Here is a 72,089-nt window from a genome sequence, read left to right on the forward strand (position 1 = left end):
TCCCCAGTACCTCCATTAAAAATAAACAAATAAAAATAAAATAAAATAAAATAAAATCAGGAGGAATAAACAGCACTGGTGTTCAGACACACTGACCTGACAAATCAAAGTACAGTGATGAGTAGCAAGATGATAGATTAGCTAAAAATCCAGAGGCAAAAGCTGATCACATAGACATAATGCACGCTTTTCTTGGAGCAGACACATTTAGATAGCCTAGTATCTAATAAAAAATTCCTGTAAGATATTATGAATGAACTTTAAACTGAGGAAGACTATTCCCAGGTCAAAACTTGATGGGCATGTAAGTTGAGAGAGATACACAATTTGAGGCATGGATTTGGAAATTCCAGTTGAATTAGCAATGAATCTTAATTTTACGAGGGACCCAGCCAGTAAATTTTTACTGATGTGTGAATCCCTTTCAAAGATAAAATTAGAGCCTATGGCTTGGCCAGAATCAGCAACCATGTCTGATCTGACATAGCACTGTTTCTCTTCAGGATCTCCTAGTATTTCTAAAACCTCAGGTAGAATTACACTATACAGAGTTATTAAAGACATAGGACCAGTCTTCAGTGTTGATACTTTAATATTTGTTTAAGTGTATATGTTGTAATAACTTTTATTATCATAGTAAAAATTTGTATATGATGAAGGTATTGGAAGGAATCGAGAATCTTTGACACATTGGACTTACCATTGTATAGAGACATTTAAGAGCATCTAAGTTTGATACATGTTGCTCTTTGCATTGATGGTTCATTTTTTATTGCTGACTGATATTCCCTAGTGTGAATATACTCCAATTTGTTTTTCCATTTATTTGTTGATCGGCATTTGTGTTGTTTCCAGTTTTGCCTATGACAAATAAAGCTGCTATAATAAAAAAAATTATAGAAAAATAATAAAAGAGCATCTAGGTTTGTAATAGACATTTAAATATATAGCAATACTTAGTGTATTTATTTTAATATTATTTGTACAGAATATTTAAATATTTTAATTGATTTATGGAATTATAACTTTATTATCAGAAAATTATAGTAAATATTCCTCTGCAGACACAAATGTCCTTCTGATGGTAATATTTCCTACAACACTTGTGTAAGGCCCATAATATTCTCTAAAGACCAAACTCCATAACAAATAATTACTTCCAGAACAATGTACACATACGATTTTTAGTAAGTAGTCATTCACATTCAAATTTGAATAATGATGATGAAACCAGCATGAATTGTAAAAAAAAAACACACACACACCCTCCAAAGGAAGCACAACAAAAGAAAAACTACACCATGAAAAAAAAAGCATTCCAAAAAGTAATTTTTCATCATCTTAAAGAAATTAGTGACAAGATTATTTTTCACAAAAAAAGCACAAAATTGTTCAATGTTCTGTATACAGGCTTTAAAGAACATAATAAAGACTTCAGTAGAGAGAAGAAAATAAATTGTGAGTTGCTAGGACCCCAGGAAGCCAAGGAAGAAAAAAACAATTTCAGAGATTAAAGATGCATTGGAATCAACACAAGTGGAACAGACATGAATGAAAACCTAATGAAGAACATGAGATTACTATCAACCCAAAACTGAAAAGATTAGACCTGAAGAATAATCAAGAACTACAGAAATGATAAATATGGAATAAAAAATAAACATAAAAAGTATTTAAAAGTAAAACAGAAGTTTTCACTGAAATAAAGATTTTAATGGATATACCAAAAGGACACACTGTCTCTAGAAAAACTGAAATGAAATGCTGAGTGCCAAGGCATATGGCAGCAAACCACTGAACATTAAGTGTATTAAAACTATATAAATGGACATTGGCAGAGGAAAAGCAAGTCATGCACAAGGTGATGAAAAGTGGAGTTGACCCTTGAACCATGTAGGGGTTAGGGGCACCACCCCCCTGGTTTACCCCTCCCTCCCAGTGAAAAGTCTGCCTGTAACTTCACAATTGGCCCTCCATATACTCGATTCTGCTTCCACGGATTCAACCAAGTGCAGATTGGGTAGTACTGTATTTATTGAAAAAAATCTGCATATAAGTGAATCCATGTAGTTCCAACGCATGTTGTACAAGGGTCAACTGTATATTGACTTCAGCCTTCTACAAATCAGCATTCAACTCAAGAAGATTACGTAGCAGTTACTCCATAGTGAGGGAGAAACTAAGTTCCAAGAATTTCATACCCAGCCAAGTTTTTCTTCAAGTGAAAAGACAATTGCAAATATTCTAAGGCATATAATAACCAGAAAATACAGCTTCCTTCTTGTAAATTAAACTCACAACCAAAAACTACCTGATCATGAAATACAACTACTTAGTTGTGTAATTTAAAATAAAGAAATCAGGAATGGTGTAAACTTGGGGATAAGAAATAAATCAATTTAAATTTACAGGATTGATGCTATTTTAAGTTTAGAGTTAGAAAAATGTACATAAGCATTATAAAACTTCACAACAGTAAAAGTATTATAAGTGAATAAAAGCTGAGGATGGTAAAGGTAAAGTTGGAATAAGTGGCCGAGTGTCAATTTTCTCAAAATTTCCCAGAAAGGTGTTAAAATATATCATGTAGATTGGAAGCATAAACATGTATTAACACCAAAATGGCTCCAAATTCTTAATGTTTTTGCAAATCTATTTTTTAATTTAGTCATATTTCAATTTTTCAAATAAACATTTATCTGAAGGGCTGCTATTCCATATTTCACTTCAGTTCATTTTATTTTGTTGCCACAAAAATACTTTGTAATTTAAGAAGTGCACATAGAGTATGATTCTATTTTTGTAAAATGGTTAGAATTTTTGAGTATTTGAATTTTTATAAATGAGCATGTTTCAATTTTTAATATACCATACTGTCATTTTTTTTTTGATAAAGGTAATTTAAAACATTTACATTTACAGATAGCTTGTAAGGACTATCGGACACCAAGACACAAATAAAATGACAGGATTGGATATGGCTAAACACTGTATATCATTTGTAATTTAGAAGCCTGCATTCGGGATCCCATTATACCTGCAAAGACCTCTCCAATCTTCCTCATTCTTTCATATTGCATTCACATAGATCAGACCTAACTGATTCGTAAGGAGTAAGTGAGCAGTTGTGCTCTGCAAACGCCAAGCTTCTAATTAAGGAAGTCCAATTAAAAGCTCATTTCTGTAATTGAGCAGAGATGTAATCAAGCTTAAAGAGAAGCAGAAGAACAAGACACAGGCAGTTTATTTAGGGGAATGGGTGTAGTGATTCTGAACTTTAATAATTTTAAAATAATGGCTATGCTTCCATAAAGTGCATTAAAATTTCTCCTCCGTTGTCTTCAAGATCAATAGCTAAAATACAGCCACCATGCCAGCACATTGGGAATAACTAAAATTCAAGATATGAATAAGCTTTGGAAGCATGCAGGTTTATGGACGGAAAGCAATCTTTTGAGGTCCTTGCTTCCAAAATGCTTAAAGCACGCGTGCACAGGAAAAGTGTATGTTAGCTTCAGGTTCCACAGATTAGGATATTCAAACCTTAAAGCAAATGTAGAGTTTTCTAGCACTCCTTAGTGAGATTATATCTAAATGAAATCACTGTTGCTATTTATTTAATTTAATGCAACATCTTTGACTAAAGTTACCTTTCAGTTTTTTTCAAGAAACTGGTTTGATTCTGACAGCAATTATAATATGCTTAATTTACGGAAACGATTGCACTTCATAATAATACAACTGAAATCAAGATTGGGGGGACAGTAGCATTCATTTTGCCACAATGTTTTGGGAACTAAACTAAAAACATCTAACGTATTTATACACTAAGTAATATTTGCATACTATTTTATTTCTTATAAATCTTTCAATAAAAAAGCTCATATTGTCTTTCTAGTGAGAATTTGAAATATTTATCCAAATGAAATCAATAAAATCTTTTAAGCTTATTTTAAGATATTATTGTGCTACCTTATAAAACCAAGAATAAGAAAGAAAAACGTGTTATACCTTTGAAATGCAAATTCTGAGTCTTTAAGGAAGTGTTTTAAATTACTGCATGCTACTTTCAAAGGGTTATTTTTCCAAAATTTGATGTTTATAACTAATCAAAATACTTCTTTTTTTGTTTGTTTGGGGAAGCAGAGTTCAAAATTTGTAGAAAAAATTATTACTTCCTTTCCCTAAATTCTAAAAGTAGTTATTTCTATATAGAGAATAACTTAGAAAAATCAGTTCACTTAGAAAAATCAGTAGACAGTAATACTTCAGTGCTGGTTTAGAACGTCATAAAAATTCCCCCAATGGAATTCACACTTTCTGTGGTCTAACATCTTATCCTTATAATTAATCTTCACCTTCAACCCAGGATATGAGAAGACTATATAGACACCTATCTTTTCTTTATCTCTACTGCTACAAAATATTTTAAAATTACATCTTTTGTCATATTTCCAGTGTGAAATTAAATTTCCACAGATGAACTTAAATTGTTTCAATGGCACTACAAAATACTAAGAATTAATAAAGTACAAAATAGAAATGAATTATTACTTTGCTCCCTCACTAAAACCTTTAAGGTTTGGTGTTGAAAGTTTCATAAATATATGCTCTTGACAAAAAAAAATTAAGAAAAGATATTGTAGAGTTCTACATAATGTCTATTCTTAATTGCTTGTTACGTAAGTCAGTGGTAAAGACATACATGTTACCAAAAATGTCCAAGCTGCATAATTTCATTACTATTTCATAAATGTGAAAGCAACTAAGAGAGGAGAAAAGTACAGTTGATTTTAGATCCAGTAAGTTTAAGAGTATGGTGAATAAATGGGAATTTATAAATATATTGGATTTTTTCACTGACTTCTACATATGTTTCGTTACAAAATAAAAAATTAAGATTCAAAATTTTCATAACAGCTCACAAAATAGTGGGAAAACAATAAATACATGTTGAATGAAGTATAAACACAAAGAAAGCAGATTTAAGAAATTTTAATCGTGTAATATTCATATAGTATATTCTCTTGGGTATAGTACAAACTCCGAGCATCATCACATCTTTTCAGCCTAGATGATTACTCTTAAAGAGGTTCTCCACCTGCCTTTCCAATAGTCTCAATCCAGTTCTCCATCATTTTCTTCCCAACCCTTCAAGATCCTGGCCTTAAAACAACTGGAAAACCTTGGCTCAACCTTCAGCTCAATGAACATCTGGGTCTTTCTCAGCTACACTGTTATTTCTCCTTAGCTCAGTGTGAAATTCTTCCAAATCAACCTTTTAACATATACCGTCCCTACAGTCACTTTCGCAACCCAGTCCGGGCCACCCTCTTGGGGAATTCTTGGACACACACCAATTTTATATATAACATACTGAATGTAATATAATATGTAGTCAAGATGTTGACCAAAGATCATTTAAAAAAAATTCAAATTGTGTTCATCTCACTTTGACTATAAAAGTAATAGCACACATAATACATTTTAGCAAGATGCTATCAAACATCTTAACTTTAATTTTATCAAAACAAAAAGAGCACTGCACTGTAAGAGCAACTTTTACTGGGCTCATATTGTGTTTTAAATTTCTGTCCTATTATTTTTTGCTTGTAATGCATTCTTTTGTAAAAATTGCCTGTGAAAGGAATATCTGCCCTCTATGTTGGCTAATCTCACATAACAATGAATATCTGTTGAGGTTATAAAGGTCTCTCAATCCCCTGACTGTTGTTTAACCTCAAATCATATTTAAATGAAGTATGTAATGAAATGTGCTTTTGATCCAACTATCAGGTCATCATGAGCAGAGATGCAACACATAGCTTCTTTTCAAAGGAGGACCTGCCACTCCAGTTACTCTCAGCTCCTTTAAGTATTATTTCAGCTGCCTCACTCAAGGTCACGCCTCTCTCAGGCAGCCCAGGTCCAATGATCGCTTAAGATGAGGGTATAAGGCCTAGCCTTTTGATCCCTAGAGGGATAATTCTAAAGGACCAGTCTAATTCTAGAACTTTCCCCACAGGATGGACTGAGATTCTGGATGGCCCTGTCTCAAAATTGGACTTCTCCCTCCTCCCACTCCTGCCTTCTCCCTTCCACAGCTTTGGATCCCAAAGGCACTCTCGCATAAAAAAAACCCCTGCAAACTAAACTGTGTCTCAGATTGGCTTCCCAGGGAACCCAACCTCTGACACACCTATTCACAATTTGCTGTACAAGTAAGATAACTTGTTTCGAAAATCTACCACATTGCAGTTGAGTACCTCTAAATAATTGTATGGGCACTTTTAAATGTCACAGAAGTCCTTTGCAACCGACAAGACAGATAATTCTCTAAAAATAACTTGAGCAGACTTCAACTGATGTCTTATGTGAAAAATGGTCAGATTGCTCTGATTAGGTTACTCCATAATAATGTAGTCAAACTGCTTTAAAAAATTAGTGCAATTAACCTATAATAAATGAATAATTATGGAACCTCTAGTCTGTAGTTCACACTGGTGATTGAAAGACAGAAAGTGAGGGAATCTAGGTTATGTGAATTGAAATGAGGATTTTGAAATAATTTTGACCCAAATAACTATCATACATTTAATTATTCTTGGGTTTACTCTTTACAAAGTTGGCTAATTATTAAGAAATTATATATATATATATTTTTCCAAGACAAATTTTTTCTCAAAATATTTAGAACTCCTTGCTATTCAGCAGGAAACTTTTAAAGGAAATAGACTTGAACATTACTTCCCACAAACTATGGTGAGTTCTGGTTACCAGACTGACATATAAATAGCTTAGAAGTCATAAACCCCCCTCCTCACAAAAAGCTGTACAAACTGAAAATCAACAAAGTATATGAGATCTTTTAGAGAATTGAGGTCACAGGGTAATCTGCTGGTCCAAAACCTAGAGAGAGAGAGAGATGGATACAGAGAATCTGAGCTTCCCAGGAGCAGAAGCCACAGGTGGAGACTGGTAGAAACATTTAAGGGGTAGCTGAATGATTGTTGTAGACTGAGTGTCTACTAATTTGAGAGAGAAAAACTCCTGGGGGCCCACCCTTAGTGGAGGTCTCTATGCTTTTACCACCAGGTATTGAATTTTACCACTAGGTTTTCAGAGTGAAATGAGAGAAAAATCTCCTTGTGCATCTAACAGCGGGAAGGGAAAAGTACCCATTTTGAAATACACCTATAGGGTCTGTTCTCATTAACAAAAGACCGCCCTCAAGGAAAATTATTTTTACCAGAGCCTAACCAATGTGGGCATTAACAGAGTCCAGTTTAGGCTGGGGAAGAGAAATATCCAACCTCAGGCCCTTCTAGCCTTCCATGGCAGGGGAAGGAAAAAACCCAAATCCAGTCTATTCTAGCCATCCTATAATGTATGAAAAAGCTGAGAAGCTTTTGTGAAGGTCACAGTCCAGGGCCACAGGCCCACTAAAACATTGAGACCTAATCCTAGGACTACAGAACACTTCCCCTCTGCCCCTTACTTACCTCTACATCAGCAGGGCTCCTGAATGATAGAAGGGCATTGCAGCTGAAAAGAATTCCAAGGCTCAGGCTCTATTCGAGTCTCTAGGAAAACCTAAACAGAATAGGGGAGACAAAACCAGGACACTTTAGCCTCTGATACCAACACTATGGTAAACAATAAACACAGCCTAACACATAGCCAGATAAACCTAAAACCTCACATAAAAGACCTATTTACCTCAGTTCCTTTTACACAACACCTCATGTCTTTCAACAAAATAAGTAGAAAGCATGGCAGAAAGTGAAAAACACAGTTAAAATGTAGTTGACATTAATCCAACTATATCAATAATTAATTTAAATATGAATGGTCTAAATACACCAATTAAAAGATGGAGACTATCTGAGTGGGTAAGAATACAAGAATATTGTTCACAGGACAGTTACTGTAAATGTAAAGACACAGACAGATTAAAAGTAAAAAATGGAGTAATATGTACCATGCTGACACTAATCAAAAGAAAGCTAGAAGAGGTGTATTAACTTCAGATAAAGGAGACTTCAGAGCAAAAAAAATTAATGGAATGAAGAAGACCATCACATTATGATACAGGAGACAATTCTCCAAGAAGACATAACAATCTCATAAATTGTGCTTAGTAGACCAGTCTTGTACCTCAATGTTATATGATACTAACCCCCAGGATCTGATTAAGGGTATTCAGTGTGTCCCAGTAGTGGAGAGAGGCTATATGAAAAATGCTCTCTCTTAGGTATGGACATGAGATTATTTAATGAAGAAAATTCAGAACACTATCTTCCATTTTAACATTTTGGTGCACTACTTTTAACACGACTGACAGAATACCCTATATTAACAGCTAAGCCAGCAGCTAGGGTGATGAAACACCATCTAGCCTATTTCAAAAAAAAATGCAGAGTATTAGTAAGCATATTTAAAGTCAACGCCATCGAGTTTGCTTCTATACCTGCCTTAGAGTACAAGGCCGTTATTCAACCAGCTCCAAATCTTTCTCTTTTCCTGTCTTAACATGGTTTCCACCTAAGAGAATAAAAGCTTAACTTGGTTCTGCTACTAATTGCAATGTCAGAGAGGGTTATCCACAACAAGAAGCAATTCTTGGGACACCAGTGGGATCCCAACAATTCAACTCATTCCTGACACTACCTACCCAGCAGTAAAATTGATTCCACAGGTTATGGGTTCAGTCCCATAGGACACTGCAACTCTGCCCTGCCCTCCCCACCACCAGCAGTGTTAACTTCCAACACCAGTCACAAGGCCAGGTTTTACCCGTACTTCTAACCCACTGGCTATTAATCAGAGGTATCTAAGACCCCCTCATGTGGTTCGATTAATTTGCAAGAGCAGCTCAGAGAACTCAGAGAAACATTTTACTTACTAGATCACCAGTTTATTATAAAAGAATTTAATTCAGGAACATCCAGATGGAAGAGATGCATAGGGCTGTTACGGAAACGACAGGCCAGTCAAGAAACAAGCACCACTCGGAGGGTTGGAGTACTCAGATGTATTACGCCGGCGGGCTCAGAGGGGCTTCTGCTCCGAAGCTCTGAGCACCTCCAAGACGTGCGCATCAAGTTTCATAGGGTAAAGTACAAGCTTGGGGTATTTGGCCAATAGGCATGGAACAGCTTTAGCAGCATTATCATCACAAAAGTGGAGGTGGGGAGGCAGCAAACCAACATTCCAAAGCCAGATATGTATCTTTGAAAATCCAGCTGGCTAGCAAAAAACATAAACAGCAAACCAACACTAATTAACCTAGATTTACAAGTTAGTCTAGCAGAACTCAGATCAGTATTCCAATACTTAGATTTGTGAGTTATCCTGCTAGCCCAGCCCAGCCTCTCCTGCACATTCCTAGACTTGTGAGTTATCTTGTTAGACCAGCCCAGCTTTTCCTTCACAGGGCAAGGTATGGGGACAGGGCACAGAGGTTCCGTGCACTCTCCAGTGCGCCACTTCCCCCATCTCTACAGGCTCACCGACCTGAAAACTCTCCAAACCCAGTCTTTTTGTGTTTTGGTGGACAGATCACTGATTAAACCATTGGCCATAGGCAATTAATTCAACCTCTAGCCCTCCTTCCCCCTCCCCAGAGGTGGGGTGGAGGGGCTGAAAGTTCCAACTTTCTAATCATTTAGTTGGTTCCCCTGGCAACCAGCCCCCATCCTTAGGTCCAAAAGTCACCTCATTAACATAACAAAAACATCTCAGTTGTTCTCACCACACAGGAAATTCCAAGGGTTTTAGGCACTCCGTGTCAGAAACAGGGGTGAAGACTAAATATATATTTCTTACTTAAATCACAAAGCTCTTTTTCCTAAATTTATTGTGACAACACTGCATACCTAAAATAATATTTAAAAACTGAAAATGATCAAAATCTCCACCAAATAACAAAGCTCAGTGAAATCAGATTGCCTTCTTTATATGATTTGGGGCAAGTAATTTAATCTTGAGGATCCTTGTTTTCCTTGTGAGAAAAATGGACAAAATAAAGGGTTATTATTATAAGGATTAAAGGATATAGTGCATCCAGTGGCTTAACAGAGTATACACAATTAATTTTGAATCAAGATTAACTCTGCACAAAGCAAAAACATGTATTCTGTGGCTATAGAAGTATGTTTACTTTGCTTAAGTTCTTTTTAATACAAACTAAGAAGTTAACAAACATTCATTAACAGCAAGTATCTGTCAGGTACTGGGCTGGACTGAAAGAAAAAAAAATATGTGGTAGAGCTTGCCAAGCCATTCAAAAATAATCCAAGTTCTCTTTTTCCACAAACCCCTGGAGTTAAGCTTGAGTCACATGGTTGAGTCACATGACAGGCTTACAGAATGTGAACAGACGTGATATATGTCACTTCCAGTACTGACTACTAAGACCGCTTGCCACCCCACAGGTCTATTAGGCTTGTTGCAGAAGGCTCATAGGAGATCTCTGAGGCTCTAGAAGTGACGGACCCAAAGAAAGAAAGGAAAATCTCATTTGAATCCCTCTTTTGAAAAGCTTCCCACCAAATAGCCAATTTATCCGTATGGCCAAGTAAATGTTATTTACCAAACATTTGCTTTTCCATTTCCCTGTGAATTGTCTTCCCCAACTTTGAAATCCCAAACCACAAACCCCAAGAATCCTCTTTTGTCTTTATCTGAAGATGATATTTAAGGTGATGATTTCAGCCATTTTGGTGAGTGACTCAGTTTTTCTGGGTCTCTCCCATGTCTACATGTTATTAAACTTGTGTTTGGTTTTCTCCTGTTAATCTGTCTCATGTCAATTTAACTCCAATGCCAGGAAACAAAAACACCATTCTAAAAGTCTATAAAGTATGCAGAGGACTTTTTTTTTTATTACAGTTTCCTACAATTCATATAGAGAATTAAATAAGGTATGAAGAAAGATATTTTTGTTAAACAAAGATATTTTAGTTAAAATATTTTAATTAGAAGATAGCTTAGTCTCAATTTGATATTGGTTTCGGGATTGAACAGACTTATTTAAAGAGAGTTTCCATGTAATTAATTTACTATGTCTCTCTATATTTCTGTTAATTTTTAACTGTGTAATGACTAAATAATGTTTTTAACTGTTATGTGTGTGTTCTCGGTTTTACTTTGTTTCAAATGTCTGAAGCTGAATAAACACAATGATAGATTTTGTTATAAATAATGTGTCTGAAAGTCTTTATACACCTCAGTTTCCTCATATGTAAAATGGGGCATTACTGATCATAAATAGATTGAGAGAATTCAATAAAATGTGTAAAGCAATGAACAAAATACTTGGCATATGGTAAGGGCTTAATACCAGTTTAATAAATTTTAGTAATTATGATTCAGTTTGGGTTGCAATCACAAATTGAAGAAAACTGAGGAAAAGGACTATAAGATCAAAACAAAAACAAATTATAAATAATGAGGTAAAGGAGATTCACATGCTAGATACTTAAACATTCAACTGTCTCCTTTCATTCCTCAAGTTTGGAGTGGAGTTACTATTAGTTTCAAACTAACGATCATCAAGAATTGAACACACTGCTCTCGTATGAATATAAATCTTTGAAAATCCTGAGCTTTGCTCTGCAACTCTATTTAAGAATCTGATTTAAACTTTAGATGACACAAAAGAAGGACTATTCAAATGATGTCTGGAATTCAGTTACACAAAATATTACTATTAGAATTTGTATGGAGGTTTAGAGAGTATTCTTCCTGAAATAATGTGAGACAAGGGTAAAATATTTGGAGGCAAGAAATGCTTCCTCCACCTAGATATTTTTCCTACTGCAAAGAACCTAAGTTGGTAGAATCTGCAGCTGAGGTGCTGCTTTCCATATGAAGAGGGTGTTATCAAGGCAAATGTGAAACCCAATTTGGACTTTGATTGTTTTTTTCTTTTCCATTACATATTTATAAATACAGCACTCCAGGCAACAATTCAGACTGCTAGTGTGTAGGTCTTTTGCTGTTGATTTCTGGTGGTGGGTTGGGAACTACCAATAAGGCAACATGTATAAATCTACTCCACCATTACTGTAGAGAAATAACTTTTTATCTCTACTTTAAAACCCTCTTGTGTTCTGTTTAATTGTGTTCTTTAGAATTATGTCCTGTGGAAAAAGACTAAGCTACAGAGGAACCGTAGAAGTCAGCAATGTTAGAGGAAATATCAGAATTGCATCAAAGGACAAAGAGGTAGGCAGGGCAGAAAAAGTAATCCTCTGATTTAAAAAATAATAACCAGGAGGTGAATATGCTGGCATGGGAAGTAAATAAGTAGGTTTGAAATTTTTATTTGTGCTTTTGGTTTAGAATTTTAAAAATAAAAAGGAGCCAGAAAAGGAGGAAGAGGAATGACTTGTGGCTCTCAGAAAGACAAACAACAGGAAACAACTCAGAACAAATGAAATGATTTAGATAGAGTAACTTGTATCAATCTAGATAAATCATTAAAAACTAATACTGCAGGAAAAAAATGACAGTTTGCTGATAAGTGCTAGAGAACGTGAGGAGAAAAGGGAACCCTCCTACACTGTTGGTGGGAATGTAATTTGGTACAGCCAATATGGAAAACAGTACGGAGATTCTTTAAAAAACTAAAAACAGAACTACCATATGATATAGCAATCACACTCCTGGGCATATATCCAGAGAAAACTCTAATTCCAAAAGATACATGCACCCCAATGTTCACAGTAGCACTGTTTACAATAGCCAATACATGGAAGCAACCTAAATGTCTATCAACAGATGACTGGATGAAGAAGCTTGGTATATTTATACAATGGAATACTACACAGCCATAAAAAAGAATAAAATAATGCCATTTGCAGCAACATGGATGGACCTAGAGATTATCATACTAAGTGATATAAGTCAGAGAAAGACAAATATCATATGGTATCACTTACATTTGGAATCTAAAAAATGATACAAATGAACTTATTCACAAACAGGAAATAGATTCACAGACATAGAAAACAAACTTATGGTTACCAAAGGGGAAAGGCAGGGGGAGGGATAAATTAAGAGTTCAGATTTAACAGTTACAAACTGTTATATATAAAGTAGATAGACAAGGTCCTACGGTATAGCACATATAACTATATTCAATACCTTATAATATATCCAGAAGGAACCCTACTTCAGGATGACACCTGCACCCCAATGTTCATAGCAGCACTATTTACAATAGCCAAGACATAGAGACAGCCTAAATGTCCATCAACGGATGTCTGGATAAAGAAGATGTGGTATATTTATACAATGGAATACTACTCAGCCATAAAAACCGACAACATAACGCCATTTGCAGCAACCTGGATGCTCCTGGAGAATGTCATTCTAAGTGAAGTAAGCCAGAAAGAGAAAGAAAAATACCATATGAGATCGCTCATATGTGGAATCTAAAAAAAAAAACAAACAAAAACAAACAAAGCATAAATACAGAACAGAAACAGACTTATAGACATAGAATACAAACTTGTGGTTGCCAAGGGGGCGGAGGGTGGGAAGGGATAGACGGGATTTCAAAATTTTAGACTAGATAAACAAGATTATACTGTATAGCACAGGGAAATATACACAAGATCTTATGGTAGCTCACAGAGAAAAAAATGTGACAATGAATATATATATGTTCATGTATAACAGAAAAATTGTGCTCTACACTGGAATTTGACACAACATTGTAAAATGATTATAAATCAGTAAAAAAAGTTTAAAAAAACGAATAAACCTTTACATATTAACATAAAAAAATATAATGAGAAAGAATATATATATATATAACAGAATCACTATGCTGTACACCAGGAATGAATGCAACATTGTAAATCAACTATACTTCAATTTATAAAAAGATGACAGTTTGCCGATGCATAATGCAGTAAAATTCCATTTGTATGAAGATTAAATTTGCATAAGAATAGCCTATAGTGCTTAAGAAAAAATATATATGTAGTAGAAATACAGGCATACCTCAGAGATATTGCAAGTTTAGTTTCAGACCACCACAATAAAGTGAGTCACATGAATTTTTTGGTTTCCTTGTGCATATAAAAGTTATGTTTGCACTATACTGCAGTCTATTAAGTGGACAATAGAATTATATCTAAAGAAATAATGTACATATGTTAATTAAAATATACATTATTGGTCACAAATGCATCATCTGAGCCTTCAGGGAGTTGTAGTAGTAACATCAAAGATCACTGATCACAAATCACCATAACAAATATAATACTAATGGAAAAAGTTTGAAATATTGGGAAAATTGCCAAAATGGGACACAGACATGAAGTGGGCAAATGCTGTAGGAAAAATAGCACCAACAGACTTGCTTCACACAGGGTTGCCACAAATCTTCAATCAGGAAAAAAAAATGCAGTATCTGCGAAGCACAATAAAGTGAAGCACAATAAAATGAGGCAGAGGACACTAAAAACAATAAACAACATTGCAAGATAGTGGTTACTTCATCAGGGGAGGGAGGGAGGGTTACTTCATAACCCTGTATGGTTATACAGGGATGTACAGGGGCTGTTATTACCTTTTATAATGTTTTGTTTCTTAAATTGGGTAATTAATATATGTATTTGTTATTTTAATCTTTATAAATGTTCTGTATGTGTTGAAGTTAATTTAAAAAGAAAAACTCTATAGGAATACTAACCATTAAAATTATTTGTGCTTAGGAAGAAAAGGGTGGCTGGTTACAGAGACACTCTCACTGTTTTAGTTTTCTTTTGTTGCACGCCAAAACTAGAAGTTTAAACAAGCATTTTATTTGCTCAGGAAATTGTAGGTCAAGAATTCAGAGCTCAGCTAGGCGGTTCTACTCCAGTAAATCAGCTGCAATCAACTGGTGATGGGGCAGGGCTGGAAGTACATAAATGTTTCACTCACATGTCTGGCATCTTCATATTCCTCCATGTGGCTTCCCTCTCTCCCTTCATGTGGCTTGTCTGAGCTTCCTCACAGCATGTTTGCTTTAGTGTAGCTGTATTATTGTTATGTTTTTTTTTTTTTCTCTCCAGGAGGGACCATTCTAAGAGGTACAAGTTTGTAGTTACAGATTTCCTTCCTTTCTTCCTTCCTTCCTCCCTCCCTTCTTTCTTTCCTAGCTCCCTTTCTTCCTTCCTTTCTTTTCTCAGTAGACTACAGATTTATTACAAAAGGATATTAAAGGAAATGTACTGACAGCCGGATAAAGAATACATAGGGCAAGGTCCCGAACAAAGGAGCTTCTATCTTTGTGGAGCTTGGGGCCCATCATGGTGGCACGTGGTCCTAGATGTGGAAGCTCTCTAAAAAGGGCTGTGGTTACAGATGTACAGATGCGGTTACTTAATGTCTAATATTACAAGTTATACATCATCTCTTCTTCCACATTCTACTGCAGAGTCCAGATTCAAGAGTAAGCGAAATAGATTCTGCCTATGGAAGGGGCATAAGCAGGTCACACTGCAAAGGAGCGTGAGCTGGTATCTTCCCTTCTAAACAATAATATAAAATAGGAAAATCAAAACACACAAACATTCAAACAAACCTCTCTCTTAATACCTTGTCCTCTCGAACTATTGTGTTCCTCCTTTTTTTCTATCCTTTAAAGACTATCTTCTAAAATTATTGGGTAATCACTGTGTCTCCATTCCCTTACTTCTCATTCAAGCATTAACCCATTCTGACTTCTTTTTTGCACTAGCACACATAGAACTATTCTGTTTAAAGGTCACCAAACATTTAATTAAAGTCAATACCGTGAATGAAATAATAGTGACTCAACAAACAGAAGTTACAGAGAGAAATTGTTAATGCAACTACAAGTGCAGGAAATATAAGTTTAGCTAATATGAGTATTACATGCATGGAATAGGAACAGGAAGTTCTTTTAAAACATTGCATTGTTATGTATAAGAAATAATTACAGATAATGGCTAAGTTAAAGAGTAGAATGGACAAAGTGGAAAAGCATATTAGAGAGCTAGAAAGTATACCCAAGGAATGAATTTTCCCTCAAAATGTCACTGTAAAGCAAAAGAAAAAAATTTTTTTCAAAGAGAATTTGAAACATAAAGAAAATTGACTTAAAAGTTCTAACACCTATTTAAAAGAGGGTTCAGAAAGTGAAAACAGTGAGACTGGAAAGGAGATAATAGCTTAATTCACCATGTTCAAAAGGGATTCCCAACACTTTAACCCAGAATTAACCATACTGTTAAACATAGCCATACTCCATTCGGATACTTAAACTAGAAACCTGGGAGTAATTTTTAATATCCTTTTTCCATTCAATAATCTCAGATTAACTATATCAACAAATGCTTCATAACATCTCAAATCTCTCTAGTTTCTGTCACCATTTTGTCCTAGCTTCCTAATATTTTGTAAATTGTTTCCTTATATACACCTCTGTTTCAGTCTTATTTATTCTCCACATCGTATCTACTGTGTATATAAATATATATGCATAGGTATGTACAATTCCTTCTTTTGTAAACTGTCAGTTCAGTCTTTTTAAATTTGCTACTTTATTGTATGCTCATATTTTTCTCATTCATTGAAAATATATTTACATTAACCCAGTGTCTCAAATGTACATACAAAAATTCAAATAGTCATTGATCTGAAAAACTTGCATTGTTTTGTTCTTTATAAACACTTTAAATTTGGGGGTAGCCAAGTCCAACTATTCCTTTAAAATGTAGCTTAAATGTGTGTGTATGCCTGTGCGTGTGCATTCACACACTCACAGAGATATGTCTGTATATGTATGCTTGTTTCTGAACTTTGGATTCTGCCATGGTGACTTTTTTGTTCTTTTGTTTAAACTATGTAATTATCATAAATTTTTGAGTCTTTTAATATATTATTATTTGTAAACATATATTCTTATTACCTGGGGTTTAAGCTCACATGAAATATTTGGAATGTTTTTAAAATAGAAAGTTAACACAATTTTAATATGATTGGATCCTCAAGTAGGTTTTTTAAACTTAATTTTGGGTTTCATATTTAGATTATTGTTATAATTAATTTATATCCTTAACTTTGAGTAATGACTTCTAGAAAATAACCTGATTTTCTATCAAAAAGTAGTGATTAAATAGATGATATCACTTTATCTAAGATAGAAGAGTTTAGAAATTTTCATCCAGTAAAAATGAAAACAAATCATACTACCATCTTCTCACTTAACTCTTTTTTGGACGCAAATTCTTTGTGACTTATTTTGACCAATAGGATTGACATGGGAGTTCTAAATGTAGATCTTAAAAGGCCTTGAGAATATCCACTTTCATCTTTCTTGAAATTCCTTCTCAGTTATGTGGTGTAGCCCAGGCTGGTATGCTGGAGACATGGGGGTCAGCCAACATCCAACACCGACTGTCAGAAGTGTGAGTGTAGACCATCAAGACATGAGTGAATTACCAAATGACTGCAGCCACTTGAAACACAGGAGAAAAGAACAGCAGGAAAATCGTGGAATTGAATCCAGGCTTAACTGAGGACATTCAGAATAGTGAACAATGAACAAATAAAATGGTATTTTAAGCCACTAAATTTTGAGATGGCTTCTTTTACAGCAATAGGTAATTGGTACAGAAATTGGTACCTAGGAATAGAGTGTTGCCCTAACAAAAAAGTTGAAACCCTGTGCTATACAGCAGAAACTTGTTGTTTATCTATTTTATATATAATAGCTAGTATCTGCAAATCTTGAACTCCCAATTTATCCCTTCCCACCTCCTTTCCCCCCTGGTAACCATAAGTTTGTTCTCTATGTCTGTGAGTCTGTTTCTGTTTTGTAAATAAGTTCGTTTGTCTTTTTTTTTAGATTCCACATATAAGTGATATCATATGGTATTCTTCTTTCTTTCTGGCTTACTTCACTTAGAATGACAACCTCTAGGTCCATCCATGTTGCTGCAAATGGCGTTATTTTATTCTTTTTTATGAATTATATTCAATATCATGTAGTAACCTATAATGAAAAAGAATATGAAAAGGGATATATGTATGCATATGTATGACTGAAGCATTGTGCTGTACACCAGAAATTGACACAACATTGTAAACTGACTATACCTCAATAAAAACAAACAAACAAACTTGAAAGCTTTGAGACTAAGCTTTGAGCAAGGGGAAGCTGGAAGAGCACACTGAAATATACGAAGAGGCTGGGGAAGCAGTGAGTAACCTTCTTTCCCCAGGAGGCTGGGGAAAGAAATGGCCTACATTAACTTGGAAGAAAATATACTCAGCGAACATGAAGAATTGCTTAATGAGATCTTGAGGCAAAATATGGAAAGTTTCAATTGAGCACTTACGGTTCCTATGATCAGGCACTATGAGAGAGACTATGCAAGGAACTGTATAGAATGCAAGTCAGGACTTGCTGTTTTACATCCACTGCCCACAGCTGACAGAAGATTGTCAAAGTAAGAGATACCCTGCATGCTAAAGCCATGCTCTTTAGTTCATTTTCCTGTTACGTGTAAAATGCATATAAACCTGTGGCTATAAACAGTCTACCAGTATGCCTATTTTATTTAATCCATAAAATAGTAACTTCACGATTGAATTGAATTAATTGCATTAAGTATCACACTTCAAGTACCAATTGAATTAAGTATCACACTTGTTAATTTATTCTCTAACTGTCCTACGTATTCAGAGATTTAATGATTTAGGACTTAAGCTCAAAATAATTAATTGAAAAGTTGGCCTATACGAAGATTTTTTTCAAGGAGGAAACATGTAAACAAAACCTCCCGTATCTCATAGTTTAATATGCTTTTTTATTTTTATTTTTTCACTTGAGGGATAGTTGATTTACAATGTTGTGTTAGTTTCTGGTGTACGGGATAGTGATTCAGTTACACATATATATTCTTTTTCATTATAGGTTATTACAAAGTATTGAATATAGTTCCCTGTGCTATACAGTAGGACCTTGATGTTTATCTGTTTTGTATATAGTAGCTGGTATCTAATATATAGACTACGGGTAAATTTTACTTCATGCAGGAGAGCTGCTGAAGATATTTCTTCTAATAAGGAACATTAATGTATCTTATGGATGGAGTCTTGGAAGGGCAAGTCAAGTATTAACACACATAATTGACCAGGTTTGTCTCACCTGGCAGTTTAAGGGCCAAAACAAACAGAGAAAACTTTTTTTTAGGTCAGTGTGTGCCCAGTAGTGGCAGGCAGCACCCTCAGCTTGGTAAACAGAATGTGGGAAGGAGTGAACAAGTATGGGATTGTCCTTTAATGGTTTCTCATCTTTCCCAGCTGGCTCAGGAAATACCTCTGAAAGGATCCTAGGAACTTATGGAATATAAAAGTAAACTAGATATTTTGGTTTTCTATCAGATTTGATTATTTAGATCATTAAAAGCAAGGTCAGTCTACTAATCCTGTCTACTGAGTTTCCATCAAGGGATCATAATTAGTGATGCTACGACTCTTAGTACTACTACTACTGCTATTGAGACGAACAGAGTAATTACAACAATATTCAATCTAATGGCAATGTTAATATTATTAATATCTTGTATAAAAATTAAGCCAAAATAGGACTAAGTAAATCACAGCGATGTTCCATAGTATCTTCCTGTCCCTAGGAACAATGGTGAGAAATGCCTGCCTGCCCACCTCAAATACTGGTGAGCAAAAACTGGGCAAAACCAGAGAACAACACACAAGGGAAAATGTCCTATAGAAGGCTGTTCTTGATTCTGTGTAGAAAAACAAAAACGAGTAATTGAGCAGTGAAACAATGATAAACTGGGGACAACAGAACACTTGACTGAGGGTTGGCCAGCCTACACCCCACTCTTCAATCTCTATGCAGAAACACTCTTTGAATCTGGTGATTAAAAAAGACTGAGAATCTGGGGAAGGAGAGAATCCATGTCCAGGAGATGACTCCCAAATGGAGTCATGAAATTCCTCCTGTATTCAGGATATAACCAAGAAGAACAGCACAGTGTCCGAGGGAACTGCCCCACACAAAAGGGGAGCCACTGTCTAAGGTTAATGAAGCTACTGTCTGGGGAACTTTCTCTTGGAGCAGCATGTGATGGCTTTGCTGATGGTTGGAAACTTCCTGATCTCCTTACTTGTTCTTTGCAGAGTCAGGAGTAATTTTTAGGAGAGAATAGGTTGTGAAGTGTCTGACAAAAGGTTGTATTTTGAGCAGTTGGGTGTTTTTTTCCCCTGTTCTTTTTGTTTGTTTTTCATAGTGAGAAACATGTCCAATCACGTCACATGTAGAAAATCACTTTAGATTCTGGGGTGGTGACCTTCCTTAGAAGACCAATGTGAGAATAAGAGGTCTGATTCCTCTGAGATAGTTGATGGGTCCCCATCTGGCAGGGTAATGGCTACTGTTCTAGCAGGGGCTTCCTAGCCAGCGGACAGTGAAGAAAAACCCACTACTTCATTGGGGAACATAGGGATGATCTCATTTGCCAACTCTGAATAATTGGTTGTGCTGGCAGAATGATCTGGTAAGTTTGCTAAGCTTTGTTTGAGCTCAACCAGAGTCATCAGTCACCAGTGTCATTTTACATATTTCATATGTTTATACTAAGAATATAAATATATGCATATTTCATACACTTATAAATTATAAAAATACATGTATACATTACACAAACATATACTTACACACATTGTATATATTTGACAGTCTAATCATAAGAAAAAGACAAATCTCAGCTGAGAAAAATTCTAAAAATATCTGACTAATACTCTTCAAAACTGTCAAGACCACCAAAAAGAAGGAAATATGAGAAACTGTCTCAGACCAGAAAGGTCTAAGGAGATATGACAGCTAAATGTAATGGGATATCCTGGATACAATCCAGGAACAGAAAAAAGATGTTAATGAAATACTAATAGAGTGTGAATTTTTTTAATAATAAGATAACAATGTTGGTTCCTTAGTTGTTAACAATGGGGGAAACAGGGTGAGGGGTACAGAGGAACTTTGTACTTTGAAAAATTTCTTTTGATCTAATTCTATTTCAAATTTTTTTAAGTTTATAAAAAAATTAGCATTTAAATTTGTATCAGAACCATGAAACGCTTAGATACAAATCGGACAAAATATATACAAGATCTTTATGCTAGAAAATATAAAACACTGACAATGGTAATCAAAGAAGACCTTAACAAGTTGAGAGAGAGAGATTGTGTTCATGGATTGGAAGATTCAGTATTGTTAAGATGGCAACTCTAACAAAACTGATTTATAGATTCAACTAACTCAGCAAGAATCAAAGTCACAGCACGAATTTTTCTAAAAATCAACAAGTTGATTCTAAAAATTTATGTGAAATTGCAAAGGAATTAGAAGAGCAAAATGGTATTTTTGAAAAAGAATTGAGTCAGAAGATAATCTTTACTTAATTTCAATAATTATTGCAAAGTTACACTAATGAAGAAAATGTGGTATTAGAGAGAGGATAGAAACATAAATCCATGGCACAGAATACAGAGTCCTAATATAGACCCGCGCATAGCTGGTCAATTGATTTTTTTCAAAGAATTGTTTCAGAGGAGTTTTTAGATTCATAATAAAATTGAGAAGAAAGTACAGAGCGTTCCCATATACTCTCTTCTCCTACACATGCATAGCCTCCCCCATTATCATCATCACGCACCAAGGATGTACCTACATTGACATAGCATAATCACCCAAAGTCCAGAGTTTACCTTAGGCTTCACTCTTGAAGTAGTACATTCTATGGGTTTGGAGTAATACATAATGTATTCATCGGTATGGTATCACACAGAGTGTTTTCACTGCCCTAAAAACCCTCTATACTTTGCTTATTAATTCCTTCCTTTTCCCCTTGTCCCTGGCACTCACTTGTCTTTTTATTGTCTCCATAGTTCTGCATTTTTGAGAATAACATACAGTTGGAATCATACAACAGACTTCTCAGATTGGCTCCTTTCACATATAAACTACATTAAAGCTTCCTTCACATCTTTTCATGGCTCACTAGCTCATTTCTTTTTAGCACTGGATAATAATATTCCATTGTTTAAATGTACCACAGTATCTTTAACCATTCACTTACTGAAGGACACCTTGGTGGCTTCCAAGGTTTGACAATTATGAATACAACTGCTATAAATACCCATGTGCAGGCTTTTACGTGGACATAAATTTTCAGCTCCTTTGAGTGAATATCAAGGAGCACAATTGCTGGATTGTGTGATAAGAGTATGCTTAGACTTTTTAAGAAATTGCCAAACTGTCTTCCAAAGTGACTGTATCATTTTGCGTTCTCTACAGTGATGTATGAGAGCTCTGGTGGCACCACATCCTCACCAGCATACTAACCAGCGCTTCTTGTCAGTGTTCTGGATTTTGGCCATTCTAATTGGTGTGTAGTGGTCTCTCATTACTGTTTTAATTTGCATTTCCCTGATGACACATAATGTGGAGCATTATTTCACATGTTTATCTGTCAGCTATTTATCTTCTTTTGTGAGGAGTCTGTAAAGGCCTTTGACCCATATTTTATTCATTTCTTTTTCTGTTGAGTTTTAAGATTTCTTTGTATATTCGGGATAATAGTCCTTTATCACATGGATCTTTTGTAAATATTTTCCCCCGTTGGTGGATTGTCTTCTCATTCTCTTGACCTTATCTTTCTCAGGGTATAAGTTTTTATTTTAATTAAGTCCAGCTTATCAATTATTTCTTTCATAGATTTTGTCTTTAGTGCTGTATCTAAAATGTCATCACCATACCCAAGGTCACAGTTTTTCTCCTGTGTCATCTTTTAATTTTTCATTTTGCACTTTACATTTAGGTTTATGATCCATTTTGAGTTCATTTTTGTCAAGAGTATATGATCTGTGCCTAGATTCATTTTTTTGCATGTGAATGTCCAGTTGTTTCAGCACAATCTTTGCTCCAATGTATTGCTTTAGCTCCTTTGTCAAAGATCAGTTGAATATATTTGTAGGGGGTCTATTTCTGGGCTCTCTATTCAGTTCTATTGATCTATTTGTCTATTCTTTCACCAGTAACACACTGTCTTGATTATTGTAGCTTTATAGTAAGTATGAAGTAGGGTGGTGCCAGTCTTCCAAGTTTGTTCTTCTCCTGCAATATTGATTTGCCTATTCTGGGTCTTTTACCTTTCCAGATAAACATTAGAATCATTTTACCTATACTTATAAAACAATTTGCTGGGATTTTGATTGGGATTGTACTGAATCTATAGATCGAGTTGTGGAGAACTAATATCTTGACAACACTGAGTCTTCCTATCCATGAACATGAACTATCTCTCCATTTATTTAGTTCTTTGATTTTTATCCACAAGGGTTTTGTAGTTTTCCTCATATACATCTTGTACATATTCTGTTAGATTTTGGTGGGGGGGTGCTAATGCAAATGGCATGGTGTTTTTCATTTCAAGTTTCATTTGTATACTGCTGGTATGTATGAAAGTTATTGATTTTTGTATATTAACGTCGTACAACCTACAACCTTGCTGTAACTACTTACTGATTCCAGGACCTTTTTTTGTCAATTCTTTCAGATTTTCTATACAGATGATCATGTCATCTGCAAACAAAGACAGTTTTATTAGTCCCTTCCCAATCTGTATACCTTTAATTTACTTTTCTTACCTTACTGCGTTAGCAATGACTTCCAGTATCATTTTGGAAAGGAGTGGTGAGAGAGAGGCCAATTGATTTTTAAGAAAGGTAATTCAATGGGGGAAAAAACAGTATTTTCAACAAGTGATCCTGCAACAATTAGATATCCATAAGAAAATATGAATATCACTCACATCTCATGTAATATACACAATTAAATCAACCTGAATCACAGACCTAAATGTAAACCTGAAACCATAAAACTCCTTGAGGAAAACATCTTTGTGAACTTGAGGGAGGTAACGTTTCTTAAATACAACATCAAAACTTAGCCATAATAAATTTACATTGGACATTATAAATGTGTAAAATTTCTGCTGTTCTAAATAAGTTGTTTACACAATGAAAGGGGAAGTCAGACTGGGGTAAAATGCTTGCAAAGCATATATCTGGCAAAGGACTTGTATGTCAGATATATATAAGAATCTCAAAGTTCAATAAATAATAAGAAGGAAACAAACATTCCAAGTACAAATGGATATGATTTAAACAAACACTTCAATGAGGCAAAGGTATGTCTAACACTGAACGCAAGAAAAGGAAATAATCAGTATCATTACACCACCATGAGATATCACTACACACTGATTAGAAATGCACAAACAAAAATAAAATGCAAAACAAAATAGAGCACTCAGATGAACAACCTGACAATCTCAAGGGCTGGCAAGGATGTTGACTAACTGGAGTTCTCATAAACTGTTGCTTGAAATACAAAATATTACAGCAACTTTGGAAAACAGTCTGACACTTTTGCTAAAGTCAAATATTTATTTTACCTGAAGGGAGAAAGAATTATCTCCACACAAGAGTTGTGTACATGAGTATTTATGGTAGCTTTATTCATAATGGCCAAAAACTGTAAGCAAAGCAAATAGCCTTCAATAAGAGAATGGATAAACAATTTGTGACGTATCCAGCAGAGGAATACCACTCAGCAATAAAAGATAAGCTAATAAATACTTATTACCTGACAGGGGAGACAGCATGATCACAAAGTTGGTGTTCCCAAGGCAAGTCTTGCCCATTGCACTGCGGATGTGCTGACTCCTATGATTTTCCCATATGTGGCAAACTTAACTGCAGAATTTGCACTTGTGGGGTTAAAAACAAAACAAAACAAAACAAAAAAACCCTAATATGTACACACAAAACCAGAAATGAGTCACAAATGTATTATGCTAATTACAGGAAGCCAGGCTCAAAAGGCCACACAGTTTATTATTCCATTTATATGACATTCTGGAAAAGGCACAACTCTAGGGACAGAAAACAAATGATTGGTTGCCAGGGGCTGAAAGTGAGGGTGAGGGATAACTACAGTGATGGAGTGAAGGAACTGGTCTATATCGTGATTATGGTGATGATTACATGACTGTATACATTTGTTGAAACTCACAGAACTGTACTCTGAAAAGGATGAATTTTTCTACATGTAAATTATATTTCCATAAAACTGGTCAAATAAAAATATTTTTAATCACACAGCAAATGCTAAATGTCACTCTTGTCTCTCCAACTGTGATCAAAGATCAGTTTCTGTCCTGAAAATAACAGCACAAAATATTTTCTGTCTAAAGCTGAGGTTTGCCTGATTTCTATCTGCTACTATATTCTGGATCCCCTTTTTAACGGAAAAGGACCGATTTCTCCCATCCTGCTGCCCAGGCTGTTACATGATATAACTCTCCTCCCACCTAATATCTGTTCTGAATTCCTGAACCCTTGCAGCTGAACTTTTGTCTTGGTTTCTATTCCCTTGCCTAGTATTCACTTTTGTTTCTTCTGAGTTATTTGGGCTCTCTACTAAGGAGTTAATGAATGCTTAATGAATAACTGTCTTTGTTCATTATTCAATTTTGCTTTAAATCAACAGATGCATTTACTATATGAAACAGGCGCTGCGCAAGGAATTGGGCAAATGATGATGAACAAGAGAGATATGGTTACAGGACGTATCTCCTGCCTTCAGAGAACGTAAGAGGCAGAGTATGGTAGAGAGCATATCTTGAATTACAACCTAATATGATAAACTCTGGGTTGATATCTGAGAACATGGAAGGGATATATGACACAAGTTTAGTAGAGTCAGGCAAGCCTTTTTCAGAATGATTTCTAAGTTGATTTACACAAAGTGAATAGGAATCACCCAAGGAAGCGAGAATGGTGGCAGCGAGGGGAGAAGTATTCCAGATAGAAAGAGTACAGTCTGAAAAAGTCCAAAATGGAGAAACGACAAGAGGATTCGATCAAACTGAAGAGTTCCTTATTATAGGAACATATACAGTGAGGTGGTTGCTGAGAGCTTAAACTGGAAATATAGGCAGGGATCAGGTCATGTAGAGCCTGGTCACTTAATCCTCTTTTTCTGTTCTCCCCTCCTAAACATGCCTGATATTTCACAGGATTAATCATCTCCCTCCCATCTTTCCTCATGCACAGCAGACTGTCTCACAAACAGCTGGCTGATCATAGGATTCACACTGGTGAAGGCTGATGCTTTACTCTTACATGCCATGTTCACTTAGCCTGCTACAACCACGGTTGCGCTACTTTTTTTGTTTCTTTGTTTTCCGTTGAGTAACCGGGGTTACTGCCATTCTCGTGTTTGGTTTCTGAAATGTAGAGAATCAAATAAATTGCTACAATGTGAGAATACGGCAGATCTCAAATCAAAACATTTAATATGGTATTTTTTTTTTTATTTTAAGTATTCCAAGTGCTACATACTTCTGATAAAGCTTTACTGTAAGAGTCATAATCATTGGAGTCCTTGACATTTCAGTCAGTGTGATAAACAAAAGCTTTGGTGATTTTTTTTTTTTTTTTTTTTTGCAAAAAGAGAATCACGTGATAGACAAAGGACAGAGGAGGTCAGTTTTAATTATGATGCCTGAATTGTCTATCATGGTTTATGTAGATTTTACTTCACAACCAATACTGAGTGTAAGAGAAATTAAATTAGGTGGATGGCTGTGATTTTCAAAGTAATGGCCTTTACTGTTCTACTTATATTCTAATATTCCAATTGAGTAGATACTAATAATCATGGTGCTTTTATTAACTACTAATAACAACATTGGGAAATGTACTATTATTATTATTTATAGTGAAATAAATGAACTAGGAGTATTAAGAGAATAATTTACTCATTCATTATTATCATCACTCAATAGGCATTTATCTAGTGCATACAATATTTGCCACATGGTAAGTACTGGGGATTTAAAAGTAAGCAAGACAAAATTCATTAATTCATGATCTCAATCCATGACACGTTTAAGAGACAATTATGTTAGCACAACAACAAATGTGAAAAATTGAATTTGATAAAAAAAAAGTAAGTTACTTCAAAAATCTTCAGGAAGTGAGCTGAATTTGTATTAGGACTGTTTTCTGGTACATATCCCAGTAGTGAGGCTAGAATGGAAACAAAAACAACATGTGTACGTGATCATTACCTATCTTGTGAGTCACCTAAGCTACAGCTGGCATCTTGTTCTTGAACCAATGGGAGCACTTCAACTCTGCTAACACATGGCAGATTTTTGACATTTAACAGATACTTCTGTTACAAAATAGCTTTTTAATTTTTATGGTAGGATGCAGAAAAATTATTTTCCAAATCAAGAAGATTTAATGAATTGGATCCAGGGGCTTAAAAGGATGCTGAAGAGGACAGCCAAAACAGGATTTTGGAATGACCACATATTCTCAACAAATTTCTTAATCTGTTTCTCTTGTGCCACCTGTAGGGGTGTTGACAGAACTAATTCCAAGAGTGCATCAATGCCAAAAATTGGCATTTCTGCCTTTTTATACATGCCTTACATGAAAAGGGAATAATCTACCTGCTCAGTCCTGACAAGAAACATTTTTCTCTCTTGTAAAATTCAATGGGTTAAATAAATTTGGGGCATGTTTTTGTTATTTTTTTAAGCACTTAGCCACATATCATGAATATCTCTGGTGATTTTGTAAATTATTTAGACCAGTATCATTTTCCATCATTTGGGTTAAATAATTAATGCCACAGATTGGATCAGTTGCATGTATAGCAGCCTTATACATCCAGCATATTAAAGCAGTATCAGAAAGGGTTCTAATTCTACAAAGGAAAAAGGCATTTCATTGTGATGCAGCTGTACATTGTATTTGTCATCTGTTATACACATGGGAGGGGTAAGAACCCCAAAATATCCAGGACCTATCATTAATTCTTAATCATCATAATCACCATTAATCATTATTCATCAGCTCCTCACACATATTCTCCATCCTTTTGGACATGTGACTTGGCATTACTAAATATGTCACGTTTGTTCTTGAGTATTGACTAAAGCTGTATCGGTTTACAGAGAAAACTGGAAAGGAACTAGATTAGAGGACATGTGTGCATTTACTTCTTTAATTTAAATAATTATTTATGTTTAGACTCATACATAGGGAGAGTCATTATCCTCAAAAATGCAAATGAAATTTTTCCTAGAAAAAAGTATGCTTTGTTTTGATACAGTATAGAAATGTAAGTTATACGACAATCACAGTACAGGGATAGCATAGAAAAGTAAGGCGGAGGAGAGAAGTTGTAATAAGCTGCATCATTTATCTCCCCTTTTTTCTCTCAAGTGACTCTGGAAAGGTGATGACAGAGTGGAAAATTTTAGGATTTTGTATACAGGGAATTTGTGACTGTTTGGAGATGAGTATTTTGGTCACACGTGTAATCCACACAATGCATACACTAGGAGAAGATTTTTTCCCACATATTATGGAATGAAGAGTAAGGTACAACATATTGAATGAGAGGAGTAAGCAAGTAAGCCGTGTCTGACAGTAGACATATTTCATCATTGCTTGGTTTACTTTCAGTGCCTGGTATCAATTAATATTGATTGTCCTTTACCTTTTCTCTTGATAGGACTGAAGTCATCATACTGCAACCATTTCAAGGACTAATGAGATGGGAATTAGAGGAAAGAATACTAGTTGTCTGCTGTAATATGAAATGCACCTGCAAGTAATTGGGTCCACGTTTAATTCTTTAATAGGTGATTGAGAAAGGTTCTTTTTTCCTTCCACAGAACTAAATTATTCCCTAAAAGAGGCGTCAGGCTCTTAGCTTTGGTAGTCTGTCATTTAATCATTTGAATCAGATCATTGAATCAGATCATCACTAAAGACTCTTCCTGTTCTAAAATGCTACGATTTTACAGGGATGGTGAGATATCTCCCTGGAGCTTCTTCCTCTATACTTTGTCGTGGAGCCAGGTTTATAACAATGAGGTATTTTCACTGGTATGAAATATGATAAATCTCCCACAGGTAGCTCAGAGCATTTGCACATGTATAGTGTTCAATGAGAATGCTGATGCAAACAATGCTGGCAAAGAGAGAGAGGTCTCTACTAACAATTTTAAAGATAAAATATATTTTGAAGCCCCTCCTCCCAAGAAAAGAGAAAGGAGAATAAATTAGCTCTTTATATTATGAACAAGTTAAATATCAAATTAGAGCATTTGAACTGGAGTAACAGAACTGATCCTGGATCATTGTTTTTGCACCCGAAGTCCAAGTTGATAAATATAAACTTTGCTTTCATCTTCACATTCCATTGAAAGTGTAGTCTTCTCTTGGACAAGCTTTTTCAGGGGGTTCATGTATGCGTTTATTTTGAATTCTATCCCTATATAGCCATTACAACCCAAGCCTTTTGGTGAATGAAGACGGCAAATTATTTTAGGGCAATCAAAATTCTGCACTCAACGAACACTGTTAAAAGTAATTAAACAAGGACGCCATCAGACTGAGGTGGCCCTAATGCCTTGGTAGCCTAAGTAAATAAATCAAAACCTAAGCTCGAGTCAACACATGTGACTCCTAGAAAATGAAACTTCAGAACAGCCAATCACAAACAGCCCACTAGGCTTTCTCAAATAAGGTAACTACTTAAGCTAGAGCCAATCAAATAATTTCCTTGCTTTTTACTTCTCCATCTTCTTTATAAAAAATCTCACTCTTAGCTCCCATTGGTGGAGCACTGCTAGCCACTTTTGATTTGGTGCTGCCCAACTGGACTCATTGCATGCTCAAATCAACTCTTGAAAATTTCAATGTGCCTCGTTTTACCTTTTAACATCACTGTGGCTCTCCTTCCCTATGCATTTTTTAAAATTCTATGGAAGTTTTCTCTGAATTTATCGTAACTCTGGTCTGCGTTTAAGACTTTGTTCAATATTTAATCCAAAATTTCTAGCTATTTCACAGCAGAAGTCTCTCCAAGTTAATCTAGTCCTTCATGGTATGCAAAACATTCCACTCTGATTTTCATTTTTTAGAGTTTCTTCATTATTTCTTTTTCACCTTCTGGATCGGTTATAGACTGTAAAACACATAACTTTTCTGTTATTTGTACGCATTTGAAGCAGGAGAGGAGAGAGCAATATATTCCTATATGGCATCTTGAGTTAGAACCTCTAATTAGTACATTATTCTGTAGCTAGAATGACATTTTATTGTAATGCAAAATCAATCATGTTACGGCTGTGTTCAAAATTCTTCAAAGACCACCTATTGGGGTTGTAGAATAAGATTCAAAGTCTTAAAAGTGCTTACAAGTCCTTTCTAAATTTGGCATCTGGCCAGAGGGATCATTAGTTACAACTGTCAACCTAATAATGATCCAGGGCCTCTCTTTGCCATAACTTTCTCCCTTAAGCATCGAAAGGCAGTCAGCTAAGAAATTACAGTCGTCTTGGGGTAGCTGTAATCTTTGGAGGTGGAGAGCCCTGTGTTTTGGAATGGGAAAAGTTCCTGGGGTTTAAATCAGAGTAGTGGGAATGTCTCCCACACAGTGAAGCCCATACTTATCCAGCTTTTTTAGTACAGGAAGGACTTCACCTCATCAATCTGATGGGTACTAGAACAGGCACGTCTTGATCCCCGATGCTGTCTGACTCCCTCTCCATGCAGACTTGCCTACCAGTGGTGAGCAGGAGGGGAGAGCGTGCTCCCAGTGAACCAAGAGTGGTTTCCTATAAAGAGGGGGCATGGTAGGACCTGCAGGTCTTTGGAGCTCCTGCCTTCCAACAGCCCACCTCAGGCACCAAGGTTTTGTCACTGAAATCATAACAGTGCAAGGTGCTAACATAGCCCAGATGTAATACTTAGGCTGCTTTCACTTCGCTTTACCACCCTCCTGCCTCCCTCTTCAGCCTCACCTTGGTCACCTGCCTCCCGATTTCTAATCTCTATTTGGATACTTTTCGTCTTCTAAAGGCAGTATACCAGCTACCCTCTGGTAGAAACACACACTTTATCATGCTACACTCTTCCGCTAAGCCCTTCGCTTTTCTCATCTGGATCTCTGCCACAAATACTGTACAGTAGTTTCCTTCGGTCTTAGTTTTCCCAAGCCCTAGCGTAAGTTAGTTAGTTCCTCCTGGAAAACATCCTTAGAGTGCACGCATTTCATTACTTACTACCATTAAGATCAAGTTTCAGTGAACACACATATACCACATTTGTGTTCACACACGTACACATCCATAACGCCTATGAAGCCATCGGTCATTACATCTTGTTGATGTAAGTAAGCCCAAACACAAGCCCTAGCCCACAGGATGATTCGATTTGATCTTTACCTATTAATTGTCTACTTTTCTCTGTATGAGTATATTTTACTTTTTATAAACTTCTGTGCCATCATGTATATCCTATGTTTACTGTTAAAATATTTTAAGACCCTTTAGAGCAACAGCAATGGTATATTTTTCTTATATACTCTACAGCATGACTATAATATTGAGATATGGTTTCTCCTCAAATATATTTATTGAGCATAACAGAAACAATTAACAAATTAACAATTTAAGTTATGAATATAATTTTATGAATTCTGAACCATTATTAATTGGAAACTACATGAAAAAATATGGCTCTGAAAAATTTATTCCAATGCCCCAGGAAATCATGCAAAATCTCCTGAGATCACGCTTGTGTGAAATAATAACATACAATATCCTGAGTCACAGATATTAAAAGAACATCTAAAAGTATAATGTACAATTAATGAAGGAAAATTAAACATGCAATCGAGTTACTCTTTCTGCTGGAAGGAGAAATCAAATATACAGGAAGCATTAGTTTCCATTTATCTTCAAGTTCTAATCTGTATTCACATACGTGTATTTGCATTCCCAAGTTCAGATTTAATAAGCAGAAATGATTATTTTAGGCTATAATTGATTATAGAAAGTCTGTGAGGATCAGACTTCAAATGTAACTCTCACAATTCTGTGAAGTCAATCAAAACACAAATCACTGGGCTTGTGATTTACCACTTCTCTGTCTTCATTAACTGTACTATTGCCCTGGGCAAATCTCAACTTTAGCTGAAGCTGCTTATCAGATGACAGCCTTACCTGAGTAAATAAATTTTACCACACCTTCTCAGGCTGTGTACCTAAATGAAGATCCAGGATTACCTTTTAACAGGTGAGCCTTCTTTTTCATTTCTGGTCTACACTGAAAATGATAACTTTCTTAAAAAAACAAAACAAAACACTCCACTGATGTTGCTGCTTACTTGGCATGCTGCAGCTTTCAGAGCTCTAGTAGCTTCGATGAGAGCATTCCCACCTTCCGTTATGAGGGCAAGTCATGCGACTTCCATTAAATTAGTGATTCTCAAAATTGTTGTGCATTGGAATCACCTGGGGAGCTTTTACAAGGACTGATGCCTGGGTCGCACCCCCAGAGATTCTGAGGTAATTGGTTTGGACTCCAGCTTCCCTGGGCATGGTATTTTTAAAAGCTCCCCAAGTGATTCTAATGTGCAGCTGAGGTTGAAAATCACTGCACTAATTAATAAAATAATAATGAATTGCCTAATCACGGAGAAGACCACACGGATAAAACTACGGTTATAATTGGAAACCTATTATTTTTGTGAAAAAATATTTTTGAGGGATTGAAAATACAGTTAGGTTTGACGTTTGTATAATTGTACACAGCCTTTATTTCATAGAAGATCCAATATCTATCTTGGTGAATTATAATCAGGCGACTCACTACTAATTTTGTGTTTATGTTCTCATACCAGTATAAAGTGAACTGATCAAGATTCATCTATTCATTAATTAAACACGTATGTATTGAGTCCTTAGACCATGTTACTCGATCTGATTTGTTGGATCTTCTTAGAAAATCATTAAGGAGGAACTTCATTGTTTATTTCCCACATGGGTTAACACTAAATTGAGAAGGGGAAAAGTCTTAAAAGAAAGAACTTAAACATAGAGCTCACGATTACTTTCCACAAACCAGATAAGAGCACTGAATTATCCTTTCTGTCAAAGGCATTACATCACTTGCTAGACATAAAAATTAGGTGAATAAATAAGATGCTATATGTGAAAGTCAAGCAAGGAGGTAGTGGGCACTCAAGAAACACTCATTTCCTGTTAGCTTTCTCTGAAGCTTGGATTATTATTGCAATAATAACAATTTGGATAAGTAACTAAACTGTCCTTCCCACTCCAAACTGTTCCTTCCATTACTGCCAGATTAACTTCACACTTCTGCCAACAACACAGAGATATATAAAATTAAAAAGTTATAAATCGTGCTTCAGTGACAAAAATCTTACTTTCCTTTCCAGGAGTAACTATAATGTTTCCCCCACTATAACAGTTTTTTAAATTAGTTTTTTATGTATAACTTTGACAATTCTATGAAACACTTTATTACTTCCATTTTACAGGTGAGACGATCTGAGGTCTTGTAAGGGGCAGGCAGGAGTTGACAATGTGCTTAGCCACTGTGCTTTCTCAAGTTCAGGCGTAGGTATTTCCCTAACACTCTCTATATGTTCTTTTTCCCCCTCCAGTTTTATTGAGATATAGTTGATATAGCAGTATATAAGTTTAAGGTGCACAGCATAATAATTTGACTTTCATGCATCATGAAATGATTCCTACAATAAGTTTAGTGAATAGCCATCATCTCATTTAGGTGCAAAATTTAAAAATAGAAAAAATAGGGGGAGGGTATAGCTCCGGGGTAGAGAACATGCGTAACACACACGAGGTCCTGTGTTCGATCCCCAATATCTCCATTAAAGATAAATCTAATTACCTCACCCTTAACAAAATTTTTTAAAAAATAAAAATTAAAAAAAATATTTTTCTTTATGATGAGAATTCTTAGGATCTACTTTCATATATAACACACAGCAGTGTTAATTAGATTTATCATCCTGTACATCACCTCCCTAGTACTTACTTGTCTTATAACTGGGAGTTTGTACCTTTTGACTGCCTTCATCCAATTTCCATTCCCCCTACCCTCTGAGGAGTGACTCTTATTAAAAATTTGGTATGTAACTCCCAGAAATTTCATGCACAAATGCACAAACTTTAAATATCTATACAAACATAAGCGTATATGTATGTATGTATGTATGTATCTACCTAATATATAAATTTCTATTTCTGGGGGACATTCCATACTAGCCCTAATAGAACTATTTCATCCTTTTTATAACTTACAAGTACATTATGTACGAATTTATTTTACTTTCTCATTTTAAAAACCTAAGTTCTAAAATGTTAACTAATTAAGAAATACTTCTTCAAGAATACATTTGTATGCTGATGAGAATGATTCAGCAGAGAGAGATACACTGATGATACGAAAGAGAGAGAGAGGTGGGGGTAACTAGAAATTGTCTTTGAGATCCTGAGACAGAGCAGGATCAGAGGAACTACCTTTGATGCATGAAATTTATTCCATTTACAACCAGAGAAGAGGCAGTGAATATGCATATGGATGCAAACAGTTTGGTAAAATTTGTGGAGAGACACAAAAAAAATGACTGGTGCTTTTTTTTACTGTAATTTTTTGTCTTTCAATACAGTTTTTGGGGAATACATACACAGGGCTTGGAAGACTAATACACTGTGTGACATAATCGTCTGGAAAAACAAATGTAAATATACCAGAGAAGTATTGTGGAAATTCTGACCAGCAGCGTGCATTTTAATATTAATAATCATTAAAGAGAAAGATACTGACAATCATGTGCACTACTCTCCAATCAGTATTCATCTGCTTAGGGAAAAACCATTGAGTGGAAAGATACCCAGTTATAGCCAATACTGGACCTTTCCCAGCTGTATACTATGGAGGGAAGGAAAGCAATAGAATTGAAATGAGTCACTACAATTATGGAGCACAGAATCCAAGCTGGATAATGACAGAAGTGAGTATGTGTGAAGCTGTCGGGTTAATATATTAGTAAGGATAAGTGCATGAGAGTCAGAGACAGAGGTTGATGGAGAAGATGAAAATGGCAGCAAGATGTTCAGGAACCATGAAGACAAAATACAGGAGAGATCATCCTTATGGATATTCCATCATCCAAGTATAAGAGGACACGAGAAGTGGTAGAAAGAACTAGAGTGAGCCAGGTGTGAAATACGAGGGAAATGAGAAGTGACTTCACTGGGAGATGAACGTGTCAAGAGGGGAATCAGTCACTGAAGACCCATGGCGTGAAGTTCAGAAGATCTGGAGTTTTGAAGGAGGAGGAAGATAAATAGCTTAAAAACAGCAACAAGAGCAAAGAAGATGCTTACTTCTCCAGTCCCTCATTATTTGTGTGGCTTAAACTGTTTCCATTTATTTATAGGCCATTGGGGTTTTACCTTCTGTGAAATTACTGTTCTAATCCTGTATCCAATTTTCTATTGAATTGTTTGCCTGGGTCTTATTTATTTGCAACAGTTTGTTATGTATTCTGAGTTCTGATACTGTGTTTGATATATGTTCAAGTAACTTCCTCCAGGCTATCTTTACCTTTTAACTTTTTATGTCATTTTTTTTTTGAATAGAAAATTTAATTTTTAGGTAGTTAGATTTATCAGTCTTTCCATTATAGTTTTTCCCCCTTGCCACAAGCAAGCTACTGGTTTTGGGGGTTCATAGCACCAGCCCTGGATTCAGTCAGGGGAACTGGCCTCATTCATGCCACTGTTCAGTCCTTTGGATCCGTAACCACTAAAAGTAGTTTAATACCCCTCCTCACTGCCAATATATCTATATATATGCACCCCACATACCTTATACATTTTAATATATTTTCTCAATGACTTCTACATGTTTAAGAAGAAAGTAGGTTGTAAGTATAGCTGTTCTACCATGATAAGAAGTCAAGAACTTTCAGTCCAAAGAAAAATACTTCAACCCTTGTAGATCCTAGACCCTCTCTCTAAAGAGACACACCTAAAGATTCCATATATAGTATAACTGATTTAATACCCTAATAAACTGAACATGCCAACAGAAAAACAAACACATTTCACAGACTTCAAAATTACTAATGATTAATAATCATATGTAAGCTGTGAGAAAATACTAGTGATCCAATGAATGTATATTGAATTAAGAACAAAATACAACAAAATGACAAAATACAATATGTCAACTAAGAAACTGGTCCTTAAAACCAATACTATTACAGACATAGAAAACAAACTATGGTTACCAAAGGGGAAAGGCAGGAGGAGGGATAAATTAGGAGTTTGGGATTAACAGACACACACTACTGTATATAAAATAGATAAACAAGGACCTACTGCATAGCACAGGGAACTGTATTCAATACCCTGTAATAACCTACTGTGGAAAAGAATCTGAAAAATAATATATATATATATGTGTGTATGTGTGTGTGTGTGTGTGTGTGTGTATATATGCATAACTGAATCACTATGCTTGCTCTACACCTGAGACTAACACAACACTATAAATCACCTGTGCTTCAATTTAAAAAAAAAGAAAGAAAAAAAACAATACTATAATCCTCAGGGAGTTCAGTTTACTGGCAAATGGGCCTTTTTAGATACAACTGATGATAGATTATATTAGTAGAAATTTGAGACAAATAAATATTCAAAAATTTAAAACCATACAGACCCCTTGACCATTAATAATTTACTCAGAGAAAATCTGATATTTGTGTGTAAAGATTTATACAGAAGGAAGTTCATGGCTGTAGTATTTAAAATGATAAGTATTAGAACAATATTAGTAATCAAAAGGTAACTAGCAAATTGATGCAATAATGTCTGACCAATGAAAGTAAAATGCAGAAAAGGATGCTTAATGACCCTGTAAAATTATTATACTATTAAGGGGAGGTGACAAAGAAGAAGGCTGCAGAGCAGTAAGATCCCACTTATGACAAACTCACATGCCTACATGTGTGTATGTTTGCTTGTATGACTACAGATAAAAGAACATACCCCCACAAGTTAAAGGTAATTAAATGTAATCAAGATACTTTTATTTGGAAGGGGGGAAGGAGAGGAAATGACACTATTTTCCATATACATTACACTTGAAATATACTTCTCTTTGTAAACAGATTTAAAAGCCTGTTATCATTTTTAATTTTTAATTTTTATTGTTGATGATGAACCTACATTGACACATTGTAATCACCCAAAGTCCACAGTTCATTTTAGGGTTCGCTTTTGGTGTTGTACATTCTATGGATTTGGACAAATGTACAATTACATGTACCCATCATTATAAAATCATAGAGAATCATAGAGTATTTTCGCCACCTTAAAAGCCACTGTGCTCCACTTACTCATCCCTCCCCGAACCACATGGCAACAACTGATGTTTTGTTTCCACAGTTCTGCCTTTCCCAGGATGTTGTATAGTTGGATTCATACAGTATGTAACCTTTTCAAATTGGCTTCTCTTTCACTTAGTAATATGCATTTGTTTTTTTTTTTTAAACACAATAATATTCCATTGTCTGGATGTACCACAGTTTATCCATTCACCTACTGAAGGACATCTTGGTTGTTTCCATGTTTTGGCAGTAATCAATAAAACTGGTATAAATGTCTGTGTATAGGTTTTTGTGTGGACACAGTTTTCAGATCCTCTGGGTAAATACCAAAGAAGGTGATTGCTGGATCATATGCTAAGAGTAGGTTTAATTTTGTAAGGTCCCACCAAATTTCTTGGTAGGGTAGTGGTGACCTCCAAGTTTTTTAACATGCCAACCCAGAAACTGGAAGACTTATCTTTTAATACTCATATAAGCATAAAAGCTGATAAAGACCATGAACTCCAATTGTGGTTTATTAGAATTCTGAAGAAAAGACTCCAATTCTTACTACCTTACTTTTACTCTATAACTTTATGGCTATTATTTCATGTATAAGATTATTTAAAAGTCAGTTCTCTACTATACTCATTACATATATTTTATATGACATATATATATATGTCATTCTTGGACAGTCCTGTAGCCTGGGTTTATTTGATCCATATTCTACATGAAGGACTGAAAAAGTTTAGGCATTTCTTCTCCTCATTGTTTCCTAACAAATTATAGAGAAATATTTCAGAAACAGGAGGAAGTTGTCTGCACCATCTGCTGATTTTCCTTTGATCCTGAGTTCTGTGAGTAAACAGTAGGATGGGTTAAAGAGAAGTCAACATCAATAAGCAGATAATACTTTATAGGGATTTCCTAAGGAATAAATTTGAATTTATCTCCTCTGGGGACAGGGAAGAGTAACACTAAACTGAGTTTAAATGTTCATATATTTGAGGTAGATATTTAGTATTTAAAATGCCCAGTCTAGCTATTACTATTAGTGAGAGAGAGAGTGTGTGTGTGTTTATGTAAGGGAGTCCACAACCCAAGTTTTAAGTTATAGTAAATTTTATATTTTCCTTCTCACTGCCCTCTGTCAGGTATAATCTCTTGTATAGTCTTCATTTCCATGCTGAGGTTATAAAACCTCCCATGAAACATTTGCTATTTCACTGTGCAAGAAGCTCAAGATTTTGCGTTTAATTTTGGGACCTGGAAGGGAACTATTTAATGTCAGGTTGTTAAAATTTTATACTTAACTCCAAAATGAAACAGACCTATAACTTTTATAAGAAAATAAAAGTATTGTTCTGAGTAAATGGATTCAAAATCCTTTTGTACACTCCAATTGCAAAATATGTCCTTAGTATTTTGTAAATTAGATTTACTAAGAAAGTAACACAGTCAAGCAAATTAGAAATAAGCCCTAACTCTAATGAGCTGACCATTAAGAATAACAAGCCTATCAAGAATGAACCCAAAGAGGATTCTGGGAAGATGGCAGAGTAGGATGCATGAGGATTCTGCCTCCCCACCTTGACAGCAATTGCATGGCAGAATCTGCTTGATGCAACAGACTGAGGTCTGTTGAAGGCTTGTAATTTCCAGGGGAAGATGGACTGAAAATTGCTAATTTCGGTCAATTTTAGCTTTTAGCACAGTAGTAGCTACACATCCCTAATTCCCAGCCATGAGAAAGGCAGCTGTGCACATGTTCCTGGAGCAGCTTCCATGTAGGTTTCAGGAGCCAGCAGGTAAAAAAGGACCCTGTCCTCCAAATCAAAAGACATTATCCACAGAGTTAAAAGGCTACCCACAGATTGGGAGGAAATATATGCAAATAATATATCTGATAAGAGATTAATATCCAGAATATATAGAGAACTCCTAAAACTCAACAACAAATAAACAACCCAATTAAAAAATGGTCAAAGGACTTGAACAGACATTTCTCCAAAAAAAGATATATGAATAGCCAATATGCACATGAAAATGTCCCTAATCATTAGGGAAATGCAAATGAAAACTACACCCATTAGGAAACTCACTGTCAAAAAGACAGAAAAGAACAAATAAGGATGTGGAGAAATTGAAACCCTTGTGCACTGCTGGTGGCAATGTAAAATGGTACAGCCACCGTGGAAAACAGTATGGTAGTTCCTCAAAAAATCAGAAACAGAACTATCATATGAACTAGCAATCCCACTTCCGGGCATATACCTAAAAGAACTGAAAGCAGGGTCTCAAAGAGATATTTGTCCATCTATGTTCAAAGCAGCATTACTCACGATAGCTAAAACACGAAACCAACTCAACTGTCCATTGATGAGTGAATGGATAAACAAAATGTAGTATATACATACAATGGAATATTATTCAGCCTGAAAAAGGAAGGAAATTCTGCAATGTGCTGCAACATGGATGAACCTTGAGGACATTATGCTAAGTGAAATGTCAGTCACAAGAAGAAAATACTACATGATTCCATCTATATGAGGTCTAGAGTAGTCAAAATAATAAAAACAGAAAGAATAATGGTGGTTGCCAGGGGCTAAAGGGAGGCGAGTATGAGGAGTTATTGTTGAACAGGTGTAGAGTTTTAGTTTTACAAGATGAAAAGAGTTATGGGGATGGAGAGGCGGGATAGGTGCACAATGGAAATGTGTTTAACATTACTGAACTACGCAGTTAAAAATGGTCAAAATGGTAATTAACTTATGTGCATTTTACTACAATAAAAAAGTGGGAAAAAAAGAATGAACCCAAACTCTTAAGATGGTAAGCTTGAGAAGAGATATCACTAAGAATCAGGTGCTAACTCCTGATGACAGAAAATAATAATGACAAACATCTTCACAGCTACTGCACTTTGTGCCAAAGCTCGAAATGTTTTCTATATGTTACTTCTCATAACAACTATGAAGTGTTATTATTATTATATTCATTTTATAGATAAGCAAATTGAAGCATAGAGGGGTTAGGCATCTTCCCAAGGGTACACTTGTAGAGTATATTAAGTATGAAAGCAGTCTGAGTTCCAGAGATCATGTCTTAAGTCAATTCTGAAGGTGGTCATTGGCAGGGAGGCAGTGGTTACTGTATTAAATTAAAACCCATTTATTTAGATGACTCCTAAGACCCGATGCTCACATTTTGACATTTTCAAAAAGAAAAAGGCTCTGGCAGAGACTTGAGGAAAGCAAAGGTTGAAGAGGATCTATTCTAGAGGAGGATGTCCAAGCCATGAGAATAATCTCCTCTGACACTAAGAATATTGAAAAGGAAAGAAGTCAGTTTCTGCTTCCTACATTGACTACTAAATATGCCCCAAATAACCTCATTAGAATATAGGTATATAGTGTTTTATTTGGTTAGTCTATTAAAAGTTAGAAGTACCATATACAATTTTTCTCTCTGTATAAATATTTTTATTTTATCTTTTAAACAAATGTTAATTGCACAATACAGATATTAATACAGACATATAGTCTCCTTGTAAAATATTTTTTTAAATTACACATAAAACTAAAACGCATTTTGAAGAACAGTGCTATATTATTTATCTTCTTTCTGCATTGAAAATATATATTTATTTTCTCACTATTCTGTGGATCAGTAATTTGGGCTGGAATCAAGTCTGATTTCTGTTCCACTTATGATCAGTTGAGTTTGCTCACATGCATATGCCTCAGCTGGGATAGCTGGGATGGCTGGGATGGTTAGGATGCTGGGATGGTTGAGATAACTGAGATAAGTGGGATGGCTGGGATGGCTGGGTTTCTCTCCATATGACATCTCAGTCTTCAAGTAAGTGGTCTCAGATCAGAAGCTGGAAGACCTTCTGAAACCTAGGCTTGTAACTTGAACAATGTGAAAGTGCCAAGTCTCAAGGCCAACCCAGATTGCATGAGTTAAGAAATATACTCTACCTCTTAATTAGAGGAGTTGCAAAGAATTGTGGCCATTTGCAATCTCTCACAATCCCTGAATTCCATGTTGTTTCCTTTCGAGAAGTTATGCTCACAAAAACTTTCCATACATTAATGTGCATCCAAATAGAAAAGCATAGCAATATTTTGTAATTTATTTGCATAAACTGTAGCATAATGTGTCATTCTGCAGCTTGCTTTTTCATCTTAACTACATATTGGAGATTTTTCAAAATCAGCACGTATGCATCTTTATCATCAATTTTAATTGATGCATCTCATTCACAGTGAAGATACATTATGATTTTGTACCCTGCTTAATTTCTTAGTAGTGGACATTAGATCATAATCATTTTCTTTTCTGCTGCTACAGATTTTAGCGCAATGAAGAGACTTATCCCTGCTATCACATGCACATGTTTAAGTTTCTCCATTGTTGATATCAAAAAGTGCCAATATAACAGGTTAGTAAAGCTGATTTAAGCTGATTTAATATTCCTTATACTTTACATTTTATCTCTCAATTGGTAGAGATCTTGGAACAAAAGCAGTGTGAATTACTGGGTGACCCTTCAAGCTCTAACAGAGGGTAACACATTACAGAGTGTTTTAACGATGGAAGTTACTAGATTATCTTTCAATGCAGATGGGAATGATGTAGTCTCTACTATATGCTTTTCTCTAAAAGCACACTGAGATATAGGACAGAGAAGAGATCTTGTAAGACCAAACTTCTAGATTAGCACAGGTCACAGGAGACAAATGGAAGGGCTTTACCTTCATCAGACATAGGTACATATTTTCCATTGTAAAGCAAAGAAAACTGAGTCCGATGGGTAAGGATGCAAGTAGATTCCTAGATTTTGTGATGGAACATTGACATTATTTTGGCTTCATATAAAGTATGTTTACAGAATTATGCTTATGCATTAGACCATTAAGTTTTATAATAAACTATTAAAATTTAAGTGTTGTTTGAGGTATATTTCCAGAATGAGATCTGGGGTCACTGATATGGAAGGTACAAAATTGTTGGGAGTAGGTGATTATGAAAGACTTATCTAAAGAGAACCAATTGCGTGCTGTAAGAAAATACTGTCTTGTCAAAAGAAGGGGCTTCTTGGTGCTTTTGCCTCGGTCTCAGCTTAAGAGAGAGGAATTACTAAAGACTCCATTTAGAGCACTGAATATGTGTCACTGGCAGGTGTTTTTGTTTTTGTTTTAGGATGAAAGAGGAAATGATATCTGGGGATCTGACTCGCGGCCTAAAACCATAAATGACAAGAGGCAGTCTGAACAGGTCTGTGGTACGAGACTGAGGACCGCGTTCTGGTATGTAATTGCCCTGCTCCAAGTGCTTCTAAGAGGTCTGAATATGTGAGTGTCCTCCTTGGGGCTCTGCGTGAAAAAGCATGCATGGAGTTGTCCTGTGTTCTGTCTAAGGGTTCTTGTAGAGACGCAAACAGACTCCACTAATTAATAAGCTAGAAATCACTACCAGATGCCTGGGATGTAACGAAGTGATTATAGAAAGAAGTGACTAGAGAAAAATTCTTCTTCATTGAGGGAAATATAGGTGAGGAAACCCTGGGCCTGGAGCTTGGTTATAAAGGAAAGAATCTGAAGAACCTATAAAAGTGCTCCCTGAAACAAATGGCCAAGCCTAAACACTCTCCAATTTCAGAACACCGAAGCACCGCCACGGCACCAATCAGATAGAACTTTCCTGCTCTCTTTATATCATCTCTCTTCCTCTGATCCTTATCACTTCACCTGTTCCACCTGGAAAGGGACATAGATCATAATAAGAGAGACAGAGAAGGACAGGTAGAAGCAAAAGACCAGGAGAAAAAAGGACCTTACATTCTCATCATAGGACCAAGTTAGTAAACTTTTTTGGTTATTACATTGGAATGAATGTCTTAACTACTGGTTAGATAAAACAAAAACATTCATTTTTGCCACAAATTTCATCCAGAGGCAGGGGAAATGCAATCCTATCAAATACATTTAAGGGGCAGTAGGAGAGAAAAACAAATCCTGACTGAGTCACATGAGATCTGTATACTGGACATAATGTTTACTAGTTCCATGAAGGATGCTATTAAATACAGCCATTTACTTTTTAACCTACCGTTGAATTGCTATTGAAGATGTTATACATTTTTTACATAAAGCTAATTCTAGTGTACCCTTGATAATGCATTTGCTATGAACTTCTCCTTAGGAAGATTATACACTCTTTTACTAAAATACTTTCTTTAATTGCTAGTATTTTTAACCTGATAAACATTGTGCACCATGATTTTGCTCGAGATTATTTCTTCATTTGAGAAGCTGGGGTTGTATCAGTCGTGGAGGTCTCAAATGAAAATAAATACCAAAAATAGAAAATGTCAAAGAGAGTCCAATAAAGGGACTATTTGCAAAGGTGTAAGCAGTGTGTAGGGAAGCCATTCAGGATAGTACAGGAATTCTATCACAATAACAGCAAAGATCATTTGGGGGTGGGTATTAGGTTTACTTATTTATTTATTACTTTTTTACTTAACAGAGGTCCTACGGATTGAACCCATGACCTCGTACATGCCAAGGATGCACTCTACCACTGACCTGTACCCTCCTCCTGTAACAGCAAAGATTTGATCAGTCTCAGGCCTGAAGTCATGAGGAAGTAGAGTGATGATGAAAACACGGAACCTATTGTACACAGAGGGCTTCCGTCAAAGAAACAGTGATATTATTTGAGGCATACAACCTGGCTGAGGTGACCTACAGTTAAGAGCAAAAGAAATAAATACCCTGACCTCATTCTCTTGCTTCTCCACAATTGCCCACTGGGTATGCCCATGGGAGAACTCAACTAGAAACCAGAGGGCTAGGAAGCTCGTTGACGTAGTCCAAACAGGTCAGATGCCAAGAGGCAGAGTTCAAATTATAGAAGGACAGAGGATTGCACTGCAGGACTGAATGGAAGATGGCTAGCAGAGAGTTCTTAGTGATAAATTTGGAATCCTCCATAAAATCTATGGTTGTCCACATTTATATGTTTCTCAGTATAGTACCTTTACTTTCAACTGTATTCTTTTTCTGTAGTTCTTTTCCTTTTGTCTTGATGTCTGAAATACACATTTTAAACTTTCTTTCAGTAAAAGTATTTTTTATCAAGTATCTCTTTTTGGAACACAGCAGAATATAAATAAATATTTGAACGTATAAAGAAATGATCACTTTAACAATTACTTGATGCACTTGTTCTACATTTAATTTGTGCTTCCTATCAACCAAAAGCATTCACGTGCCAGAGTCCAGTCCTGATAACTTTATGTATCCAAAAATTTTATAAAAAGCATCATGACACATAGTAGATATTCAGAAAAATATTTTAAGAGAAGGAATATGAAAACCCATCTTCTATATCAAACAGAAAAATATCAGTTTCCAGTTATACTTCAAATGGTTTAAAATATAGTCACCTGCAATTTTTAAAAATGATCAAAGGCTCATTTCAAGACCAGAAAGATATATAGAAAATGGCAGTTTCTGTCCCTTAGGAAAATATCTCAAATCTGCTTTTAGCACTAACCCAAAGTACATGCAGGGGAAGCTGCACTACATTCTCCTCTTTTACTCTGATAGTTTCTATAGAGTCTAACATGCCAAATATTGACACAAGAAAGTCAGTTATATGCTTGTGATTGTCATTAGGTCTGTTCTAAATAATAATCTAGGTGTTTTAATCTAGTAATCAGCATGTTGATCATTCCTTTATGTATGCTTTTGTTTATAAGAATTGGGGTCTTGAAATTTGGTATCATTGTTTTACTTTGCATGGCAAAGTTCTACATAAGAATACAGGCACCAAGTTACTTACATAGCTGAATAAATATGGCTTGTCCAGGAATAACGACAAGATTCTTGCCTTTTCAGTACTCAAGATGAGCATGTCAATTTCAGTGATCTAGCTGAGAAATTATTTACCAGATAATTATAACAGGCTTCTGTATGACACGGTATTTGTTCCTGACATTTGAGTTTGACTGGGGACAGACTATCATGATTTTTGTAGAAATATCAATGGTCTTAGATTCAGAAACACAGTATTTTAGTTTTGGCTTTGGTGATAAATTTAATGGCCTTCATTTATTTTATCTGAAGTGGTTAAGTCCAAGAGGTCAGATGGATGGACTAGCACTGAAGAGTCAAGAGTTATAAAGGAAGCTTCTATAGGTTCTAGAGCATGAATATAGTAGACTGGGTTCCTCCTAGTGTAAACTCTGACACAAGGATTTGGCTGCAGGTAGGTTATTTGGAAGGTGACCCTGGAAAAACCTGCTGGGGAGGGGAGACATGGCACAGGTAAGGAAAGGAAGCCAATTAAGGGTGTGTTACTCCTGTGGGCAACCCAGACACAATCCCACTCAGGAACTCTGGGAAACAGCCCGGTATGTGCCTCTGAGATTTCCTACCTGAGGGCTAAGGAAGCTTAGATATTTATCTCCAAATCCCATTGTTATTGGTTAAGGGCTGCTCTTGGGGGTATTAACTCACCAGGAATTCTAGCCTGTCCCACACACACAGCTTGAGGGGTTGGGGTTGCACATGCTTCTCACTGGGTGCTATAAGCTTTTACTAGAATTGTGAGTAACAAGAGAATATAGGCAGAGCATTGACACATATGCTAGAGAAGAAAAAGGAAAAAGCCAGTGAGTGTGACCTAAGAATTCAATGTTTTTCCAAGCTCCTCATGTTCTGGCAATGTATGGTCTTGCCACTCAGTGTTTCCCTTATCACAGGACTTACTGCATTTTATTTTTCGCCTGCTTAATTTTATATCTTCTTCATTCGATATGTGAGGGCATACATCGGGTCAATCATATAACGCATCAGTGATTAGAGTGATACCTTAGCATCACGCGCTCTTAAACACTTGCTGAAGGAATTAAGGTATAAATGACTGAAGCCTTAGAGATGTGGGAATGGACTAAAGTAGAAAACAGACCCTCGTATGCACTCATATTCTATCAGCAACCACTCAAAGGACCAACACTGCACTTACTTAATTGCATTTTTTAGGGTTTTTAGAGCATTGTACTCTAAATGTTTCTTCAACTGAATTGGGAAAAGATGGTTTAGATCCCATTACAACAAGATGTAGGAATGATAACTAACAAATTAAATGCTGAGTTGAATTTGTTTTATATGTATAGGGTACAGATGTTTAATATCATATGTAGGAAAAAATATAGGTAGGGTTATATTTGGTAGGATTTTTGTTAGTTATGAACGGAAAAATTGGCCATTTTGTTTAGAAATGTTGATTTCTAATTGTGTGAAAATCTCGTAATTTTACAAATGATCAGTGCCTGTGTCCTTATCACTACACAAGTGGGTGTTACTTTAATGATGATGAAGCTAAAGCTTATTAAAAGTGGTATAAATGTTGGAGCCTTTTCTAAATTAAAATCAAGTTTTAGGAGCTGTCCTGTAATCCATGATTCTCCTTCCTTTATTTTGGATAGCATCATTACACAACATTGTATTCTTTAAGAACTTTCATTAACTGAGGCAAATTATGCCATTTCAATATTGATCTATTGAAAAAGAGATCCATTAGTTTCCACGAGATAATGGCAAAAATCAGCCTTTTATCTGGTATCTCACAGAGCCCAAACCAGGATTAATATCTCCTGTCTATTTCAATTAGGCCACACTAATACGACTAAAAGACTAAACAAATGACCTCATCTGCAAAATGGAGAAAGAGATAACATACCATGTAAGTTTCAGTCTAAGATTAGAATACTAAGAAAAAGAAAGCCTTTCACGTAGGGCTTATCATCATCTGTAATGAATAGTTAATATTAAAAGCAAATTTTCCATTAGTAGTTTGATCATCATTAAGTAAATATATAATTAAGAGGTGAAGGGAGTTACCATTCTTTACAAAAAGTCTGGATGTATAAGAAAGAAACCAAGTCAACCGTAAGGAAAAATGAAAGGGAAATGTGCTAAATTAGTTAAATACAGGAACACAGTAAGAGCTGAACGGCAATGAGAAATTAGCATAGATGGCTGAAAACGAGTATCCAGAAGGAGGATGTGTGCCTCTGCTGGGATATGATTTTGAATGTCCTGATTGTATTAGTCATGCACGGAGAATAACCATACCCCTGGTCCACACTAAACTCTCAAGACGCATAGGTCAAGGTGTACCCTAAGAGGAGAAAACCAGAATGGTGGAATTCACCAGATGGGATTCAGTTACTTTTCAGACAGCTAAAGAAATGTCCAAATTACATATGCCTGGAAGCAGTGTAGAAAAAATAATGCTAAAGATGATAATGATATGAATGTTTAAATGAGTTTCATCCATATTTAAAATGAAGAGGAGAAGGCTAAGTTTTCCTTCTCCTTTGATTGATGTCCCACCTCAACAGCCCCAAGGCTGCCTCCTCCCTTCCCTCTGAACTTACAGGCTCTAACCTTTGTGTTCCTCAGGGCTCTGGGTTTTTCCAGAGATGTCCCCAGGCACCGCAGCTAGAAAGGAAGGGAGTTCAGGATCCAAGAGGCTCCTCAACCCTCAATTCTGCCAGGGCAGCTCCTCTTTTGTTTATATATAGTTTGGGGGACGATCTCATTTGAAAAAAAATACATTCCTGTAAAGTTTGAAAAATGTGATTCTAGCTCTCTTAAAATCCATCCTTAAGAAAGATCTTTTCTATAGATTTACTAATGTTATTTCTCTATCACATTAGTACCTCCTCATTCCTCTATACAAAGGGAGAGGAAAGTGGTTTTGCTTTTTCAAGTGTTACAACTGCAGAAAGCAAATATACGAGGAGTCTATTGTAAAGGGAGAAAGATCTTAGTTTCAAGGTTATCACTTCCCCATGGAAATACCATGAACCTTAGTCTAGACATGCTTAAAGCTATTTCCACAGAACTCTAAGACCTTACGAGGCTTGTCCCTTACCTGCACAATAGGAATAATGCCTATGGTGGGGTAGGGGGAGGTTGGAGATGATTAAATTATATTAAAAGTTTTAGTGCAAAAAGCCTTGTCCATAGCCTCAGAAGTGTTATTTACTGTCAGGAAATTCAACCACACTGAAAACTCCCAACTTTATCACTATTTCCCAACTTTACCTACATTTCTTTGAATGTCTTCTTTATAATTTTCATTTCTTAAAAGAACACATTTAAATAGTAAGATGTACAAAGGTGCAAAATGTGAAAAGCCTGGAAGAGCAATCGAATAAGAAAATACAGTTACTTAAAAATTTAGTCTCTTGCCATTTGTAGGTCCTGCTCTGAGGCAGCCTCCTGGGATGACAGTATCACAGATGAGAAGGCAGAGCCAGGAGCCCTTAGCTGGGAGCATCATAACATCCCTGACTGGTGATTGATTCTGACTGATAGTTCTTGCTCTTAGAATTTACTTTGATCTTCACATAAGTTTCTCTAGTTCAGACCTTCTAGGGGGTCACTGACCTTATTTGAACTTTCTTGCTTAGGTCCCGTATTTGCTATAACAAGACTTCCATACTCCCAGTTCGGCAATTTTCCAGTGCTGGTGGTACAATTCATTTATGAGTAGTCCAGTTTGGGCTTTGGATATGTGTCCCAGTCCCTCACTTGGACAATTAATATGTCAAAGGCTTTCTACCACAGCTTTGTGTTCCTAATACTCTCAGAGTTTCTGGGAAAAAAAACAAAACAAAACTTTTTTCCTCCATTCCTTCACTCCTCCGTTTGTTCCTTCCTTCCTTCCTTCTAAGTTTAAACAAAAATAAATTGAGAGTCTACTAAATGTCTGGCACTTCGGAGGATACTGGAGATAGAATGAAGAATAAAATCAGATATGACCTCTGCTTGCATGGGGCATATGCCTGGTGGCAGGAAATGAGCATTAAACATTAAACACATATCCACGCAAAGAATTTCAGAACGTCAACCATGCATACGCTCTAGAAGTAGATAGTGTTGTGAGAATCTTTAACAGAAGTATTTGACTTAGGGAGGAATCCCAGGAAAAGTGACACTAAGGTTGAGATTAGAAAGATATGTAGGAGTGATTTCTGTGAAGAGTAGGAGAAATAAAATACACTGCCTATCAGAAATATCATGAATAAAGACCTTAGAGTGGGCAAAAGTAAGTAAATGAATAAATACTTTATAAACACTTTGATCAGGACATTCTGGATGCGATACAGATAACAGGTGAGGAACTAAATATACAAGGGCAGAAAATTTAGGAGGCCATTGAGCACCTAGATGAGAGGATGTTTTTGTGTTCCAGGATCAAAGCTCACACTTCACTCAAGACTGATGTATACAAAGATGACAGGCGTAATAGATTTAGTCTCAAGTTATTTTTGAGCATTTTAGAGACCTTGCATGAGGCCAGGGTTTTCCACACCCTCAAATGCAGTGACAGCAGAACTTGTAAGCTGCAGAGTCATGCAAAATGAAGGCTTGCTGATGATTTTACTCAAGGCAGTTCATTACCTATGAAAAGGACAGATGTGTCATTTTACAGGGCAGAAACTGGGGCCCAAAGAAGTTAAAAGAAATTTACACCAGATATTTCTGAGAAGCAACTGAAATCAAACCACTTGTATTCAGCTCAAATAATTAATTTTATTCATTCATAAACAATTAATGTATATTTATTATGTGCTGCTCACAATTTTAGATAGCGGGAATTCAGTACATGACTAGGGCAAAGCAGACATGATGGCTGTGCTCATAAAACTCATAGTTTAGTGAAGAACCCTGACAAATGCAGTGTGAAAAGTTTATCATGTGGGAAGAACAGTTTATAATGAACATGCTTTTATGAACTAGACACTCAAAAGAGTCTTGCTGAGTTAGGGAAAACTTCCTGGAGGAGGTGACATCCACTTTGAGGTGGGGAAGATAGAGAAGCATAAGCCAGGAAAGAAGGATTTGAAATGGGAATGTTTCAATCAGAGAGACTAGGACAGAAGACACGCAAGAGTGGAGAGGAAGGGACAAGTGGGGATTGAGAAAAAAGAACAAAAGAGATAAAAGGCCAAATCATTCAGGAATTTCTTAGCCATGGTAAGGTGTGTGTATTTATCCTAAGAATGATGAGGATTCATTATAGGGATAAAAGATCAGATGTGCATTTTAGAAGAAGCCCTCTGGCAGCATTGGGAGGGATGGACAGGAAAGGGGCTAAACCAAAGGAAGGGACAAGTATTAAGAACTTGCTTAAATTACACAGGCAGGTAATGTGGTGATCTGTATTAGGATGGGACCAGTCAAGAGGAGGAGATCTGGGTTGATTCCAGAGATGTACAGGAAGAGTCAACTAGACTTGATGATTAAACATATCAGGGTAGCAGATGGGAAGACAGAGAGAGAGAAGGAAGTTTTACTTAAATCCTTCCTGTGGAGTATTTTTAAAGATGATGCATTGTAATAATCATAAACGTGTTTTTCTTTATAGTGGTTGCCTCTACGCATGTAGTACTCAACAATAATACATTGTTTAAATTCGCCAGCCTCTGATTTTTCTATAAATGGAATATTCTTCTGTGATTTGCTCCCTTCACTCAGATTATATGTTTGGTATTCATCTGTGTAGTTATGTTTAGCAGTAGCTCAATTGATTATGTGACCGAGTAGTGTGCTGAATGAGCAGACCAAAATTAATTGGTCTATTATATGAATGATATGCATTTGCATGTTTCCAATTCTTCTCACCTCTTTTCTGTTATGAACAATGCTGCTCAGAACATCATTTTACACATCTCCTGATGTGCCTGTATAACCGTTTCTCTAAGATTATTACCCAGGAGTAAATTCCTAGGTTGTGCATATCCCAGTGTTTATACCAATTTATGCTTCACCTTGAACTGTCAATTCCAACTGGACCACATTCATGCACACTCATGCCTGATACTGTTACTAAGGCTGTGGTCCCAGAACCATACCCCTGCTCTTCCCTTAGGGTAAACATGCAGAAAATCCAAACTAACCATATCCTCTAGCTGTGTTTACATTGCAGGAACAAGAGAATCTAGCCACAAGACCACTGGTGCAAGCTAGTTCAGCTCCCAAAGTGGGACAAAGGTTGCCTTGTAGCTTATTACCATCTCATTACAATAGATGCACCGGTTGTACCATGATGGTCCGACCCTCTTCCCATCCAGATGCCAAAGGACTATAGAAGGGCAGAAAAGAGGTGGGACCCTGGTTCCAGGAAGAACCCAGCCTTTTCTCAGAAAACCAATACGTATGCCTCCCTCTCATTAACCTTGCCTTTAAAATCTTGCCTTAATTGCCCCCACCCCTGCCTTGAGAAAGTTCCTGCTTCTCCATTCTCTGGCCATTGAATAAAGCTTATGCTATTTCAGCATTAGCATCCATTTCGTCATTGGCTGTGTGAATCTGAACAGGAAGAGCCTTCCCCACCGAGGCAGGAGGCCTCAGCCAGGCTAGGTCCCAAGTTGGAGTCCATATGACCAATTCAGTAACAATATTGCCTCGCTCTTCTTTCTTTCTCTTCCTTTCTCCCCTCATTTCCTTTTGAATCTATTAAATGTGAAACTATAATTCATCGTGTTTTAAAATCTTATTTCTTTGACTTTTAATGAAGTTAAGCATTTTTTCATATACGTGGTGTTTATTTAGATTTCTCAACTGGAATTTTCTGTTCAAAATTTTCCCGTATATTTTTTCTATTGGGTTGTTTACCTTTTACTTATTTTAGGAGTTCTGTTTTTCTATTGTGAATACTAATGATTTATCAGTTATGTATGTTAGTTTTTCTTCACTTGAGACAAATTCCCCCCTTTTAAAAAATATACAGTGAGATAAAAGATACTTCTTAATTTTAAAGTAGTAAACATTATCAGTCCTTTTTATAAATGCTTTTTATGCTTTCTGTGTTTACTTTCAAAAATTTTCCTCTTCCCAGCTGTCATAAAGTTGTGTTGTTTTCTCTTATGTTGTTTTCTAATACAGAAAATGATTTTATCCATTATGTACAAGTTTAGTTCCCATGCTTCTCCCTATAGGTAATATGTTTTTCTCACTTCATGTATAGCATGAGTTAATCTCAGCAGGACTAGATTGACCACATACTTCATCCAGGCAACCCTGAAGCCTGGTAATGACTCTTGGGCAAAGCTATGGAATACAGGAACTAGAGAGACACTATATTCTGCAACCATGAGTACATGAATTGTTTCAGGGTAGGACATAACTAGCCCGTCAGCATTGTTTAATAACAATGATTGGATTTTAAAAAATTAAAAAAGAGCTGACTTACTTACAATATTATAATCATTTGAGGTATACAACATAGCAATTCAATGTTTTCACAGGTTATACACCTACAAAGTTAATACAATATTATTGACTATATTCTTTGAGCTGTACATTATATCCCTGTAACTTACTTATTTTATAACTGGTAGTTAGTATCTCTTAATCCCTTTTACTTATTTCATCCATTCTCCCACACCCCACTCCTATGGCAATCACTAGTTTGTTCTCTGTATCTGTGAGTCTGTTTCTGTTTTGTTATACCTGTTTGTTTTTTTAACATTCCTTATACAAGTGAAAACATACAGTATTTGTCTTTCTCTGTCTGAGTTATTTCACTTAGCGTAATACCCTCTAGGTCCATCCATGTTGTCACAAATGGCAAGATTTCATTCATTTTAATGGCAGAGTAATATTCCATTGTGTATGTATACCACAGCTTCTTCATCTATTCATCTGCTGATAGACACTTAGGTTGCTTTCATATCTTGGCTATTGTAAATAATGCTGCAGTGAACACAGGGGTGCATATATATTATCTAATTAGTGTTTTTGTTTTCTTTGGACAAATACCCAGGAGTGGAATTGCTGGATCATATGGGAGTTCTATTTTTAATTTTTTGAGGAACCCCTATACTGTTTTCCATAGTGGCTGTACAATGATTGGATTTTTTAATTTGTATCTGATTTCAGAGGATCCTGGGGATTTTGATGGTTAAGGCTGTTCTCCATCTGCATGCATGCCAGTAGTGGTTTCAGATCTGGAGGCAAAGCATGTCCTCTGGGACCCAGTGATGGGAGGACAAAGAAGCCTGCTCTTGATGTCTCTGGACCCTTCAGTGCATATGCTTGGCCTGCCGTTGCTATGATGTATCTTTTACCTCTAACAAAGCTGTAAGTACAACTGATTGAGTCCTGTTGAGTTCTTTCAGCAATTGAAAAACTTAAAGCAATCAATGTCTAATTAAAGTATTCTATCTTATTTATTAAAATCTTTCAGTTTGGACATAAATTAAGTTTTCATAAATGGTGGTTCTAATTCGAAGGCTTTTTAAAAAATAATGTTCTTCCATTTTGCCAACCCTGCACAAACATCCTGTTATCCTAATTAATGATTGCTTTCAAATAATAATTAACATTTGATAAAATAACCCCCTACTATGTTTTTCTTAAGAAGCATCTTATGTATTCTTTGAAATTGGCTCTTCTACATAAATTTGAAAGCCAGCTTGGAAACTTTATTAAAAACAAACAACAAAAATAGTATAAAACTGCCTGGGTCCAGTGTTTCCTTTGTAGGAGCTTTATTAAACAGCAGGTTGATTTCTTTGCAATTACTCAGACTCTTCTTAGGTCTGTTTGCTGGCCTCATGAAATGAGTTTGGAAGTATTCCCTTTCTCATTGAAGTTTTGCAAGAGTCTGGGAAGTACTAATGTTAATTTTTCTTTAAATATTTGGTGGAATTCACCAGTGACACCACCTAATTCTGGGCTTTTCTTTTTGGGAAGGTTTTTGATTACTGACTCTATCTTCTTACTAGTTATAGATCTGTTCAGATTTTTTATCTTTTCATGATTCAGTCTTGGTAAGTTGTATGTTTCTAGAAATTTATCAGTTTCTTCTAAGGTGATCCAGTTTAGTAGCATACAATTATTCATAGTATTGTCTTAGAATCCTTTTCATTTCTGTGGCATTGGGTGTAATGTCTCTTCTTTCATTTCTGATATTAGTTATTTGAGTGTTGGTTTTTTTCCTTAATTAATCTGGGCTTTGTTGACCTTTTGAAAAAATCAATTCTTAATTTAGCTGATATTTTTAATTGCTTTTCTGTTCTCTATTTCATTAATCTTTGCTCTAATCTTTATTATTTTGTTCCTTACTAGATTTTGGTTTAGCATATTCTTCTTTTTCTAGTTCCTTGAGGTGTAAAATTAGGTTAATTTGAGATCTTTCTTCTTTTAAAATGTACACAATAAAAAAATGGAAAGATAATAAAATGCACACATTTTCAGCTATAAACTTTCCTTAGTACTGGCATACCTCATTTTATTGGGCTTTGCTTTATTTTACTTTGCAGATACTGTGTTTTTTTAAAAGTTGAAGGGTTGTGACAACCCTGCATCAAGCAAGTCTATTCGCACCATTTTTCCAAAAGCATTTGCTCATTCATATCTTTCACATTTTGATAATTCTTACAATACTTCAAACTTCATTGTTATTATTAATTATATTTGTTATGGTGATCTGTGATCTTTGATGTTACCATTGTAATTCTTTTGGCATTTTTTAGTTATAAAATATTTTTTAATTAAAGTATGTATATCTTTTAAGACATAATGTTATTATACACTTAACAGACTACAGCATAGCATAAATATAACTTTTATATGCATTGGGAAACCAAAAATTTCACGACTTGCTTTTTTGCGGTATTTGCTTTATTGTCGTGGTCTGGAACTGAATATGCAATATCTTCAAGGTCTACCTATATTGCTTTTGTTGCATTCCATAAGTTTTGGTATGTTGTGTTTTTCTTTTCACTTGTCTCAAGATGTTTTCTAATTTCCATTGTGACTCACTCTTTCACTTATTGGTTGTTTATGATGTTAATTTCTACACAGATGTGGATTTTTTCAGTTTTGCTTATGCAATTATTTTCTAATTTCCTTCTGCTGTGATCAGAAAAGATACTCTGTATAATGTCTATCTTTTAAAATTTGTTGAGACTTGTTTTGTTGTCTAACATGTGGCCTATCCTACAGAATGTTTCATATGCATTAAAGAATGGATATTCCACTGCTATTGGGTGAAGCGTTCTGTATATATGTCTGTTATGTCCAATTAGTCTATAGTGCTGTTTAAGTCCCCTGTTTCCTTACTGATCTTTTGTCCAGTTGATCTATCTATTACTGAAAGTGGGATACTGAGGTCTCCCACTATCACTGTGTTGCTATTTCTCTCTCTTTCAGTTTTATCAAATTTTGCCTCATATATTTAGGAGCTCTTCTGTTTGGTGTATCATATTTATAATTGTTAATTCTCCTTAGTCAATTGACCCTTTTATCCTTATATATTGTCTATTTTTGTCTCTTGTAATACTTTGTATTGAAGTCTATTTTGTCTGATACTATTATAGCCATCCCTGCTCTTTTTTGATTACAATTGGCGTGGAATTTTTTTCCATCCAGTCACTTCCAGCCTATGTGTTTGATCTGCAACTTTCCTTTCTTTTAATGTCTTGATATGTTTTTGCACCAAAGTTATACTGAAATTTTTCTATTTTTAAGAATAATTTGGCTTTATTTGCTCTAAATCTTTGATAAAATTCACAACAAAGACATTGCAGCCTGAAGTTTTCCTTGTGGGAAGAAATACAAATTACAGATTTAAACTTTTTAATTGTCCTCTGGCTTTATTTTTCACCTGTGTAAAGTCAGTTGTATTACTGTTACTCCTGTGAAGTAATTTTTTTTTCCTCTGCTGTTCTAGAATTTTTTCTCCATGACTGGCTTTAGGTAGTTTTATATGATGTGCAAGGTGTGGATTTTTATATTTATTTTCTGGAATTGTTAGAGTTTTCTGACTTGATGTCTTTTATGACATTTGAAAATTTCTCATGAATTCTCCTTTTAAAATATTGTTTCCCATTCTCTTCCCAGTTTATGGGACTCCAATTACAAGTATAAATAATTTTTCCATTATACCTCATATGACCATTATTCCATTTCCCATATTTTCATTCTTTTTTTTTTTTTATCATTATGCTTCATTTTGAATAGTCTCCAATGATCTCTTTAGCTCTATATAATCTGCGGTTAACCCCCTACATTACTTTAAATTTTTTTCAATTATTGATTTTTTTCAGTTAAAGAATTTTTATCATGCTCTTTTTATAATTTTCATATCACTTCCAAAGTTGTTATTCTCATTATTTCCATAACATATTGGGCATGGTATTAAAAAAACACATAACTTCCACAATATTATATGTCAATTATATCTCAATAAAGCTTGGGAAAATTAAAATAAAATGAAATAATTATATGCCTGTTAATTCCATTGCCTGTTTCCCTCTGAGTCTGTTTCTGTTTTTCTGTTGTGTCTTCTAATTTTAATAATTTTTTTGTTTACTTGTATGCTTGATAGTTTTTAATTGATTGGTGGACATGATATATTGAAAAAAAAAAAAAGAAATGATTTTAAGCCTAGTTTGGTATATTTTTTTTCTCAAGAGAAAACTTATTTTTTTTCCTTCCAGACAGTTCAAGCACTTTCTTATGGCATGCTAAATCTTAATTTTTGTTTCCCCAGCCCTGAAAATCTATCAGAAGCACTGCACAGCTCCTTAGCCACCGACTCTTCTGTTTGTCAGGTATCTCTAGGAAAGAAAAAAAATCCCCAAATCCTCAATTCACCTTTTCAGGTTTCTCTTATTTCCTGCTTTCCATGTTATTCTTCAATGCTTTCAAACCAATAAAATTTAAAAACTGTACTAATTTGTATTATTCTATGTGAGAGAGTTGGTCCAAATTAACCAGTCTACCATTACTGGAAACAGAACTATTGGGGTTTTCTTAAATACATGTAATATTTACTACAGTCTTTGACTTTTATTTTCAGTCTTTCCTTTGACTTCTCTAAAGTTATTAAGTTATTCTTCTTACAATATATGGCCAATAAGTCTAATGTTTGTTGTATTATTTGTTCTCATTTTGCTGTTGTTTCTTTTGAATCATGTTCATGGTGATTGCTTCTTTCTATACTTTGAGATTTCTTTTTAATATGAGTTCATATTTCTTGAAAATTTATAAGTAGAAATCATCTGAGGCCTCGTTTGAAAGTGAGATATTCTCTAGGTTATTTTCATTTTCTTCTGGCATATTTGAGGCCCTTTAAGTCTTTCACTAACACTGTAGTCAAGATTCTCCACCCTTAGAGAGCACAAATCAATAAAATCAGAAATGAAAAAGGAGAAATTGCAACTGATACCACAGAATTACAAAAGATCATAAGAGACTACTATGAAAAACTATATGCCAATAAAATGAACAAGCTAGACGAAGTGCACAAATTCTTAGAAATGTACAATTTCCCAAGACTGAACCAGGAAGAAATAGAAAATATAAACACACCAACTCCCAGTAATGAAATTGAATCAGGAATTTAAAAATTCCCAACAAATAAAAGTTCAGGACCAGATGGCTTCACAGGTGAATTCTACCAAACATTTAGAAAAGAGTTAACACCTATCCTTCTCAAACTATTCCAAAAACTTTCCAAGGAAGGAACACTTCCAAACTCATTCTATGAGGCCACTCTTACCCTGATATCAAAACCAGACAAAAATATCACAGAAAAGGAAAATTACAGGCCAGTATCACTGATGAACATAGATGCAAAAATCTTCAACAAAGTACTAGCCAACAGAATCCCACAATACATTAAAAGGATTAGATATCATGATCAGATAGGATTTATCCCAGGGATGCAATGATTTTTCAGTTTCCTCAAATCAATCATTGTGATACACCACGTTAGCAAATTGAAGAAAAACCAAATGATCATTTCAATAGATGCAGAGAATGCTTTTGACAAAATTCAAGATCCATTTCTGATTAAAACAAACAAACAAAAAAACCTCTCGAGAAAGTGGGCATAGAGGTAACATACCTCAACATAATAAAGGCCATGTATGACAAACAGCTAACATCAAACTTTAAGGGAAAAACCTGAAAGCCTTTCCTCTAAGATCAGGAACAAGACAAGGATGACTACATGTAAAAGAATGAAATTAGAACATTTTCTAACACCATGTACAAAAGTAAACTCAAAATAGATTAAAGACCTTAATGTAAGACTGGAAACCATAAAACTCCTAGAAGAAAATGTAGGCAGAACACCCTTTGACATAAATTGCAGCAATATGATTGGACCTGTCTCCTAAAGCAAAGGAAATAAACAAATGGGACCTAAACTTAAAAGCTTTGTTCAGCAAAGGAAACCACTGACAAAATGAAGAGACAATCCATAGAATGAGAGAAAATATTTACAAATGATGTGACTGATAAGGGGTTAATATCCAAACATAAAAACAGTTTATCAAAAACAAACAAACAAAATGAACCCAATCAAAATATGGGAAGAAGACTTGAACAGACATTTTTCATTTTTCCAAAGAGGACATGCAGATGGCCGACAGGCACACTTAAAAAGATGCTCAAAATTGCTAATCATCAGGAAAATGCAAGTCAAAACCACAATGAGATATCACTTCACACCTGTCAGAATGGTTATCATTAAAAGAATACAAATAACAAATGCTGGCAAGGATGAGGAGAAAAGGAAACCCTTGTACATTGTTGGTAGAAATATAAAGTAGTGCAGCACTGTGGAAAACAGTATAGAGGTTCCTCAAAAAATTAAAAATAGAACTATTATATAACCCAGCAATTCCACTTCTAGATATATGCTCAGAAAAAACAAAAACATCAATTCAGAAAGATACATGTATCCCAACGTACACAGCAGCATTATTTACAATAGCCAATATATGGAAGCAATCTAAGTGTCCATCAATAGAAGAATGGATAAAGAAGATGTAGTAAATATATATACAATGGAATACTACTCAGCCATAAAAAGAACAGTATTTTGCCATTTGCAGCAACATGGATGGACTTGGAGCATATTACACTAAGTCAGATGGAGAAAGGCAAACACTGCATGATATCACCTAAGTGTGAAATCTAAAAAAAATATAACAAACTAGTGAATATAACAAAAAAGAAACAAACTCACAGATACAGAGAACAAACTAGTGGTTACTAGCAGGGAGAGGGAAGTGGGGAGGGGCATAGGAGTAGGGGATTAAGAGGTACAACTTATTATGTACAAAATAAGCTACAAGGATATATTCTACAACACAGGAAATACAGCTGGTATCTTATAGTAACTATAAATGGAGTATAACGTTTAAAAACTGTGAATCACCATATTGTATGCCTGTAACTTATATAATATTGTACATCAACTATATTTCAATTAAAAACAAACCAAAGACTCTCCACCCTTGTATATTGCCTCATCTCCAAATCAGATGCTTCACCTTTTGTTAAAGAATCACCACAATTCCAGGTTAAAAATAATCGATTCCAGTTATCTATTGCTGCCCATGTTAAATGTTAAAACAACAACATTCACCTTGCACTCAAATCTACAGTTTGGGCAAGAAATCAAATATCAAGACTGCAGCTACAAACAGAGGGGTGGAAACTCACTGGTATAGGGTATCAAGGCTCAGTACCAAATGGGGACAGAAACACTGTGGTGACTTTTCAGAATTGGTCCAAGAGTACTGAAGAGTTCAGAGTTTGCTTCCCATCGCTGTTTGGAGTGTAGTCTGATAAAAAGACCTGCACCGAGTCTGACAAATTTCAGTGGAGTTCTTGACATTAATCCAAGTTGAACTAACAAAAATAGGAACAGTTCACTAAGCAGAGTGAGGTACACTGTATTATTAAAAAAGGGATTTTTTTCTGTCTTTGGGGTCTGAAGTCTCCTCTCCTACTTACTAGCTAGCTAGCTACCTATCTACACACACACAGAAGAATGAATGTTCCAAGTCTCATATAAATATTACATTTTGCTGAAGCAATATAATCATGAGACTTTGCTGGCATATATAAAACATCCCCTTATTCTCACTGACTGATGGAGAAAATGTGCGATAGAAAAAAACCAGAAGCCAAGGCAAGAATCAATCATATAGTTATTTTAACCAGGATAACCAAGCTTAATAAGAGAAAAAGAGAAAAATAATCACAGACTTACATGCTGATTATTCCATGGTCCAGTCCAAAAAGACAATGACCACTAGGATACCCAGACCTGGTTTATATTTGGTATGTGGTGCTTAATTAAATTTGTATTGTTCATGGTTTAAGAAACATATAGGTATTCCAGGAATCAGAAGTTAATGGAAATTATCCATAATCTAATTTTACCTCTTAGATCAGCCACCCTTAATAAAAATTGTAAATTTTAAATACAATGTTGATATACTTTCTTTTTTTTTTTTTCACAAGAAACTGAAGGCGACATTTAAAATATTTCACTTTGGGCTATTTATCCTATTTCAATACACAAATTAGATAAGTACACATTTTCTGCATTTATGCATTTGGACATTTTAAGTCTCCCAGGAAAGTTCAACAAAATTTTTTCTGACTTAAAATCATTAATTTTCCTGTGTACTTTATGGTAATCTATTGTATGATTTAGTTGTCACATAATATCTATCTTTATATTCATATCGTGTTTGTATGTGCATTTTCAGAGATCTAATGACAAATACAAAATGTTGGCAATCTAATGAGGAGTCGGGAATTTAGAGTTACCACTAGACATCACATTAATCTAATTTTGTGACTTTGAACAAGTTTTAAAAGATTTATGCTTCATTTTCATCATCTATAAAATGAAGTTGCTAAAAGTAACCCTCTATTTCAGAAGGGTGTCATGAAAATCAAAAAAGGGTAATACACGTTAATGATTATCTGTAAACTTTAACATTCTGTTAAAATACTAGTCATCTTTTCATAGATAATAAGTAGAAAGCCTTAGAAAGCCTCTACCTCTCAAATCTGTAATTCAGAGCAACTCAGTTTACTAGAATTCTAATTTAAACATTAGAAATCCAAAATGGTCTCCTGGTCAGTCCTCCCATGAAAAGACGGAAACATCGGTAATACTGGTTATATCCTGAGATCCTGCTTTGCTGTTTCATCTTTTTTAGGAACTTTGCAGTTAATTATCATGATAAACCTACAAAACCAGTACTTTCAGGGCCCCAGGATTCTACAAGAGCTACCTGAGGGTTAATGATAGAAAGTCATATTATTTAAGTAACTTGTTTACTGAAGAACCTTAACTGAGGGGAATAGAAGCAGCTACTGTCTGCAATAAAACATCATGTATAGCTCTTTCTCTTAATGACATTTTTAGGCACTTTCAGTTTAACACCTCTCTTCTTTCCCAGCGCAAGCTTGATCTGAGACTTCTACTGCTTATAGTGGCTGAGGGGAGTGTGACCGGCTTGTGAACATCTCCTACCCCGCCTCCAACTCTTTTCAGAGGCCAAAGAGTTGGCTTAAGGAGGAAGGAAAGAGAAAGCGAAAAAGGTCTTTTAATTTAACTGGTATTAGTTATAATCCCCCCAACCCACCCCTTTCTTTCTTAGTATAGCATCTTTGGCTAGTGCTGTCTGATATATGTGGCAGTGATTCAAAGGCAATCATTTTTGTGGGATACATCCTTAGAGGGTTCCCTGATCCACTGTTCCTTGGCTCCCTATTTTTGTCGGTTCAGTTTGGATTCATGTTTAGTACCTCACTGGAATTTGTCAGACGCTGGTCTTTCTGTCAGACTAGTCTCCAAACAATGATGGGAAGCAAGCTTTGAACTCATTACTTTTGGACCAGTTCTGGAAATTCACCGGCATTCCTGTCCCTAGTTGGTCCTGAGCCTTGATACCTGTTAGCAGTTAAGTTTCCACCCCTTTTTGTTTGTACTTTCGGTATTGCTTTTTGATTTCCTAAATTTGTCTCCGTGTTCTCTATCATGGACTTTTATTCAGACATATGCCCTTCCATTAATCTTGAATAGACAATCTGTGTTAACTGGCTGCAGTCCCTAACTTGGGCTTGTAACTTGAATAGTTCCCACAAGTACCCCTTAATGATCTGGCTCTGGCTTTACTCTTCAATCACCTATACTTACTCCAAACCCCAATCTTAGCTCCTGCCACAGAGGCATTCCCTAGAACTGCTAAAATCACCTTGACTTGTGGCCTGGCAGTCATCTTGGGAAAGATACCAGCAAGATGGCTTGAGCCCCAGCACCCGATGTTCACTTACCATCCAAAACGGGTAATGCAGGCTGATTCATTGCCTCTTATCCTTAGACCCTGATGACTTTCCATTTTATTCTACTTGGATAAACACACAGGCAGATTATTGAATCTGATCCATTAGCAGACATCAAAATGGTTAATGAAAAGCCAGTGTCCTCTTTTTCATACACTTTCATCACTGCAAGCAATTCTCTTTGAACTTCTTCCCTTTATTTGTGGCTACAACTTACGGGAATAACCTTTCACCATACATTGTTTTTACTTTTGCTACACAGAAATCACCCCAGAACCTAGTGGCATAAAACAGCACTTTTAGTATGTTTCCAGATTCTACACGTCAGGAATTTGAACATAGTACAGTGGGGAGTTTTTGTGTAAGTAAAGAAAACATGGTGGCAGGGAGCTGGAATTATCTGGCAGCACCTTCACTCACATGTCTAGCAGCTGATGCTGGTTATGGATAGAGATCTAAGCTGGGACTGTGAGCCAGGACACTGACATGTGGATTCTCCATGTGGCCTGAGCTTTCTCACGGCATGCTATCCTCAGAATTTTTACACAGTGGCTCAGGGATACAAAGGCAAGCAGCCAAGGAAAACTAGGCTGAAACTCCATGGCCTTTTTTTCTGACCAGCCATGGAACTTGTACTGTGTCACTTCTGCTGGTTGTAAGCAAGTCACAAAGATTAGCTCAGGTTCAAGAAAACTGACCTTTCAGTGGGAGGACTCTCCATGAATCTATAGTTATATCATCATAGTCAACAAATCTGACAACTGTTTTCACTCTGTAACTCTAGTCCTAAGACCTTTTTATATAGACTGGAAGGGGGAAGAGTGTTTGGATAGTGCCTACAGGGTGCAAGATCACTTTGGTAATCATTTAATATGCCTCCTAGGCAGTGTCTAGCCCCATATTTTGGCAGCTCTCTGTAGAATTCAGGGTAATTATTTCTTCTTATATTTTTCTTTCATAGTTTCATTGAGATATTACTCACATACCATACTATTAACTCATTTAAAGTATACAATCCAATGGTTTTTATTATCTTCATGGAATTATGTAACCATCACCACAATCATATAATATTTTCATCACTGCCTAAAGGCAACCACATATCCATTAGCAGTTACTCTCCATTAACCCCAACCCCAGCTCCTGGCAACTACGAATCTGCTCTGTCTCTACTGATCTGCCTCTGGCCATTTGATATAAATGGCATCATATAATATGTGGTATTTTGTGACTGGCTTCTTCTTTTTTTTTAAATAAAGGTACTAGAGAATGGACCAAAGACCTCCTGCAGGCTAAGTACGTGCTCTACCACTGAGCTATACTCCCAACCCCGTAACTGGTTTCTCTCACTTAGCATAATCTTTTCAAGTTTCACCCATGTTTACCCATGTATCAATACTTTATTCCTTTTTATGATTCAACAATATCCCATTCCATGGATATATGACACTTTGTTTATTAGTTAATGGAAATCTAGGTTGTTTCCAGTTTTTAGCTCTGATGAATAATTCTGCTGTGAATATTCATATACATCTTTTTCTCTGGACATATGTTTTTATTTTCCTTGGGCAGAGATGTAGGACTGAAGTTGCTGGGTAATATGGTAACTCCATGTTTAACATTTTGAGGAACTGCCAGTTTTCCACAGCAGCTTCATCATTTCACATCCCCAACATTATTAGTGCATAAGGGTCCAATTCCTCCACATTCTCACCAACACTTGTTATTATTTATCTTTATTACAGCCATTCTAGTGGGTGTGAAGTGTTATTTCAGTGTCATTTTGATTTGTTGTTCTCTGATGGCTAATGATTTAGAGCATCTTTTCACGGGTTTATTGGCCATTTGTTTACCTTCTTCAGAGAGATGTCTATTCAGATCCTTTATTCATTTTTAAACTAGTTTATTTTTTCTATTTTGTTTTTAATTATTGAGTTATGAGTTCTGTATGTACTTTGAAAACCAGTGCCTTATCAAATATATGATTAGCAAATATATATATATGTGTGTATATATATATATATATATATATATATATATATATATATATATTCCATTCTGTAGGTTGTCATTTCACTTACTTAATGGCATCCTTTCAAGCACAAAAGTTTTAAATTTGATGACATCCAGTTTATCTAATTTTTCTTTTGCAACTTATTTTTTAGCATCCTCTATAGGAAGTCATTTTCTAAGCCATGGTCACAAGGATTTATTCCTATGTTTCCTTCTAAGAGTTTTACAGTTTAAATTTTACATTTAGGTGTATGATGCATTTCAAACTTGCAAGTGGATGTCCACTTTTCTCAGGACTGTTTGTTGAAAAAAACTCCTTTCCCTCCATTAAACTATCAATGCACCCTGGTCAAGTATTAATTGACCACAATGTAAGGGTCCACTGATGAACTCTAAATTCTCTTCCAATGACCTATATGTACTTATTTCTTCTTATTTCAGCTATGGAGCCTAGTCACCAACTTTAAGAAAAAGAAAAATGCAAACTCAATAAATCTAATCACAATACTTCACCATATTGATATCCCCTCATAGATGAGATGCAAGCTAACCCAGACCTGAAGGGAGACTCAAATCACCAAGTGAGACTTCATTACATGTGAATAACATGTTTCCTGAATTACAAGGTTCCTAAGCACAGCATGAACCAGGATGTGTCTGTGGGAAGTCTGAATTAATTAAATTGGCCCACATTTTTTAAAGTGACAAAGCTTTACATTAATGGAAGGGCTGAAGAGGAGTGGCAGTGTTAATTGGCTGCCTAAAGATACAGCTGTGCCTCAGCTTGAGTCACTTCTTTTAGCAAATGGCTTCTTCGCAGTTCAGTGAGACTGACCCCTGGCTAAAATTTTCTACCTTTCATCTCACTTTTCATGACTAAATGTAAAAAATATATTTAATTCTTAAAACTTGATTTCAACCTCAAACTGGACTAAACCTCCTCTTCCAAAAATATGGCATTCATCTATAAACACATTGAGCCCAGCCCCATTGTGAAGCTCTATAAAGAGACTTCCTGTGTTAAAGCAATTCAGCCGACTTCCTTGCTGGCCAATCAAGTTCTTTTGTGAAAGGTAAAGTCTTTAATTTCATCACTGAAGATGAATGGGTTAAACTGGAATTTGCCAGTAGGAGTGACACACTGAAACTCATTAAAAAAAAAAAAAGGGTTGCACATTGAAATTTATTTTTCAAAAAGAGCATAATCAATTGAACAAAAGAAAATATGATTTTGGTGAGAGGATAAGATCAATAAAGGAAGAGGAAATTGCTACAATACCAAGTAAAAAACAAACAAAAACTAAAAAAGGAAGGCTAAGGATGTACAAAAGAACACCTTAAGTGATGACAGTTGTTTCTTTAATATTTAGCAATGTGTATACCAAATATTCAGACAATTATGCATACAAGCTATTCTGCATTGCACATCTGTATCGATGTGAAGAGTAACAGGGACATAAATGATCTGTGCCATTTTGGGTGCCCTAATTTAACAATATTTCTTAAAGATAATCTATATTTAAAAAGGGAGTTTCACTCCCAAAGTGTATTTTAATCACAAGATAACTCTGTTCATATGGGTGTTTGCACTGTCAACGAGTGTAAATTTACCCAGTAGCAGCTGTGATCAATTCATCCAAAATTCCTAATGGCCTGATGGCCCAAACTACAGACAATGATTTGTATAGTTCAGTCAATTATCTGTGACTTAGAATAGGGAAATTACACAAACCTCAGCCTGAAGGAAAAGCTATATATTCCTATTTAGTATTACCTTTAAAAATTACCAAAGGAAAAAAAAATTATTGAGGCATAATGCATAGCCAGTACATCCTAACAGGCTTAATATCAAGTCCTAGATAAGTAAGAATTTGCTTGGCAACCAAATTTCTAAATATTCTCTTGCAATTTGTGTTAAGTATAGCCTAAGTCTCTCAAACCTCACCAGGCCATGTGTATAAATACAGAAGATAATGACATGATTGGATTACATTTCACTCTTCCTCTTACTTGCCTATGCAGGTTACCCAGGCCCCTCACAGTCTTACCTAGTTTTTGGGTCCCTAGTAGTGTCTTATGCGGTTCATGGTCTGGACTGTTTTGCTTATGATGAGCACAGTAGAAGCCACTTGAAGATGGCCCTCAGCACTGCTAAGATATGGTACAAAAGATATGCTACCATCTTGGTCTCAAATAGCTTATATAGAAGTTGACAGAACCAGGATATTTAAACAACAACCGAGATTGGCCAGTATTAATCTCCTTCCTGTTTGGCCTCAAATTCCCCTTTAAATATTGAAACACAAGTTTTTCCTTGTTCTCCTGGAACTCTTAGTACACAAATTGCGTCCTGGAGATGCCCAATCCAGCACCTCTTCAGACCTGTCTGGGCATGGCTCAGTTTCTATTCAGAGTTAAGAGCAGCCCCTCCTAAATTAATATAAAGCTGAACTAAAATGAGTTCAGGCATAAAATCTCAGATTGGTGCATTTGCAAATAAGGGCTTGCAAACATACATACCCTCTCTTTCAATCTATGGACAGAAGGAAACAGGAAACAGAGGAAGGGAGGAAGGGAAGGATGAAGTTGGGGAGAGACTGAAAAAGAGATTATGAAAAGAAAAGCATTCTCAAAAAAACATCAATACTGAATTCAGCACTTCAGAATTATTGAATAGAGAAGAAATTTCATAAAGGTAGTTTTAAAGATGTCAACTAGGAAACCTTGAGTCACTTACTAGTTTTTAGAGTGAAAACTTTTGAACCAAAAATAGGCAAGTAAACATTATTTTGTATTCCTTTCAGCACACTGATGATATTTTGCAGAGTGATGGATTGAAGTTGTTTCAGATATTCTACAATTTCAGTGATTTTCACCCACTGAGACTCTATTCAGATAAAAGGATCCATCTAAATTCTGATGGTTAAGAGCTGCGTGTGCCACTTTTCAATCATATTTCCAGAAATCAACTGAATATACCAAATAATTCCAAAGCATTTTTGTCCTCTCTCAACCCTTTGAATCTGGGTTTCAGTGGGACCCAGTTTGAATCGCTCTTTAGCAGAAATTAGAAAGCAAGTCATAAACAGAAGCCTTAAGACAAAAATCAATGCAGTTGTCATACTATATTTTGGACTTTAGTGTTTGAAACAACCGTAAGGAAGTATTTTCATATTTTTGCCATCCGTTAAGGATTATGGAATCTAAAGTATTCCAAGCTGCTTTTGTTTAACTTTTCTTTATTATCAAGATCTGAATAAAATCAAGATTCTTCTTAATTCTACCTGTTAGTTATTATGACTTCTTATACAATATACCTTCAACACTCAAATTCCAATCCGTCCATTTGTTGAGAAAAGGAAGAGAAATAGGCCTGTTTAAAAATGAATGGATTTTATGAAGGCTTTTGGGAGATGGTTCACAAAGATGCCAGAAACCACCTCTCCCATCCCAACATGCCCTCTGGCAATGGGACTTTTCCTTCCGCCCATCAGGAGGCAGTGCCTATATGCTCTCCTCTTAAATCTGGGCTGGCCTTGTGACTTCCTTGGACAAATAAATACAATGTGGCAGAAGAGACAGTGTGCAAACTCTAATTCACATTTCCCCCTAGGAAGTTCTGAGGAGCCATGGCTGCCTGGCTGGAGAGCAACGTGAGCCAGAGGTCTTTTTCAGATGCATCGATCATTAGGCATGAGTGAAGCCTTTTTAAGTCATCCAGTCCCAGTTGAGATCTGGATAACTGCTACTGCATGAGTTAGTTCAGCCAAAATAAATGAAGTAAAGAACTAGCCAAGTGAGCGCTGCTACCCTACAGAAGTGAGATTAAGAAATCTTTGTTGATTTTGCGGGGCAGCTAGATATGCAGGGATAGATAATGGATACAAGCCCCAAATAACACCATCTCCTTCCATCTAGTTATAATGAAAATGACATTCCTTTTCCTAAAACTGAATTTCCATCTTTGCCCATTGTCTTGCATTCTCAAGGGACCTTTCTTATGTCAATTATGCTTCCTTTATCATGTATATCATGCATATCTTCTACTACCTCTCTATTCTCTCCTATTCACATTTAAATGTCTTTTGTTCTGTCTTATCTTAAAATATACTTTTAAACCTATCATCACCTCTAGTTAGAAGCACATCTCTTCTCTTCACTGCTCTTTACAACCCAACAATTTTAAAGAGTTGTTTACAATCAGTAATTTTACTCTGACTTCATCTTTTCAACTCACTGAAATCTGACCTCTGGAGCACCAATGAAACTGATGATCACCAATGATCTTGCTATCCCAAAATCTGTTAAAAATTTTTTAGTATTTTTCTGACTGAATTTTCCTGCATCTCCTAATATTATGGGTCATTCCCTTGTCCTTTAACACTCTCCACCTTTGGCTTTACAATACTTCATTTTCCTCATTTTACTCTAACAACTGTCCTGTCCTTCTTAGTGTCCTTTGATAATTTATTTTATTCTGTTCACTGAGATTTCCTTTAGACCAGTGGTCAGCAAATTATGACCTACAGGCCAAATCCTGACCTCCACCTGTTTTTATAAATAAAGTTTCATTAGAGCACAGACTCACTCATTCATTCATGTATTGTCTAAAGCTTTGGTCAACGACAAATGATTGAGCTGTGTAGTTGTAACACAGATCATGTGATCCACGAAGTCTAAAACGTTTTCTGTCTGGCCCTTTATAGGAAAAGTTTGCCAACCCCTGATGCAGAGCTCCAATAAGTGTTCCGTTCTCACTATATAACTTTCCTGGGTGAGTTCATTCTTCCCCATCACAAACACACAATGAAACTGTTAGGTAGTTAGGGCAAGGGGCAGATAGGTGGAGGAGAGGGAGGACGGTCCAGAAGATGGTATTATGCCTGCCTCCAGCATAAAGGGACTTTACTTCTTCTAAATGAGTGCCAGCAAAAACAAAACAAAACAACAACAACAAAAAACCAAACTACCAAAAAACAAAAAAAAACCAACTGGTTAAAACCCGACAGCTACGACTGGGCAGTAGTAGAAAGGACTTAACCGGACATGACCAAGGTTCATTGTATTATAATTAACACTGTGGTTAGGCCCCCTTGCCCACGGGTTTTTCTGTGTACACCATGGGTAAGGACACGCACAAAGGGCCCAAACATGACTAAGCATTCCAGGGACAAGAGCCGTCAACCAATCAAGAGACCACCTCTAAGTGAGGGTGTAAGAGAAGGGGGAGACAAAAACCTCCACTTTTCCTCCCTTGGATTAGCCCATCTCCCATCCTTGGGGGTGTACTTTTCCTTTCCTTTTAAATCTTTGAGATCTTTCACTACACAACGCACCATCTCCAGACCGCAAACTTGTCTTTCAGGTATGACAAGAACCCGGGTCTTAACCTTTTGGAATAACAAAATTAATGCCTATATAGTGCTTTTTTTTTTTCTTTTTGTGGCAGTAGTGAGGATTGAATCCAGGACCTCATGCATGTTAAGCATGCACTCTGCCACTGAGCTATACACACCCCCACTGAAATTAATGTCTGTATAGTGGATAGCTCCTAAAAATCCTGTCTCCAACCCAGGTAATAGATTCAGATTTGTGCTGGATATTCACCCTTTATTTATTTATCCTACCATCCATTTTTCTCTATGGAAAACTGAGCTCTTTGGACTGGGCTCCCTTGCCCTTTGGTTTTAATTGGGTTATTTCAAGTGAAGGCACTAGTAGGAAATGAGAAGGCAAAAGGAGAGAAAGGTCAAGATTTGTACTGCACTGGCTCCCCTTCATTGACAGACCATGGTTTTGCAGTGGTTTTCTTATTTTACTGAAGGCTATATCTCTTGTCCTGTTGTCTTCTGCTGTTGCTAGCCTCAAGTGCTTCACTAATCTTTTTTGTTTCCTTAAACCCTACCTACATCTTATACCAGTCTTTCCTTAAAATCTCTTTAATTGTAAATGTTGGATATGCCTGTTACTTTTTTCCGGGATTCTGATATAGAACTGCCTAGTGGACATATAAACATAGTCAATTCAACATAAGCTATCCAAAACTAAAGTTATCTTTGCTGCTCCCAAACCATCTGCCAACGATAGCTCTTCTTCCTGTACTTCTGATTCTAAGAAATAAACTCAACTTCCACCAAGTTCCCAATGCTACGAATCTGAGTATTTGTCTAGACCTTCCGATCTTTCACAGCCCAACAATAACCAGGTTCGATTGTTCTTACTAAGTTCATGTCAAGGCCACCAATGTGTCTTGCCTTAGCATGTGCAGCTCCTGATCACTATCCGTGCCTCAGCTTCTCATCCCAACAGCCTATTTTTCACAGCGTGACCAGACTCAGTTTTCTAAAGTGAAAATCTGATTATGCCAGTCTCTTTCTTAAAACTCCTTAACTATCTGTCTAAAATAAAGGCCAAACCCTTTAACATGGCAGACCTGGTTCTCCATGATCTGAACTTGTTTACCTTCCCAGTCTCATCTCTTTCCACTTCCTACACTGCATTCCACACTCTGAGCCATATTCAAATTCCTTCTAGTTCTTTGAAGGTGCCACCCTTTTTTTTTTTTTTTGCTTCCGTCCCATGATAGCTGCTATTCTTCCCACCTCGAACACTTTTTCTCTCAACTTTATTTGCATAATTTCTAGTTATCTTTCACATCTCAGCTTAGAGTTCTCTCCTCCCAGGAAGTCTTCCTTTAACATCACCCCTGCTGTGTTCTACTCAGTGCTAAATAAGACTTCTATTGTAGCAGCAATTGCATTATTTGATAATGTGTTTTATGCTCTTCTACCAGGCTATAAACCACGAAAGAGTAGAAACCCCATCTATGTTATTCACCACTATATCAAAAGCATGTACCACATGCCCATACTTACCATACTAATACAGATAAAAAGTAAATTAAATTATCTGGATCATAAAATGATTTAGTATTTTGAATTGTAAGTGACACTTGTAGATTAGATTCAATTTCATGGCAAATAATTCATGGCACCTAATACATGCATGACACTTGCGAATATCCTCCTTTCAATGTACTTGGTAGAATCCAGTTTTCTAAGGTAGATCTTTGTGACCCTAGGTAGTGTCATAGTGGTCACAAGGTGTAGTATACATAGAAAGTGTTCTGGTAACTTACACATGTCACAAGGGAAGGTGAATTATGACTTTGGGAATTTAAATTGCTTGAACATCCTAAATGAATAAACAGTAGTCCACTTATATGCCTTTCTACCATGAAGCTTTCAGAATTAGGGTTCCTGTACTCAGAATCCTTAAAAAATGCTAGATTAAGATATCCACTTAAGCTAAAGAGACATATTCAAGTTACAGATGTTGTTAAATCGAGAACTTCATCTACAATATGAAGAGAAAAACAAGTATCACCATGCATTTGAGGAAAATCAAAGCATGAAAGAGAGGTGCCAAACTCAACAAAATAAACTCACAATGAGAGAGTTCAAACAGAAAACAGAACATATTTAAAATAGGTACAATGCAGA

The 72,089-nt window shown here is 35.7% G+C and overlaps 1 long non-coding RNA gene and 1 pseudogene across 1 annotated transcript; both read left to right on the forward strand.

Annotated features, from left to right (window-relative positions):
- The first annotated feature begins 11,709 nt into the window (after positions 1-11,709).
- Positions 11,710-34,078, forward strand: LOC116661862. The gene is made up of 3 exons (XR_004317840.1): positions 11,710-11,722; positions 29,961-29,965; positions 33,946-34,078. It is a non-coding gene; the product is annotated as an uncharacterized LOC116661862 (long non-coding RNA).
- Positions 24,696-24,874, forward strand: LOC116662316 (annotated as a pseudogene).
- Positions 34,079-72,089: the final 38,011 nt, after the last annotated feature.

The sequence above is a fragment of the Camelus ferus genome, chromosome X (assembly GCF_009834535.1).
Source record: "Camelus ferus isolate YT-003-E chromosome X, BCGSAC_Cfer_1.0, whole genome shotgun sequence".
In the NCBI taxonomy this organism is placed as follows: Eukaryota; Metazoa; Chordata; class Mammalia; order Artiodactyla; family Camelidae; genus Camelus; species Camelus ferus.